This window comes from Nipponia nippon, unplaced genomic scaffold (genome assembly GCF_047370975.1).
Source record: "Nipponia nippon isolate SJK-2023a ecotype South Korea unplaced genomic scaffold, ASM4737097v1 scaffold_1, whole genome shotgun sequence".
Lineage (NCBI taxonomy): Eukaryota > Metazoa > Chordata > Aves > Pelecaniformes > Threskiornithidae > Nipponia > Nipponia nippon.
Genome location: NW_028262290.1, coordinates 117,809,859 through 117,873,765, shown reverse-complemented (window position 1 = coordinate 117,873,765; position 63,907 = coordinate 117,809,859). Strand labels below are relative to the sequence as shown.

General features: G+C 40.9%; 1 long non-coding RNA gene across 2 annotated transcripts; it reads left to right on the top strand.

Annotated features, from left to right (window-relative positions):
* The first annotated feature begins 18,990 nt into the window (after window positions 1–18,990).
* On the top strand, window positions 18,991–63,479 carry LOC148057578 (uncharacterized). 2 transcript variants are annotated; one of them, XR_015703745.1, is made up of 3 exons: window positions 18,991–19,265; window positions 19,663–19,786; window positions 62,117–63,479. It is a non-coding gene; the product is annotated as an uncharacterized LOC148057578 (long non-coding RNA). The 2 variants fall into 2 exon arrangements; XR_015703825.1 differs by having other exon boundaries at window positions 18,991–19,357.
* Window positions 63,480–63,907: the final 428 nt, after the last annotated feature.

Below are 63,907 nucleotides of genomic sequence, written 5' to 3'. Positions count from 1 at the left end.
CTTAAAGCTCAATGGCAATCTTTCACAATTAATACTAATGACAAATGAAGACAATCTCAGCCTTTACGTGGGTACACCAGACCAAACAGTACTTAGATGTATCTGATATTTTAAGATTGATGACAACTTCTGTCTCTGTTGAACAACTGACCAAAGCTATTTGTGTTATCTTGAAGATTCATGAATGACAGAGGATGTACCAGAAGACTGAAATAAAACTAAATGTAGTGCTTCTCTTGTTGGAGGACAAGAAGAGTTGGGGATTTATAGCATAATTTTAATCCACAGAACAAGTATGCGTTCTGATAATTTTTTGTAAAAACCTAGACAGTAATGAGATGAGTAAAAGCCTCTCCCTGCTTGCCATCTCCTTGCCTCCCTGCAAATGCAAAAAAAATGAGTGTAATTTAAAATGGCAAGAGAGGATCTGGCTCTGCAAAAGTCAATACCTAGTCGTAGCAACCCATGTAATTCAGCTTTCTAGCACTGTTCCCCATATGCCTCAGGAAAAGTTTCTGTAGTTACAGGTGTAGAAATTACTAGCATATTAGCCAACAAGAATACCACCTGGCACTTTAAATAAGCTTTCTGGACTGTCTTGTGTAGGACCAAGGTATTAGGTTCTCACTGGGGAATTTCTTCCTTTCTTTGATTTTGTGTCTATTTCGTATTAAGTATTGCCAGCTTAGTTCTAAATGCAGAAATTGTTTAGCCAGCCACGTTCAGTAGCACACATTCAGTTTTCCATGGTGGTGGGGGCTCTAAAGAATACTGAAGCGTATATAAAGGGGAAATCTGCATTCACATATTATCTGATATTGAACAGAGGATGTGCCACCAAGCCTATAATCAGTGTTTATTAAAGGAAGGAATAAATATTGCATGACCTTCCAGTCCTAGACATAGCTGTCTCATTCTCTTTAATAAGCAGAGGAGGTTTATAGTGTTTGCCCAGCCATTTCCCAAGATACGTTTTTTTACTAGGCTTTGTCACGATGTGACTTTATTGCTTCTTGCTGTGTTCAGGTCGTACATTGTCTTGTCTATTCTCTGACTGCGATACATTTGTCAGAAGATCAACTGCTATGAATCAATGGACCTCCAGTGAAACTGTTGCAGCAACATTGATTTACAACAGCTGAATATTGGCTCTTATTCTTCACAAATTGCTGATGTCATTAACTATTTAGAAACTGGCATGGCTTAACCCCAACCAGCAACTAAGCACCACACAGCTGCTCGCTCACTCTCGCTCAGTGGGATGGGGGAGAGAATCGGAAAAGTGAGAAAACTCGTGGGTTGAGATAAAGACAGTTTAATAGGTTTAATAGAAAAAGCCATGCGTGCAAGTAAAGCAAAACAAGGAATTCATTCCCTACTTCCCGTCGGCAGGCAGGTGTTCAGCCATCTCCAGGAAAGCAGGGCTCCATCACGCGTAATGGTTACTTGGGAAGACAAACGCCATCACTCTGAACGTACTCCCCTTCCTTCTTCTTCCCCCAGCTTTATATGCTGAGCATGACGTCATACGGTGTGGGATACCCCTTTGGTCAGTTGGGGTCAGCTGTCCTGGCTGTGTCCCCTTCCAGCTTCTTGTGCACCCCCAGCCTCCTCACTGGTGGGGTGGGGTGAGAAGCAGAAAAGGCCTTGACTCTGTGTAAGCACTGCTCAGCAGTAACAAAAACATCCCTGTGTTATCAACACTATTTCCAGGCCAAATCCAAAACATAGCCTCATACTACCTATTATGAAGAAAATTAACTCTATCCCAGCCAAAAGCAGCACAGAAGCCAGGTTTAAAAAAATGTATCCAGCACAGACCAGAAAACCACAGTAATTCCATTTCATAGAAAATGTAAAAAAAAAAAAATGTTGAGCATGAAATGAAGCCAAGACATATAAATGGAGAGAAGCCAATTATCCTAGGAGAGTGAGTATTCTGAATGATAAGAATAGTGAAAAATGCCATGATTTGCTCATCTACCTGAGATTTGAGAGACCTGTGTTTTTAAGCCTGTGCTTCAAATCAGGTATGACGGGGACTGGAACCTCCTTTCCATCCATTCTCACTGGATTACCTAGCTGTGGAGTTACTTTGTCCTGCTCCAGATTCAATCCTGGATCTCATGCATTTTAACTAAAATCAATATTTCTGTAAATGTAATTTTTGACCTTCATTTTTGACAGAACAGCATTCTTCAGTGGGAAGTAAGTAACTTTATAAGTGGTAAGTAATTATCTATATAGTATAGTAATTATTTTTTGTCTGAGCTCTAATTGTATCCAAATCACAGCTGGCATGAGGATGGTTTCTTTTGCACATAACTTTTCAAAGCAGGCCAGCTTGGTATCACTTAAGAAGAAAGGAAAAAGATTTTTGACTACTGTGGATGCACGGAAAATAATATAGGCAGTGTGCAAATGGTCACGTGAGGGAGATGCTCTCCTCCTGGTGATTCCTAACTCTACAGTTCATTTATGACTTGGTCATATAGTTCTTGATGAATGCATTGAAGTCTCCAGATACTGTTATAGCCTCATAAAACCTAATTCGCATGCAATTTCATCTGCATTGCAGCAATTGCTTAAACCACTTTTGAAAGTCTTCATACTAAGAGCATTCTGGCCTGATTGTGATTGTTCAAATCACTTGGCTGAATGGAATGAAAATACACTCACGTTTCATGGAAAAAGGAAAAAAAAAGAGCAAACAACACATACAATGAATAAACAACCAGCGAAAACTGTACAGAATAGAATCCCATTATTAGATGCCGTTGAATTTCTAACAAGTCGTATACGATTGTTATTGCTAAGCAATAAACGATTAGCAGCAGATCATTTATATGACTATTCAGGTCTGTAGAAATTGTCTTTAAACTGAAGATAGAATAATACTATGGAAATGCAGTGGAGAAAGGTCTTGTGTAAACTAAAGATAGAACATTATTGTGGAAATGCGGCCAAGAAAGACTGTATTTTACCCTTTTTCTCCTGTATGGCGCTTATCTTTATTCACGTTAATTTTCCCAGTCTTTTGTCTTTTCTTTATCATTTATGCATTTTTGTTACTTAGGATTTCTAAGCATGCTGGATATTTCAGCCAAAGCTGAGTGCTGTGATTTGCACTCGGATGCCTATGCAAAGTCTGTGCTAGTAGAATTTTAAGGCAAATCTGTTCCTTGCTGTTGTGAATCTGAACAAGTGTGCTGTGGTGCAGTGCAATGACATTCCCCATTACAGTGGAGTCACAGGGGGCACGTGGCAGTCTTTCAGGTCGGAGAGCTAGCATCGATACGAGAAGACATTTGTCAAGGTTGATACAGGGGCATGTGGATACAGAAAAGGGAACTGATGTCACACACAAACCTGGGACTATGTGACTGTATTCTTTCTATATTAGTTTATGTGAAATTGGTGCTTCAAGATTCATGGGAAGTATGTGGAAAGAGAGAGAGGATTCTCTCCAAGTATGAATTCGAAGCTATGGCCAGGAAGGGCTGACTTTACACATAAAGAACCACATGGATAGAAGTTTAATTCTAATTAAAATTATTTTAATTCTAATATGTGCACATTTATACACTTTAAAAAATACATTATTTTTAGCTTTTGCATCAGGTATTGGAATTCTCTGTAGTAGCTGGATGTTGTTCCTTGAGCAATTTAGTAATCTGAGGCTTTTCAAGACTGCTAGGCTGTGGTTTCTACCTCCTCTAACTTCAACTGAGAGATGAGATTGGAAGGGTATGAGTCTTTGAGTTTTCCAGCTATTGTTTTTTATGTATATATTTATATAACATATATGTATTTACGTAAAAACTATATTTATATAATAGTTATATAATAATTACATTTATATAGGTATACTATCATGTTTTATATGCCAGAAGTATCCCCAAGTTCAGCAGTTTGCCCAAACGGTCATGCAGTCTGATCATGAACATATTATTGTTTGAGAACACAGGGTTAACCTTACTGGAGTGAATCAACAATTTATTAAAATGAAAATTACAAAAATTGTTTGTATCTCTACCTCTGTAGAGGGACTTTGTCCTTCTTATGATTTGCTGATAGAGCAGTGCTTTTCACAAGAGCATGAAGTAGTTCTTTCTCCCAACAAACAGATAATCATCAGTTATCGTTACTCCACTACAGATTCAGAGAAACAAGTAATGACGTGTTATATCCACATAGGCAAATCAGCTTATGCCTTGAGAAGTGTTTTTAGATAGAGCTCAGGGATTGTTCTGTGAGAGAGTAGGTTAAACTCATGTAAATCTGGTTTGTGGTAGTATATTTTTGCTCCAAAGCAAGGGAGGATCATTCACACAAATCACCAAACCCCCTCGTTTGCCTCCAGTCTCTTACCCAAATATCAAGATTCATTTTAAAAGGTTTGATTATATCTTTGTGCACTGAACACTTTTCATCTGCCACTGAAATGTAAAGCAAGATTTGTATCCTTCCTGATTTCATATGAATGCAGGCCTTTCCCTAGCCTAGTTTAATATATCTGTGTAAAGAAGTTTTCAAGGACAAAATAAATCTATCATCTAGTTTGTGTCTCAACTCAGTAATATTTTTACCTCTTTTTTGCAAGTGAAACTCTTGGTAACTTGAAAATTTATGTTGCATTTCATTGGTAGGTGAGAAGATGCCATTTGGGTACCAGATAAGTGAATGGCAATGGGAAGGAGGCATCTGATGTTCTCTAATGGCTGTGATTTGTGGGCACTTTTCACGGGACTGCTATTGTGCAGAAATGGGAATGTGTTCCCATTTACCTGTAATGAGAGGTAAGTGGAACTTGCTTTCTCAATCTCTTTATCGAAAGAGGGATGCTCTTTACCTTATCACTCCTGATCTGAAGTACCAGGCTTTGCCTGTTGTATTCACTTCTTGTTTGCTTTTCAATTCATTCACTATCAAGATGAAAGTCAGGATTAGACAAAATGCGGACCTGTCCTTTTCACAGGTTCCTGATTGTTTTAAATCTGCTGCATTGCTACACACTTTTAGTCTTTCTTTCGTGGAGAACTTCTAAATTGCTTCCTATCTAGTCAGATAATCAAGAAAAGCATCTATGTTTGGGGTTTTTTTGTTTGATTTTTTGGTTTTGCTTGTTTTTTTTAATAAAGACATTATAAATCGGGATATTTAGCAGAAAAATCAGTGTCGTGCAGAAGAGGCCTCCCTTTATTAGCTAATAAAAAAATGCTTCTGAATCTTATGTTGCTGGTACATGTTTTAGGGTTGAATGTGGAACCAATATGTTTGTTAGCAAGAACTTATACATGCACACACAGGACTTTATTTGAAATGAAATGAGATTATGAAGGTGGAGAAGTTGGGAATCACATAGATAAGAGGTTCATAGCTGGGCCTTTTTGATGAGGAGGATGAACTCTGATTCTGTTCGAATGCTGAAGGTTTAGTTTATTTGCCCAATAAAATGGTGATGGTATTATGGGGATAGTTAGAGACCCCTTACTGAGATGACAGTGCTATTTTCTTAAGTTCTGTAAAAACACATGGAAGACAGGTAATGAATGGTGTAGGGAGCTCACAGCAAGACTATGAAGACAGTCTACGTTACTTCAGAGCTCAGGAATTGAACAGAGACCTGAATAATACGTGGAGTTCACATTGTGAATTAGTTAGCTTGTATGAGATTAAACGAAAAACAATCAATAGTGGGCAAAGGACAATTGTTTTAAAAATACTTGAAATGGATCAGAAAGTGAAAACAAATCTATTGACAGTGAAAACAACTCGTAAGACCATGAAAAGAGAGCTGGAGAAAAAGAAAAGAGCCTTTTTAACTCAAACTCTGCCTTTAGCCATAACTGCAAATACCTGAGCCTTTCTCTTTTCCCCACCACTTCTCTGCCCGTGTGATAGCGGTGACCATGTTAGTCTAAAGACCTCCATTGAAAACCAGGTTTTGTCAAGAAAGATGGAGGACTGTTTCAGTCTCTTAAGAAAAGGCACAAACTAGAAACAGAGTTCCTGACAAAACTCCCGCTGGGGCAGTTTCTCTTCTCATTACTGTTTGTTTTATTTCTCCACCTTGGAGAAATGACTGGAGAAATGAAAAAATGACAAATTTGCTGCCATTGAAAGGGATGACTATATGTATTACAGTGCTGACTGTCTTCACATGCTAGTCTGTGTGTATTATTTTGCCTCATTACAACATTAATACTGTACTGTGCTGTAGATTGCAGACCACAATGGGACCGTTTGTGAGTAAGTTTGAAAGCCAAATGTTTTCTTGGAGAAGTGGATCTACCTTACATGTATCTGCATCATGCTGCTCTGTACGAGTGATTTTCTCAAAGAGGTTGAATCAAGCCAGCACACTGTCTGCCAACACTTTGAAATGTTATTGAGCCATAAAAAAGTAGTGGAAGATGAATTGGCAGTAACTATGATAAGATAAAGAAGAAAACAGTATTTAAGAAGGTAAAGCTAGTTTACCATCATTATAAGTGTAATCCGGAACAGAAACCAATTTGGCTGATCCTCAGCAGCTTTTTTATATAAGGGTAACTAGCCAGGTCTTTAAGCAGGTGGATCACGGCATAGTTCTTTCCAGAATTCCAGGAATTCTGTAGCTAGAGATGTACAAAATTGTTAGTGGTATGGAAAAAATAACTAGAGAACAAACTATTAACTGTTTTTTCCACTATAAAAATTCAAGACGTGACTGAAAGTATCACACTGCCTGTCTGAAATCCAAAAAACGAAGTGGCTCTTTACCACCATGACATGTAGTTACACTATGGAACTTCTTGCCACAGGATGTTGTGGATGCTAAGAGTTTACTTAGGTTTAAAGAGCAAATGGACAAGTTTGCAGAACTATCTGTGCAGGTCTATTAAATACGAAGACTCTACTCTGACTCTGGAAATCCCCGATTCCTCAGTTATTTAAGGCTGGGAGACAAAGCATGAACATGTTTGTCCTGTTCTTTTTTGTGTCACAGGTACAATATTATCAGATACAGAGTACTAGACTGGGTGGACCTTTGCTCTGACACAGAACAATGTGGCAGTTCTAATGTTAGCTGATCCTGAATTTTTGCTTAATACTATGTACTAGATGTATCCAGTTCCTTTCTGTTTCTTTCTGTTTCTCTCTTTGACAAGTAGGCAGGTATCAACCCTGGGCCCGTTTTGGGAAGATTGTCTACCAGTCTAGGGCAGATAAATCAGTGCCTTTCTTGCTGTACAATTCTGATTTTAAAATTGTATTTTTTAAAAAAATACCAGAGTTTTTACATGAACACAATTATTGGATATCCAAAACTTGACATCAGATCTACTTCAAATTAGTATCTAAGGGTAGTAGGTAGAACATAAGAAACTATTCTACTAATTGTAAGCCAAAGCCTAAGTCTTTCTTTTGGCTGACTTTAGCTCTGTATCAGGACATTCCTGGGTTTTGCTTTATAGGATTATCCCAGTTTACCAACTAAGAGTGTAACTTACTGCAGTACTAATCCTACTATCACTATTTCTGGAACACTGGAGTAGCTCTGTTCTTGAAATCATTCAGAGTATAATTAATTCCATTATGTGGTAAGTATACTTTAGTTACTGTGTACCATACTGCACCAAAGAAAGATAGAAAAGTGCTTTTGAAGTGTAGCATACATAAAATGGAGAACATAAACCTGTTATTTATCATGTTTTCTTCGTAAACTACACAGTATGTTTGAAATACTTAGTTCTGTACTCTAAGTATAAAGGCATACAAGTAAACCAGGTGCTGATTTCTGTAGCTATAACCTGATCCAACACCTATTGAAATGAGGAGAAATTAATTTTCAGTGCTTCTTTGTTGTGACATTGGCATGAGTTTTACACTCTGTCTGTCTTAAAGGTAAAAAACTGGATGCCACAGTGGGGTCTATGTACTTGATTACCTGCTCCTTCATCGTTCCTTCACTAGCTTTGGCTCCCTGACTGCAGACACGAGACCAGAACACAGGAGCAGATCTCTGTTCTCCTGCTTATGCTGCATGCAGTATGATATCATCCACCTTCCATCACTCTAAACTTATTGTCTTCTTCTTCTGAGTCAGAAACTTCAAAGTGTTTAACTTCAACTATCCTTTCTTTTTATTTGCCTCTGTATTTTGTGTTTTAGTATTCTACACATAGTGCTTTATAGATATGACCTGCTTTCAAAGTTGTTGTCTCAACAGCATGTTTTGGTCTAGCTGCTTCTGTTTCCCAGGAAATTCTGACTTCCATTCTGATTCTGAATGATTTTTTTTCTCTTTGATGTTCTGGAATTTCCTACATAAAAATGCTTCTGTATTTTCCAGTCTTAGCCTATAGGTACAGTGTCACATCCTAAGGCTGGGACACCAGGGGCAGCTGAAGTGCAGCAGTATCTGCTGAGTGGTAGCAGCATTGTGTTGGTGTGAGGACTGCTGAAAAACCTGAATCCTCTATTAGGAAGGTAATGGGTTGGGGTGCTTGCAGGAGCCAATGCCATCATACTGCCCTGGTCCTCGCTGCACACCTCTGCTGGCCCAGCTGACTGCAAAATGGTTTCCAAGGACACGAGGGTTTTACGCTGATGAAAAGCTGCTCTCGGAGTTCCCCTCTCATGAATTTGCTGAGCCTTGGCCTTGAGGATCTTCGCTAGTTGAAGAGTTTGATTAGTGGCCTGTAGGTTGTTTACCTCTCACTGAAACAGGTTCTTTTGTACCTTATGTCTGAGTTCAGAACAAGGATTTGGAAGCTTCCTTCTTTTGGGGTCATTGCTGATCCTCTACAAGTGAAATTGTCCCAGCTGATCTCCCCCATCACCATCCTGGCTTCCCTTTTCTTTCTGTATAGGCCCTGGGAGGAGAAAAAATTCTTCATGAATATTCTCAGTGAGGAATAAACAGGAAGAGACAATAACCTCTAATAGTTTATAAAGGTTCGTATAATAAAAGCATTAAAGAACAATGAAAGAAATGTCTGCCTTGACAGAGAACTATATAGTGATACAGTTTTCCATTAGTTAACAGCTCCAAACACTAACTGCCTTAAATCAGCTTTTACAGTAGCAAACAGTTGAGTGCATTTTAAAGTTGAACTTTTATCACTGGGTTTTGTCTCTGTTCCCAGCAAAGGAACACACAAAATAACTTGTTTATGGGCTCTGAAAAAATTCAGGTTTGCTTTCTGATGCTTGATTTCTACTTGGGGAAAAATAATAATTCCTCAAGGCATCAGTTTCATTCTGAGATTAAATGGAATAAAGAGCCTGAGGAATCCAAATAAACATGCCCAGAATTGCGCATCAATGCAGAGGGGCTCCTACCTGGTGAGGGCAGAGGACTGCTGGCTTCCTTTGGCTTCCTCTAACTCTCCCATCAGTCATTTATGGCTGTATGCATGTCGGAAAGCACTTGACTCTGAGTCCTCTCCAGGCCTGATGGGATGCTTCTGTGTCCTTGCTGTTCCTTGTTTTCTTCAGAGTGTGTGGATATGGGAGGTCTGGGCTGCAGCCCTCACAGTGGTGCTTCTGAACATGAAACTGAGGATCTGTTTTACGTGCTCTGCAAGGTAGCATGAGGGCTGGGGATGGTGGATAGTAGGATAGACTTGGAGGACTGGGTAGGGCACAAGGCCAGCCTGGTGCAATCTCGTCCCTAGTGCCCACTGGGTGGACTAAGGAATGAGGAAATTTAAATGCTATCTGCTGTATATATCCATGCACTAGTACATGCTGGTGGCCTCCTACCTGGAAAGCAGCTTGGCAGAAAAGGACCTGGGGGTCCTGGTGGACACCAGGTTGATTACAAGCCAGCAATGCGCCTTTGCTGCGAAGAAGGTGAATGATATCCTGGGCTGCATTAGACAAAGCATTGCCAGTAGGTCAAGGGAGGTGATCCTTCCCCTCTATTCAGCACTGGTGAGGCCACACCTGGAGTGCTGCGTCCAGTTACGGGTTCCCCAGGACGAGAGAGACATGGACATACTGGAGGGAGTCCAGCGAAGGGCCACTAAGATGCTTAGGGGACCAGAGCATCTCTCCTATGAAGAAAGGCTGAGAGAGCTGGGATGGTTCAGCCTGGAGAAGAGAAGGCTCAAGGGGATCTTATTGATGTATATAAGGAGGGCACAGAGAAGGTGGAGCCAGGCTCTTTTCAGTGGTGCCCAGTGACAGGGCCAGAGGCGATGGGCACAAACTGAAACACAGGAGGTTTCCCCTGAACATCGGGAAACACTTTTTTTAACGCTGGAGTGACTGAACACTGGCACAGGTTGCCCAGAGAGGTTGTGGAGTCTTCATCTGTGGAGGTAATCAAAAGCCATCTGGACATGGTCCTTGGCAGCTGGCTCTAAGTGGCTCTGCTTGAGCAGGGGGGGTTGGACCAAATGACCTCCAGAGGCCCCCTTCCAACCACAGCTGTTCTGTGATCCTGTGATTTACACTAATAAATAAAAAGATCTATGGTTGGTTCTGTGGCTCTCAGGCAAGTGGTATGGCATAGGTCATGTCCATACCAGCTAAATTCTCTTCCCCCTCTTGAACACAGTGGCTTTATCTGTGCTGCATACTGGAGCACTCTCTGGCGTATGCTCCCTTCGGAGAGGTCAGAGCGGCTGCAAGTTGGCCTGGGCCAAAACCATGCCTGGCAGTGTACTAATGAGCTGGACTGTATCAATGACGGTGAAGCCATGCTTGAGCCTATGGTCAATATATGTTTGGTTTGCTAATAAAAATGTAGTCTATCAAACCTATTCTCCATGTTCCAACCATGTTAGAGGAAATCAGCGTAGTTACCGAGAGAATTTTAAATGAAGGTTTCTTCCCGCTGCATTTGTTCTTCATTCGTAGATATTAAAAGCATCCTGCCTTGCCTCACAACTCTCCTGGCTCCCCCCCCCATAGCCTGGGCTTCCTGGTGTTTTCCTGATCCCGTCCAGGGGTTTTGCCTGTGATTTCACAAATCGTCCCTCAGTTCAAGGGATGTTACTGGAAGGTTGGTGCTGAGGCACCTGCTTTCCTTTCCTTAACAGGTAGCTGAGGCTATATAGCACTGCCCTGGGACTTACCGGTTGGTGTCTGCTGTGTGGGGAATGGATTGCAAAGGTGTGAAGCGAGTCAATCACATTCCTAATGGGTGGCCCGTGGGGAGGCTAATGCTGGCACAGCTTCCCAGCTGCTGACTCAACTGCAGGGAGAGAGGAGAGGAGAAATTCAGGAAGAGAAAGGCAATAAAAAGAAACTAGGGAAAAACAAGATAAATGCAAAACCAGAAGGAGCACGAGAAAAAATAAAAAGAAGAAGGAAATATTCTAGAAAGAAAATAGTACTAGAAAGAGCCTGGGGCTAGCAGAGCAGAGAAAGGAAACAGAGGAATGTGGTGAAATAAACACATAAAACAGAAAAGAAAGGGAAAAAGGAAAACATTCTTTACATTCTTTCTTTACATTCTTTTCATTCTTTCTTTACATTCTTTTCATTCTTTCTTTACATTCTTTTTCCTACTAATGCATGCTCTAAGCACTGTGTAACGAGCTACATCCCTAGATTTGTGTTTTGCAGTAGTTCTGCTACACACATTTTATAGCTTTCAACAGCATTCTAGCTGAAGCAGAAGGAGCTTGTAGCGTTTTTCTTCCTTTCTGTCTCCCAGTGCCCTCTCAACATTTCCTGCGTTCTGCTGACAGTAGGCAGAAGGGTTATTTGGCATCATTCGCCCGCTAGATTGAGTGCAAATACATTTTGGCAGCGATTCCTGGTAAACTGCATATGCTTTGCACATGGCCCCTTCCCTGTAAAGTTTTGGGTAATATTCCACTAATTTTCTCTTTCATTTATGTTTCTTTTCCCTGTGTGGCCAGACTGTGTGAGAATGAGCATTGGTGTAGTGCTTACCTTTTGCTAGTTGACTGTATGTTTAAAGCTCACGCCCACTGATGTGTTTTTGCCTCCCTCTTCTTTGCCTTATCTGTAGTTTTTTTTTTTTTTCCTGTGTTACATGCAAATAGGATAGAAGCTTCTGCCCAAGGCAATGTGTTTTACCAGGCACCAACGAGGCACTGAGAAAATGACAGTAATGTTTATTGAGCGTACAACTTCTGCAGTGTTTTCACCCAGGCTGGGTACACTTTTCTTAATCTTTGAAGAGTGGGCAAGGTTCTGTTTCTTTGAAGAAAGGACAAAACAAGGAGACAATGTATTTGCTTACAATTCCAAACCTCTCACTCGGCTTGTATTGTCCAAAAGCTCTTTTCTCAGTGCTGATCCAGGCTATTTCTGGAGCTTGCTTTTCAGTCTGTTTTTGTGCTATCCCCTTCTTTCTCTCTTGTTCGCTGCTCACTTGGTCAAAGAACGATCAGCTCAACCCCTTTGCCCACATAGCTCAGATCTGGAGCATCCATAAATAAGTAGGGCCTTCAGAGAACGTCTTCCTTGTATCATTTCAAACACTGTTAGTGGTGAAAATCTGATACTTAGAAGCGGCAAAGTGGTGACCTTCGGTCATGAGAGATGTAGGCAAAGCATTCTGACTGATATTCTCTGTCCCTTAAACAAACAGTTCTTCTCTATATATCTCACTTTTAGAACAAAGATTTTAGGAATCTGTTATTTCATAAGATTCTCCACTCTTACCACCTTTATTGTTCATTTGAACTTTATTTGGGTGGTACAGCAGCCTAAAAAAGAATTAAAGCTTCTCACTTCCCAAGGCAGCTATTCTTTATGTAACTTTTAAGAGTACTGAATGAATATCTACTGGTAGCTCATCGTATTTTAGCTTTTGTTGAAGGGAGGGGACTCATTTAGCTCTAAGATTTGTTGATAACATTGTTAAATGAGAATTTTTGCATAGTTAAGCTACGTGTCCCCTATACTATGATGGTGTTCTTCCTGAAGAATCTCCAGTTACCTAACTGGATTATTTTTTGTGCGCGTGCTTGTTTGAAAGGATTGCCGGCTGTCCTGGAAATGCAGTTACTGCCAGTGTGGTGATTAGCAATACACAGGATTCTACTGGTTTCCTATCCTAGTTTTGTTAATTGGGTAAATGTAACAGCAGTGCGAAGTGCAGGGAGTCTTGTGTCACCAGCCTGAGCTGCAAAGGTGCTCATGTTGACATGGTCTAAAAGTATGCAAGGAATGAAATTCATGTGTCGCATAGTTGTTTTTGTCCAAGTAGTTTGAAGGGAATGAACTGGCCATGCCACCTCTGGTCTTTCTTACTTGTGTAGCTGTAGGCACCATGGCCCGTTCTACTCATGTAGCCAAGGGCAATGTGAGAGTGACTTGACATGCAAGAGCACACTCCAGACCTGCTGCAAGAGATGCTGAGATGTAGTTAGAGTCACAAATGCCACAGAGTACATTTAAGAGTTTGGGGTTTATTTGTCTGTAGAGAAAATGGTATTTATTGGTTTTATTACATAAATAATTGCACAATGGAAAAATATATGTATTTGGCTAGGAAGGGGTTTGCAAAAGCACATGAGCATTCTAACCTCACTCCCTTTGAGTCAAAGTTGGACCCCTAATTTCTGCATTTTTAACTATCCTCCTCAAAACCTGACAAAGTGTCTTTTCCTGCTGTGTTTAGATATGGCGGAATATGAATGAGAATTTATACAGAATATAGTCACTGCTGTCAATAATTTCCCTTGAATCTCTCCATTGATCTCAGTAGGAATTATACCAAACCTTTGTTAGGCACATAGCAGATTGCGGTGCCTATCACTCCTGATATTTGGACTGGTTTTGTTTCTATCAAGTATGTCTGTTGCTATGAAAGACTCTGTGAATTGTGTCCTTCCCAGAAAAAGCAGTTCTGATGAGGCATGTACGTGGTTCTTGGGTTGTATTACTTTCCAAGTCAACACTTTTACAGAAATAACACCTTCTCTGAAGATTTACAGTAAATAGAAGTGCTAGACAAAGGTTGAAGGCAATTAGAAATGTGGTGATGTGACCAGCCAAGAATGTACTGTAGATCAGTGGGTATATTTGGTACTACCATCTGCTTCCAGTACCCGTATCACCTGGTTTTCAATTGAGAGTCCTGATCTGTACTGTTGGTTTTTTTGGTTGGGCTTTTTTGGTGGGTTTTTTGGTTGGTTGTTTGTTGTTTTTTTTTAACAGAAGTAATTCCCATTGCTAGTGTATTGAAAATGACTTGAAGTAACAAGAATATTGTTTCTTTTTTTGTGTGTTTGTATTTATTTTCACAGCATTAACAATATAAGGACACGAGTGAATAATTCATGTATGTTTTACTGAGGCATTCTCCCAAGCAACCAAAAGCTTTCCTAATGGTTTGCCTAGACAGCGATTCCAGTCTCCGCTTGGAATGTTTGATTTGCAGTGCCCCACCACTGTGCTAATGTGGTTTTCTTTCATAGCTGTCTCAGTCATATAAAATTGTTGCCCTACCTATAGACTGATAAATACTTTCCCTTCTTTGGTTCTGTCAATGCACATGAATATTTCATGCTGCTGCAAGTTGATCAGGATGTTCGTGTTAGTGAACATCATTTTCTCTTTGACTTTACCACTCTGATATTCAGTCAGCTCTACCATTTTTAAAGAAGAACTCTAATCAATTTGCATATATTTTTCTGCCACAAATATATGATCTTATGTACCCTATTTCGGCTATATCTTCTTACCTCCATTGTCATCTACCTTACTGTATTGGGTTTATGTGGTGAGGTTTCAGTAGTGGGGTGGCTACAGGGCTGACTTCTGTCAGAAGAGACCAGGAGCTGCCCCTGTGTCGGACACGGCCAGTTCCACCTGGCCCTGAAATGGACCTACTGCTGGCCAAAGCTGAGCCCATCAGTGACACTGGTGGCACCTCACTGATAACATATTTAAGAAAGGGTAAAAGACGTTGTGCAGCAGCTGTGAGAGAGGAGTGAGAAAAATGGAAGAGAAACAGCCCTGCAGCACCAAGGTCAGAGAAGGAGGAGAGGGAGGAGGTGCTCCAGGCACCAGCGCAGAAATTTCCCTGCAGCCCGTGGAGAAGACCATGGTGAAGCAGGTTGTCCCCCTGCAACCCGCGGAGCAGGCGGATGTGCCCTGAAGGAAGCTGCAGCCCATGGAGAGCCCACACAGGAGCAGTCTCCTGGCAGGAACTGCAGCCTGGGGGGAGGAGCCCACACAGGAGCAGGTTTTCTGGCGGAACCTGTGGCCCATGGGTGACCCATGCTGGAGCAGTCTGTTCCTGAAGGACTGTACCCCATGGAAAGGACCTATGATGGAGCAGTTCTTGAAGAACTGCAGCCCATGAGAAGGACCCACATTGGAGCAGTTAATGAAGGATGGTATCCCGTGGGAGGGATCCCATGCTGGAGCAGGGGAACAGTGTGAGGGAGGAAAGGGCGGCAGAGATGAACTGTTATGAACTGATCACAACCCCCATTCCCCATGCCTCTGTGCTGCTCAGGGCAGGGGGAGGAGGTAGAAGAGTCAGGAGTGAAGCTGAGCCTGCGAAGATGGGGGTGGGAGGAAGGTGGTTTTAGTTTTGTTTTTTTGGGGGGTTTGTTTCTCACTATCCTACTCTATTTTTAATTGGCAATGAATTCAATTAATCTTCCCCAAGCCAAGTCTGTTTTGCCTGTGACGGTAACTGATGAGTAATCTCCCTGTCCTTATCTCAACCCATGAGCTTTTTCATCTTATTTTCTCCCCCTGTCATGCTAAGGAGGGGGAGTGAGAGAGTGGTTTGGTGGGCACCTGGCAGCCAACCAAGGTTAACCCACCACACTTACCTAAAGTGGTCCCTCGTGGTCTTTTAGGCAGACCATATTTATGGATTTACTTTACTGAGTATTTACCAAGAAGTGTAATCAGCTGTCAAGGGAAGATGAATGCTCTCTCACTCCTTTGTTTGTACTCTGTGTTTGAATGCACAGAAAAGATGAACAGAAACTCATGGGCTCAGGCACCTGATTTGAGCTTGTGTAATATCTGAAAATCCCCTCCTAACTTCTAGCTGTTTTCTTGTCCTCTCTACCTCTGAGCGACAAGCAGAAAAATCAGGCTGTGGAAAGGCTTGTTTCTGGAGCATTTGTATCTGTTTCAGCCAAGAAGTCTACCTTTGCAACACTGGAACTAATTATCTGGGCTGAAATCTCTACCTCTTCTGATACATCTCTTAAATCCTCCATCTCAGGCCCTCAGTGAATGCTGTCCTTTTCACTTTCTTTATATTCTCTTACAGGGCAACGAGCAGTGGTATTGAGATGCTTGCTGACACATTAACTGCTAATATTAGCATCGGTCTACTTTTAGCTGAGACAGCCATGTAATTTCTTAGATGAGATGAAAACCGTCTCTTACAAGGGGTCTTTGTTCTCAATAAGCTATATTTGCTTGCAGCAAAGGTGGTGTGCCAAAATATTGCCTGAAAAAAAAATATTCTAGTATTGGTTGGTGGGGGGAGAGGAGGTATTTCAGGCAAACAAATTGCTTATGTTGAGTATCTGAATCACAGGCTTTTCCTGCTGAAAAATAAGCTTTGCAGATATATGTAAATAATGAAACCTGCAAAATTTGCTTCTTCCCTTGCAAGTCTTGGAACGGAATAGGAGAATACCCTCTGCCTTTCTCCTATTCCCATCAGCTCAAACTAGACTGAGGGTCTGTAAAGCTAAAAGTCTCTCCATCTACCGCCCAAATTACAGAGCAAGGGATTCCATCCAGTGGACAGGCTGAGCTGCAGGGGCAAAGAAATCTGGGTGCGTACGTCCCTCTTTTGGTGTGAATTCTCAATTGTCTAGTAAAGGCTGAGCCAAACAATGATTTAGATGGCAAGAGCTAAAAATCAAGCTCAAATGAGTCTGCTGAGCAGGTCTGCACCTGGCTTATAGATCCTCTCCCTCACAGTTTTGAAAGCCAGTCCCTCAATGATATGTCCATGGTCTTTTAACACTACCAGGGCAGAATGAGGTGCCTTAGATGGGACCAGTTCTTGCTGTGCCGTAATTCACCCTAGCTGGCCATTGCCTGTTGTCAAATGCTGAAAACAGAGGCTCCTTTTTGGAATAGAACTGTCCTATCCTTGTTTACCAGCAAGTATCTCTGGCTCTGGCCAGAAAGCTGCTGATGAATGGTGTGTGCGCGTATGGGGGGTGAAACAGTTTGTTTCAGGGTTCTGCCTAATTTACTTCCACAACTACAAGCAAGAACAAGGCCTTAATCTGAGGCTTTAAAATCATCGGAGAAGTTCCACTTGTGATGTCTGTGTGAGATAATGGCTTTAGTCGCTTGAAACTGAGCACAGTTTGATGGCAAGGGAAGGAATGAGCGGAAGGCAAAGTGAGCCTTCTTGCATGAAAGCACTAATATGCCCCAGAAGTCACGGTGGAGGCTTCTAAATCTCCAGTTCACTCCCAAATGACTGATTTTAACAGTCTGTCCAAACCGATTTGATATTCTTTTCAAGTCCTTCAGGGCATTCAGATTCCACAAGCATTTGTTGTGCTACCTAATTAATTTGAAAGACCGTGCTTAATCCCAAGAATAAATTGATGAAGTTTTACAAAGGTTGATCTTTGATAACAAAGCTGAAGGTGCTTCAAATAAATCAAGTGTAGAAAGTCACAAATACATTACTTTTCTAAGAGAATCAGTGCAAAAGAAATAAGCTGTGTATTGCCCTTTGCTGGGATTGTCCAAGGCGGTGCTCAGTGACCTTTTATATTACATCAGACTCTTGTTTATAGCAGAAGCTATTTGAGTTTATTTATTCTGAATATAGTGCAGCCACTGGCCTCCTATCTTACTCTCTCAGGTAAATGTTCCAGAGGAGCAAGAGAGCTGTATTCCCTTTCCCCATTAGGACTACCCCATGCAGTATGGGAAAGCTCCCCACACCCCTTTCTGTCTCATCCAGCATATATTTTAGCTTCAACTATGTCTGGACCCTTTCCTCTAGATAGCTGTTTGGGCATTTTACTAACTGAATTAGCTTTGGGCATTCACAGTGCGTTGTCTCAGTGGTCATACCTCAGCTGCGGAGCGGGTGTGTGCCATGGTATTTGCTGGAGTGCTGTTCTGCTTGCCACACAGTTGAGAGACATGGTGGAGTGCATCACACAGCTCCCTTCTGCCTGTCTGCCTCTGTAAATCATGAATGTAGAAAGGGAAGGGGGTATGGTGCCCACTTAGGTCTCATCCCAAATAGGCCAAGGCCTGTTTGAATCCTGAAGATGGGAAGCATGGCCATGCTCTGAAATTTAGCCATAATCTGTGAAAGCTATATATTTTCCAGTGCAACACTCTCCGGGTCCCATGGCACAACAGCTGTGGCACTTAGTAGAAAACTCAGTACAACAGCCAAGAATTGAGGTTGTCTTGAGTTGTTCCCAGGATGTCCTTGTGGTAGACTGGGATTCCTGCCCATGAGCAGCAGTGTGTCCCTGGAGCAGCTGGGCCTGATCCTTCTCCATAAGGGAGAAAAAGATGGGAACAAGCACAACAGCAAGGCAGGCAGGGGCAGGAGCCTTGAGATGGGGTGGGGAGGGGAGCCTCTGCTGAAACTCCTTGCAGCTGAGCTCCAGGGCTGACCAAGGCTTCTCAAACAGCTCTCTCCTCTCCGAAAGCTGGCCTTAAGTGCAGGCCGCTCAACTCCTAGGGTGAGTAAAGTGTGTGCTCCCGACACAGCACTTTGCAAGCAGATGTTCACAACCTCAGACTGGAGTAATGTTGTTGCCCTGAGGGACTACTACACCTTAATTGCTCTTAACAGATTTGCTGAGGGTGCATCTTGTGCCATCATTTAAGTTGTTGGGAAAGATACTGAGTATTAGCACCAGTGATAACCTGACATTGAGCCATTGACTATGGCTGGGACATGAGGGCACTAATAGACCTTAATGTCCCTGACCAGCCTCACCTGGGGCCTTCACCAGTGCCTTCTGCCCATGACCCCAGGAGCTCCATTTAAGCTCAGGCTTGGGCCTTCAGTCCTGGCCTGAGCTACGTAACAGGTGTACCTGTCTCCAGTCCTGTCTCTGGCCTTGCTTCTTTGAGGGATCTCAGGCCACTATTTTAGGTGGCTTGTCCCTAGTCCTTTTCCTTGGGTGGATATTGGACACATATTGCAGCATTATCTACAGCCCTGTCTCTGGCCTCATCTCCTGTGTGGGTCCCCAGGTTGGATCCTGGACCTGCTTCCTTACCTTGCCTTGTCTGGGACTGTCAGTGGATCCTGTTATTACCACCATGCTGCCTGCCATGTTCAAACCCTCTGGGAATGGGCCCTGGTGAGTGAGGGCACTTCCAGTGTTGTGGTTGCCTTTGGTCTCTGGATTGTTATCCCTTGTGCAGCTCCTCTGCTCTTGCTGCTCTCCTACAGGTAAAATGAAAGTGGAGGGCTGTCAGTTTTGTTCTCTTTTCTTGTCATGAGTACAAATTTCAAAAAATTAGGATGTCCTTTTATATAAAAAGAAGAAGATCTACAGTGAATCTAAATGAAGAATAAAGGATAATATTAAAGAAGAGGAATAAACAGTTCCAATTGTTAAGTACTTACCACTCTGAATCTGATTTAACTTTTATGTACCTGTGCAAATTGTCTTTAGCAGTAAGGTTTTTTTGACAGCACTATGTACTCCAGCAATCCCTCTCAAACATAGTGTTTTCTGTTGTTATTCTCCTCAGCTGTGAAGATTTCCCACAATGAGTGTTTCTGAAGTCTGTAGCTACGGTGAGGAGTCCAGAGGAAAAAAAGAGCCCTGCAAGAATGAAATAAGTGTTGAGATACTTCAGTCTACTTCTGTGAAAGGTAGTGACATTTATGATAAAAAGAGATTGTACTATATTGCAGGAGATTTTTTTTTTATTAAAAAAAAAAATGTTAAAGCTGGTCATTCCTGCAAGATAAGGAGGATGAGTCTGTGGTACCTGGTCACAGGGAAGTCTTAACTCACAGCAGATCATACTGTGAACACACAGTACACCCATCTTGTATTTTCGGTTGGGTTTTTTGTTTTTTGGTTTTTTTTTGTTTTGGTTTGGTTTTTTGTGTTTTGTTTTTTTTTTTTTCTCTACCTCCCAGTGCTGGCAAATTTGCCATGATCTTTCAAATGGCTTCCTTCAGTGCAGAACTTGCCTATTTCTCAGTCTTTCAAACCCATAGCCTGCTCAACTGCATGCAGCAACCCCATTTGTGCCTTCAGCTTTACCTTTTTGACCATAACCTATGATGGACAGGATAATAGTAGTAGGAAAAGCTTATTTCTGAATTAACCTCCAGTCTTTGAGTGCTAAAAGAGAAATATGGATATAACAAAGATTATTGACTGCTGTTTTCATGACACTAAGCTCAAGAACAATTAACTGAAAAAGGAAAATGGTCACATACTGTGCAAGAATATGCTCAGAAGGGCAGGTGCTTTGTACCAAAAACTGCCCTCAGAGGTTTCCAAAGATAATTAGTGTTAGCCTAATTGCCCCCATTGAAGTCAAGGGGGAAGGCAGAGTTTGGCTATGTAAGTTTATGGCATGTAAGAATTTGTAATGATACATGAATACTGTTATTCCCTACTAGCAAAAGGCTTTTACTGGACTCTGAGCTTCTGACAGTGAGTGTACTATGTATCAATATAGCAAAAGCTCCATAACCCAATCACTGTGATTTTTGCCGGTAAAACGAACATTACTTGAGGGAATTCTGCAACTCATCATGTCTCTAGACTAATGTCTAGAATAGCTTCTCTAGTGCAAATTTTCAGGGGGTGATTGGTGTGCAACAAATTGGCTTTATGGAAAAGGAGGACATTTAAGAGATAGTGAAGGACTCAGGTGTCTTCTATGCATTTGCTTTAGCAATGTCAAAGACACTTTAACTCTCCAAACAGAGAAGCAAGGGCTGGGGGAGTTGCAGAAAGCAGAACCATAGCTTAAAGTATATGACAGGAAATCCTTGGTGAGGCTGGGTATGGAGTGCTCATAGGGTCTCCTAATGGGCAGGAGAAGGAGACACCTTGTATGGAGTGCAAGGGCAAAGGACAGTTATGGAAAGGACATAAAGAATAGCAGAGCAAAGCTGGGTTTGAGGTGTGGGTGGCTTTGGTGTGAGAAGCTCACAAAATTGTGGGAGTGTGAGCTGTATGTGGGAAAGATTTAGAGGGTTGCTGAAAGAGGCTTAGGGGTATAACTGGATGAAGGGTATATAGCAAATGGGATTCCATATGGGCATCCCTTTACAAGAGGCAGGGGGGAAAGTAAGGGAACCTTCATGGGGTGAGGTATAAAAAGGGTTGTTATAGGAGAGGACTGGGGCACAAACTGGGCAGGGCACTTTCTGGGAAGGTTAGTGGGAACAAATTCCCTCTCTAGCATGAGGAACAAAAAATTACTGTGATGGGGAGTGCATGAGCACATGGACTGTTGATTTGGGAAACTGGATTTTGAAACTGGAGTTTGGGTAAATGAGAGTGATAGAGCACTACTGTAAGGGCAAACATCGCAGTGAGTCTGAGACATGGGATGGTGGAAAGAAAGGTGTGGTAGAGGAGGTGTGAGAAAGAGGAAGGCAGCCCCTGTATGCACGTACAAGCACAGGGCAGGGGGTAAACCCTTGTTAGGTAGTCATGTTCAGGGATATATGACTGTTTTGACAGTGGTGGAGTGTAGTTTTGCTTCTGTTAACACTGTGTGATTGGGAGGCTGTCAGTTCTGGTACTTGCATGAATGTGTATGGCTTCAATGTCAGATTATCTCCACTGTTCTGTGTTTAAGTTCTTAGTGGATGTGATTTCCAGAAGTCCCTGGCAATTGTGGAAATCAGTTGTAAGTAATGTCCTTCTGGATCTGTGGAGGCAGAAAGGATCATCAGTAGTGCACTTAAAGTAATAGTAAAAAGAAGACTTGGGGAAGAAAAAAGTATTTAACTTTGTTTTAAACTGTCAGCATATGTCTTCACGCTGTTTTCTGTCTTAGTACTTAATGTAATTATCAACCTGTATTTCAGACGTGCCTAGGTGGCGGTTTCAGGACTATGAACCTAACAATCCAGTTCTTTGTATTTCAGGTCTATCTTATTTGTGTACACAGGCGAAACTTATTTTTGAGCAATTAGAAGCACATTGATTCACTATGAAGTTAGCAAAGAAATATGTGTGGGTAGAATTTTCAAGAGCACTTAGGAAATACTCTGTAATACTGGAACTGTTTTATGAAGTCAGTTTTCTGGAATTACTGTAATATTTGGGGGAAGGGGGCTAAGCAAGCTGTCATGGGAAACGGTGGGCTGCTAGTAACAGTTGTGGCTGGAGAGCTCACAAGACTGAGTATTTCCAGGGCTCTGAATACATAGCTAAACTTACTCCAGGATTCAGCAGTGGGAGCTGTGGCTGGGTACAGCAATATTTAACTTTCTGTAGAGATCGGCCAAAAATAGAGGAACGCAAGCACTCTGGCACAATATTTATTCTCTAAATTAAATATCCTCATTGTTAGAAATCTGTATTTTTAATTCTGTTCTCTATTTAAACATCTGTTAGAGAAAATTTCATGCCTTCTTATTTCTGTTTGCACTGGGTCCTAGCTCCAGATGTTCCCAATGAAATGGGAATAAGCCTGAATAACCAAACAGTCCTGGTGATGGTATTGTGACAGTTCTTTGGCATCTATGACAATCTGAGTATTAAAATACACTGAAGTGAATCATCCACAAATTACAATGAAGCATTTAGGAACTTAGTTTCCTTTAAAACTGAAGCAAATAAGGATGAATGTTCCTCTTCCCCTGACCTTGCTATTGTATTGTCTGAATGTTATCCTTGTTGCTTTCTGGCTAAGGACTGTTATCTGTGAAACTAAGTCAGGATAGGGGGGAATCCTAGGAATTGTTCCAGAAAAATATTTTCATATCTCGGTGGATCTTTAGCTGATGGAAGAAAGTATGCCTGATTTATTAGCACCCTCAACTCAGCCTAGCACATGAAAGTACCATGTAAACATTACCATGCAGATATGCTTATAACAATACAGAGGGCCTTACTACTTCAAATCAAAATTAACTGTGCAATAAAAATTACTCTTGTATCATGTTCTTGTACCTGTAGCTATACTAGGCTTTTTAAAAGCATTTTCACTGACTCTAGTTCACATTGAAGTTTTTAGCCACTTTGAGGCTAAAGAGTGCTACAGGTAGTGCAGGTCATGAAAAAATAAGACATTAATCGGCGCTTGCCTTTTAAGACAGAAATTTGGAATATGAAATCAAAAGAAAATGTGATGGTGAAAAGGACCTAGAGAGTCCTGGTGGGCAACAAGCCAGAAATGTGCCCTTGCAGCTTGAATGCCAACAACATCCTGGGCTGCATTAGAAACAGAGTTGCCAGGCTGAGGGAGATGATCCTTCTCTGCTCAGCACTGGTGAGACCACATCTGGAGTGCTGTGCCCCAGTGTTGGGTTCCATGGTCCCAAGAAACAAATGGCCATATTGGAGCAAGTCCAGTGAAGGACCAAGAAGATGAATAAGGGCTTGGAGCATCTGTTGTACAAGGAGAGGCTGAGAGCTGGGACTGTTTAGCCTTGAGAAAGGAGGGCTCAGGGGTAACTTATCAAGGTGTCTAAACATCTAATGGGAGAAGAAGAGATGGAGCCAGACTCTTCCCAGTGGTTCCCAGGACAAGAGAACAAGACGAGGAAATGGCTGCAAAGTGACATATGGGAAATTACAGGGAATTCCATTTAACCATAAGAACAGTCTGTTTTGCTTTTAAATTGTGGTCAGGCACTGGAATAGATTTCTCGGAGGTTGTGGAGTCTCCATCATTAGAGATCCTCAAAACGTGAGCAACGTACTGTAGTCTACCCTGCTTTGAGTGTAGGGTGGTTGGACCTGGTGGTCTTCCAACCTCAGCCATGCTCTGGCTCTGCAAGTCTGTTCTCTACATTTGAACATTTTAAAGCCTTTTGGGAAGCATCTAGTTAAAATACAATGAACAGGAAGACAAACTGAAAGATAATCAATGTGAATGGGAGCTTTCCTGCTGAATAAATACATTTATTTTCTACATTAATAAAATCATACTTAAATTATAGATAAACAAATGATAACACCCAGCCCTGCTAGGGAATGGAAAATGATTCAGGAAATGGGTATTATCCTGTTCTTATGAATCCTTTATTCACCTACGTGACTTTAAGGGATAGTCCCATTAAATTGCTTATGAACAAAATTGATACAGTTAAGTCAATGTCTGCAGAATCTGGGCCTTAGTAGACACATTCCTGTCTTTGATTTGTTCATCAGCCTGCCTTTGGCTTAGCAAAGGTGGCATTTCAGTCATGATTTTTTTTGACCAATAGTACAGTTTAAGGGATACATTGGACAAATTGATGGCATCATACAGAAGTAATCCAAAGGAGGATAGATGTTCCGTTGGTTGGGTGGTAGCCCTAGCTGCACAGAAAATATAACCTCTGACTTAGGACGCTAAAGCATCTGTTTGGCTGAGAATGCTCTGAGGATCTTGTCATATCACAAGCATTGCTGATACCAGAGTCAACTTAATATGGCCTGAGGTTGATGCCATACGGAATGCCAAGCACGCAGCCTTGGCTTAGCGCTACCCTTGTCCTTATGGCGTCTCATACTTGCAGTGCTCGGGTGAGTGACTTCCCAACTGTGTCACTGGAAGATTTTTTTTTTTTAATGTGAATGTAAGATGAGGATCAGCTGTCTTTTGTCAGTGTGTTTCTTGGTGTCACATTCTTTTGGAAGTTAACTGTGATTTAATAAATTGCATGCTCTGAATAAATTGCATGCTCTGAATGAATTGCATGCTATGCTCTCCCTTTGAACAAATAATGAATGCAACAAAAACTCTTCTTTGCCGTGTTAAGATACCGGTAGTATTACAGTTTTCACTGAGGCATGAAGAGCTTTTTCAGTTCTTCTCTCTTCTGAATAATAAAGTGGCAATTAAAACATGAGAATATTTATATGGTGAGGAGTTTCAGTTTAAAATGACATATTTTAGATTAAATAGAGCTGCAAGAAACGCTGAAGCTGTTTTTTCCAGGAGAAGGCACAAAGCGCAACGTCTTTGAATATGGGTGCAGCTACACTGAGAATGCAAATGCTTGTAAAATATTGCTTAGTGATATTTTTAAAAAAATCAAGTGCCAATAGATAGAGTACAAAATTGTCAGAGCACCCCAGATGGTAAATATGGCAGCTTAGAATTGAGAAGTAAGACTTATCCTTTGAATGTGAACAGCTTTTAATGAGGTTCACTGTAAATAACATTCCTATGAAAGTATGCTCTCCTGGACAAATTCTGTACCAAGTTTCCTACCAGTGTCTCATTCAGTGTGAATGTGCTAGCAAACTCTTCTTTGGTACTGTCAATTCGTGTGGGTTGCTCCTTTTTTTTTTTTTCTGAGTTGATGATGAGAATTCAAAATGGATATTTTATGCCTGTGCACAAAGTGGTTACATGAGTAAGTTGGACATAAGAATTAAAAAAATATTTGTTGGTTCCTGCAATCCTGCAAGTTAACGCTGAGTTTGAAACAACCTATTCTGCACATTTCTAGATGCCTCAGAATTGATTGACCCTTCATAAAAGCAAAAAATCTTATTTATGAGCACAAAATAGTTTCTTCTAAACAAAATTTATCATCTTTCTGTCTCTCTTTCCCCCAGTTAAGCTGTGCAGAGCTAACTCCACAGTGCAGGAAAAGCCAACAAACTCTGCATTCAGGAGTACTGGTTCTGCTCTCATCTGCCACCTACATGTGTCTGTTCTTTGTGCCACAAACTCACTATGGCAACCCACAGTGTGTGAAGTGCTTCTGGATCTAGAATAATGAATGTATTGATATCATCACAATTACTAACACATCAGGTTGGAAGTAAAGATTGTTAGAAGCTGAAAGCATATGAGAGAGAAATGCTTGCCATATTTTTGTACTTTTCCCTAAGCATCCTGTTGTAGCTACTGATGACAACAGGTTGCTGGAATAGATACTTGGGTATATGACTTCAGTACAGCTGTTCTTCAGAAAGATTAGGTTCAGGAAGCAATCTGTCATGTTCCTCAACCTGGATGTCAAGAGAGCAGACTTAGATCATGATCATTTAGTTCCTCTTTTGTCCGTGTAAGTTGTGATTTTGATTTCCACAGCGAGTGGCATGGAGAGGATGAACAGGGATCAGTTATTCACTGCCTTCTCCAGTAAAAGAACTAGAGGAGCATCAAATGAAACTAACAGTTGCCAGGTTCAAAGTGAAAGGAGGTGATTCTTTATCCAATATGAAGCTAAACTGTGGAACTGGGAGACTGGAGAAGTCCATTGAGCAAAAAATCACTAATAGCAGCTGAATATTTAAAAAAAAACACCTCTGGCTCAGAAAGTATTCAAGCTACAGACTGTGAGAGTTGGGGAAATTATTCTGAAGAGAAGTATAGCAACATACTTGCCCTGTTCTTGTGTTCTTTAGGCATCAAATTTCGTCCGCTATGAGGATGCTAACAAGATACTGAGCTAGTTTTTGGCTGGAGTGGTTCTTAGGACTGTGAGTAAAATGTCTGGCAATATATACAAGAATCCCTCAATGGCAAAGGCGTCCATAACACCTAGCTTGCTTAAAAAAAAAAAAAAAAAAAAAGCATAGGAAAATGAATGTGTGTTTATATAGATACATGTGGTATGTATCATATGTGGCTTATATCATTCATTATTGCTACATATAAACCTTTAAAACTGTGCATTGCCAGTAACATATCCAGTGTATAACACTTTCCCATAAGATTCCCAAATACTCAGTTTACATGAATATCCCCCAGCAGATATGAAGTCCAGCCAGTATTTCCAGAGATGGGTCTCTGTTACAGCTCCAACGTTTTTCTGTTAAAACCTACCTAACTTTGATGTACTAATTTATGAATCAATGATTTCATGCTTTCCAGATGTGCAGCTTTTCATAAGAGCTCTGTTTAGCCTCTGTATCAGTGACAGCTGGTGGCTTGACGTGAGAGTTGCTGAATTTCCAGGATTCTGTGGTCCCCACCATATATGGCAGACAGATTTGCCAGAGAGGATGGTGAACACAACACTGAGCATGCAGTGCAAATGTCTAGAGCAAAGGAAATTGCTGTCTTTCCAAACGTGCATCTGGATGAAGACACTTCAGTAATAGCCATTGGTTTTCGTACCACTCCTGGACTATTTCGCTAAAGAAACTTTTAAGGATAAAAGGCTGATCCTCCTGACCTTGAGAGGTAATGCCTTCACACAGAGTTACAAGCATGGCAGAATCTCTGTAGGGTGTTGGAAGTGTTACTGTTATGCAAGCTTTAGTCACAGTACTTGGCCTAATGCTGACCTAATTGACTTAAAGATTGACATGAGTATGGAGTTGCCATCCACCTGCACTCCAACCCACAAATACTCAGCATCTCACAAAGATCCAGAAACTTTCAAAGCCATGCATTAAAGAACTAGAGTGAAGGCTGGAAATCAGCAGTTGTTGAATCAAAATTGTAGAGAAGGTGATAAGAATAATCAGAGACAATATTTCTCAGACATTTAAAATGACTAAGCAACAACATAAATACATTTTTCATTTGATTTCTAATAGAAATCTCTCATGTTGATGTTTTTGGATATTGCGATTTCCTCCTTGCCATCTCTTCCTTTTTTTTTTTTTTTTTTACATCAAGGAGAGGGATAGAAATTCTTCTTAAAGTAGTTTAAGAAATATTTTTGTGCTTTTTTCCTCCCACCTTTTTTACTGAGGAGAAGGGAAATTGAGGGGAAATGAAGTAGGAAAGGAAAAAATGAACTCTGAATCTCAAAAGTATCCAAAGAATAGATTTTGCTTTTGAGATTGTTGTATGCTGTAGTTAAACAGAAGATCTGGTAGCCTCAGTCATGTTTAGTCATGGATGTTTTGAACCATCTGTGAACAGGTAGATGTGGTAGATAGCTGTAGACTGTATTTTGCTGTTCTCTGCTCCTTCAGGGAGTGCATACGTGATCTGTGTGTGTGTTTTACTTGTGTGTGTATACATGCACAGCCTTATGAAGCAACGCCTTCTTTGCTCTACTTTTGTATATTTCTTTATAATACCTCTAACTGAGTAGCTTACCTTACAGGTAGCATTCTAGCAATGGGAAAAGGGAGCCTCAAACTAGCCCATAAATTACTTTTGTATTTGATATAAGTTTGAGGTTTAAAAGTGCTTTTATAAGGAAAGCAATTGTACTTGTGGCAAGTAAAGGAAAAGATCAATGTTCTAAACACTTCACTGAAGAGGGAAAGCGGGCAATTACACACTTAGTGAACTGTCAGTGCCTCTGACTTGTCAGAACAGCCTAAAGATCATTCAAACTGACACCTTTGCAAATTAAACTGTGGCTCAATAGGCGAGCACTAGGCTAAGTGCTTGTCTTAGTTGTTGTATTAGTGTAAAAAGAAATGTCTTTGGTATACTGCCTTGTTTATTTGACAACAGGGAGTAATTATTTGTTTTCTGTAATTATAACTGCCAGGAAAACATTCTCTTAATTTAATGTGTTGTTTTCAGTCATTAGTGTGCTCTAAATGGTAAGAAATCTCATACTTACCCATAAAAGGCTCTAATAGCATCCATCACTGTATCTTCAACTTGGTTTCAAGAACGTAAGAAATGTGGCTTTTGGAAACTTTGCAGAGCACTGTTGCTGAAATCTGGATACCCAGACTGAGTCCTTAGGTTTCATTGCTGGACACTGTGCGTCTTTCAGAGTTGTGAGGGACATTCAGCACCTCACAGCATGGAGCTCTAGGAGCGCGAGGATGCAGTACCTAACTATATAGAGCACCTGAAGTGGGAGATGGTGTGTTTGGTTTGTAAAAGCACAATCCTCAGAAGAGAAAATGCAGCAGAGTCTGCTGCAGCCTTTTGCGTGACTGCCTTTTTGAAGGGTGTTTTCCTGCCTTGAGCCCAAATGTCCGCTTCCATTAATGAGGAGAAGCTTACAGCTTCCTGCGATCATCCATCCTCACCCAGTCTTGCACAAGAGGGGAAGAAAGCTGGAACAGTTTTCTCCTTTTCTGTTCTCTTGCTCATAGCAAGAGACAGGCGGCTTATTCCTCGACCAGATTAAGACTTACTGCAGCTATGAGGAGTTAGACATGGGGCTATGTATCCTTGTACAAGCAAATAAGGACTGTGACAATCTTATCCATTGGTATTTTAATCTTTGAAACCATTCTTCTTGCTGTAAAGAAGAATGTGAAGAATTCAAAGTGAGGCAGGACCATTAGATTATTTATTCTAACCTCTTGAGTACATTAGTCCATAAAACATCACCAATTGAACTGAGTTGAAGAGATTAGCGATAGTGTATCATCTTCCAAATAACACCTAGTTTTTGTCAAAATGACTTCTAAAATATAGAGTCTGACTCCTTCTTTTGTTTATTCCAGGTGTTCATACTGTTCACGGATACAAATTTGGGCCTCAGGCTTCATTTTGTAGCCATTAGTTTCTGTCAGAGCCAACCACAGTATAGTACACAAAATGTATACTATAGGTCTTTCATTGCAAGGTATTTCCCTCAATTTATGAATGAATTTCTGAGGTTATTCTATGATTTTATTATCTTCTATGTCCTAAAAAAAAAAAAAAAAGGAAAAGAACACAATACTTCAATGCTAATCACCTAACTGATACTGTACAAAGATAAAACAGTTGCTTGGACCCCAGGTTGACCCTTACTGGTCACATAAGCCCTCTGCCCCAACAGCGGTAAGAGCTCTGCTCAGTCGCTTGTCTGAGTCTCTTCACAATACCGTCCACCACTTTATAGAACTCTGTTAATCTTTGTCATTTACACAGTTTTAGCAGATGTGCTTTCTAGATCTGTCGTAAAGACTCAGCCTGATCCTCACAAAATCCTATTAGACAATACCTCCTTTGGAGGCTGGCTTCCCACCGATTTCTACTTTTTAATGTTTCTCCATTAACCAGTTCACTCTTCATATCACGTGGGCTTTGTATTGCTGTATTTTTAAAAATGAGGCTGTTGTACAATACTACAAATGCTTCACAATGGCCATTATATCTGTGTAGCAACTTTTATAATCTGGTCTTGTGATTTATGAGTGTGTTTAACTAATAGAGGTGAAGCTGGACCAAAATCCCAGATCAAAGTGTCAGTATTACCTTCTTTCTGTGATGAGGAAGTTAACAGCAGTAAATATCATGGCTATGATAAAAAAATTCAGAATCGCCGACTGTTTTAACTTGTACAAGAACATTAGTTTCCCAGTGGGAGCTGTGTCTGCACGTGCACTGTCGGAATTCATCTCATGTTTAAGAGTAGCATTGTATATCAACAGATGATGGTGTTATAAGGACAGGGCTTTTACTTTGTTACGTGTTTCCACATACGTAGAAGTGATAATGAACAAATTGAGCAGGAAACATACAAGTCTCTCTTTTAATGGTCTTTAAGATTTGCAGGAGAGAAAGTGAATAAATTCTCATTGAAAACCAAAATGCTGCACTGACAAACACTGTTCCCCGGGGCGGGGGGCTGGAGAGAGAGTGAAGTGACAATATGAGGCATGAAATGGTAGGACTTTGATACCAGTATAATAACGATGTGGTGAAGGAACCTTCATAGAGTAGAACAGGTCCTCAGTTTTACTATTATATTGATGTTTCATTTCTAAATGCTTTACCAATGACAAATACACAAATAATAGATGTTACAAACCTGAGCACTGTATGTTATATCAGTTGTAGGTATAGCAGAACAAATCTACAACAAAGCTATAGACTTTCTGGGCTTCAAAAATCTAAGAAATGATTAATCATTAAATTGTGTATTAAACATTTATTAATCCTTTTAAAGTATTTTAATTTAGGACATTAATATGAAGCTACTATACTGTAGCACTGCATGACTATGTTAGATGGCATATTGATTTAATGAATTATTTATTCTTTCAATACATTCAGTGAGCCTGATATGATGGACTTTCTGAAGTGGCAGCATAGTAGTATGATTTGATCTTGATACAAAGCACTGATCTAAAGTTCCTTTAAATCTGGGGATGTTCAAGTCTAGACTCGGATACAGATAAGCCTTTGGCAAGCACAGGTGGAACTAAACTGAGTTCTGACATGGCAGCAATGCTGGCAGTCAAGCCCAATTCTTTCCCACAGTGAAGTTGAGAGGGTGGAAAATTATTCTGTGTACATCTTCCTGGAGCTATATGAGACTTTTCAGGCTCATTTATAGAGACTCTTTTTGTCCCAGAACACAAACTGCTTGATCCACAGGCAGACGCTGACCTCAATATAGATGGAAAAGGAGACATATATGCAGCAGCAGTAGTACTTGTTGACGACAAGGCTCCAGTGTGTCCCCATTACAGTAAATTTCTGTCAAATGAACATAATGGCTACCATTAAAATACAAAGAACACCTGTCATCATTTGAGTCCTAAACACCTCATTAGAAATTTCAAGCATAAATGCTGCTTACTGGCAAGAGTTCAAATGCAGATGCAAATCATAAAAAGCAGAGGACCTGCCATATTTTGAAGCGCAGGGATCCTTTATGAAAGTTAGGAAAAAAGTTAAAAAAGAAAAGCCTTAGACTGTAGCTAATTTAATGGTAGGGCAGATGCTTTGTACTTCTGCAATTGCTCTGTAATGGAGAGGAGATAGGCTTTATCATTAGAATATGGTAGTTTTCTAAACAGAAAATAGCACCAGTAATGACCACTCAGCACCAACCCAACTAATGTGGTGCACTGCAATTGCATGCCTGTTTGCTGTATCATCTTTTCCTCTTTATCTCAGCTATCTGTGGGTATTCTGGAGTTACCGCAGTCTGTCCTTCCCTGCTGTTTTGACTAGTTTCATGTCCCATCTAGCCAATTTGATAACCGAAAGAGGATGCCATGTGTTTCCAAGACCTGTGGTTCCTAATAAACAGAGTGGGTAAAGCAGCTACAGTAAGCAGGCTTCTTGACAAAAAAAGGGATGTCTAAGAGATGTTTTTATAATTCTTGGTCCCTGTCGTGATAAAGTCCTGATGCCTTGACCTTTTGTAGAGCAGACTGTCCTATGAAACAGCTGGTCAAAATGGAGCTTGCCAGAAGAATGCAACTAAGGAATTTTTATACTGTGGCTATCATAAAATGCTCCCTCCTGCTCCTAGGAATGTAAGAGTTGACAGATTGAAACATCCTTCATTGCACTGAAAAGAGCAGCAGGGGGGAGGAGGCACCTTTTGCCCTGCCAGGGTGCCAGCGCCAACCTTCTTTTATAGGTCTGACTGTGTGCAAACAAGGTTGACAGTGATATTACCTAAAAGGAAACGCAGTACATGCCGTAGAGCCTTTTCTTAGTCAAAAGAGACACCTTCCCAGTGTGAGATTTTGTAGAAACTCTTTATAAAGCTGCACATGAATGAACACTATTGAATGTGTTTAATGCGAGAGAGACTAAAATCTTCCCTATTAAAAGATAACAAAAAGCCTCCAGGAAGCCATTTGCTGCTGCTGTTATAAACATTCATTATTAACACTACTTTGTGAACTAAGAACAAAGCTATTTTGCTGGTAGGACAGACCTCCTGTATGTAGCTCTGAAGCACATTAGTGACATGCTGCAGCAAGTATTGATACTCAGCAAGAAAGCCTTTGCTACTCCTTCAAATTTACCCTTGTTAGGAATAGAAATAATTGCTTTTTATGTTATTTGTTTGAAGGTGCTGAGTGAGTTATTTGGCCTAGTCGGAGCACTATGGTGTTTTATTGCCTGTCCAGTTCGGACCACCTTATGGCCCCAAGCAGGTTTCTTTAATATCTTTGTTGCAGCCCAGTGAGAATAGTGATATACTTAACAGAATCGCTCAATAGCTAACATATGGGTGGCAAGGGCATCGTGAACAATCAAGCCTCTTTATAAAGGACTTCATCTATTTATGTGGATCCTTCTACTGCTATTTCAGTTCACGTGAGTGTGCCTTGTTCCCTACTGAGCCCTTCCTGTAGGTCTGGAAAGTGCATTCATTTGATGCTGGAGACTCAGGAGGTGAGAACATGCTCTCTCAGTCTCTGTTGGCAGTTAACGCTGGGTTCTTCTGTAATTTACCTGGAAAATGTCAACAAAACAGCCCTCTTACTGGAACCTACGTTGCAGCAATATTGACTATGTAATGGATAAATCAAGTAGCGGGCTGTATTTAACCTCCAAATCAGACAAGCAGTTTTGTGAGCGGGGGAATGAAGGAAACCTGGTTTCTTGTGGATGCATTATCTGTGAGGGGGTATAGGCTATGTGTCTGAGGTTAGATTCTCAGATGTCTAATAAAAAGGGAACCCATGCTACCTTCTTTCTCACAATGAGGACTCTAATGATTTTTTTCTTTGGCTGCCCCTCCTCATGAGGCAGTGAACATGGAGGTTTGCACTACCCTGTCAGTTTTGATCAGAACTTGTCTACAAAATTCAGGCAGGGAGGCAAATGAACACACAGAGATATATATTCATGGAAATAAGCAGTATGAGTATTAGTTACCTGTAAATTTGTTTAGCTCTAAGAGAATCTCTGTCTCATTCAACTAAAAAAGTTGCAATGCCGTGAGATGATGCAGGTCGCTGGTCGGGGATCAAGTCTTTCAGAAGTAAAGCCTATTGCATACTATCTGTTCAATTAAACTGCTGAGCACTCCAGTTCTTTAATGAAGCCGGAATTCTTATCTTAGAAGATACCTCTTCTGCTTCTGTTGCCCGAGATGCCTCTTGCACCTTTCTCTACCTCTTTCTGAGAAACACAGAAGCATTGGTATCTACGTGCTTTTTTTTTTTTTTTTTAATCTACACTGACAAGAACCACTCTTGTTTTATATGGGATGTGCTTGTTCATGTGGGATTTTGCTTCCTTGGTCCTAGTTATTAGGTATAAAACATCATAAGATCTGGTAGGGAATTAGGTGATTTTTCTTCTCTCCATGCCTAACATTTCTTGATTTAAATATCCATCAGATTCCTTATTCAGCCAGTCCTGGCTTGAGTCTGGCTTCACAGTCACTGTAAGACGTTGCAGTAAGCTTTATCACTTACGTATCCAAAAAATAACAGATACACATGATCTCACTTTCATTTCTCTGAGTGATCCATAGTGACTCTATGGCATACGTGAGCATGACAAAATATGGATTTTTGGTTGGGATGCCTTGAATCTACCTCACAACTTCTTATATCTAGGGGAATCCCTTTTGTGACCTTATCTCACTGTTTCACTGACCTGAAACATAGTTCCCTCCTCAATGTTTGTATCAACACTACCTACCTTTTTCTCAGAATAATGTTGCCAACAAAGATCTGTGTGACAGAACAGTATGAGTGTTGATAGGATTTCGCCTTTTTTGAAAGAAATCTAGCACGTTACTGTAGCACGAGTAATCAATAAATTCACTTCTTTCATGAACCAGCCCTTGACACAGAAGGTGATAACTCATCTTGAAAATTGTGTTACCTTTCAAGGCTCATTATGTGGAAGAGTCTTAGAGTATATTAAAAAGACCCTCAGTTTAATGGCACACAGTGACAATCATTTGAGTTATTTGAGTGTAAAAAATACTTATAATACATTGTTTATATTGTTCAAAGTTAATAAGATAATGTATGTCAGTTTAGTGGAAAATGAAGTAGCGTATCTTAAGACCCTTTTAATCAATGAGTGGGAAAAAATCATATAGTCTCTTCAATAGGGTATATGATGAATTATTAAGACAAAAAGATGAAGATGCATCATACACGCATACACAAGGACATCAGGAAACTAGCCTGGGGGATCAGCTTGCGTATATACAAAAGGTGCTGAGGCGGAGGCCTATGCAATGAACTGTCCTCTCCCTGCCCAGGCTTGCTACATGCCTTTAGGAAGCCTGTGAGGAGGGGAGGTGAGAATGAGCTACGGCTCAAATCTTGTGACTGTTTTGCAGGTGGTTTTTATAGACAAGCATTGTGGTCCCATCAAAGATATAAGAACTTTTCCATTGATTTCTTTGGGAAGTCAGCTCTTATTTGTTTTCACAGTTCTTTATAAAATACAGCTTTGATCTGGGTTCTGAAGTCCAGTTTTTTCCTTGGCTTCACTGTCAGCAGGTTCTAAAAAGGTGTTGATATGGGAAGTTTTGCTGGACTTGCCTTTCTATGTTCTTTCTAGAAGATACAAGATGACATTGGCATTGCTTATGATGTGTTTGATTTCCACTTTTTTATGTCTACCTCATCATTGTAAGTCAGGAGCTGCATAACCTGGGTGCTCTGGAGTTGATTTTAGTAGTTTCTAGCTGGCAACTCAAGAAAAAAGGGCTGTGATATTCCATTGCCACTCAGCAGAAATGTGTTAATTCTAGCACATAAGCTGTGTTCCGAATTGGTTAAAAACCCATTATTTAACTTTAGTGTGGGCTTGTTTCTATACTGATAACACTGGATCTGTTTTGGCTTGATATAGGGCTACTGACTCCTGTAAAGGTACTCCTGATCTTATTCTTCCAGCAGTACACTATTCTGGCTTTCACGTTGAACAGCCTTTCAGCAGGGCTTTCTACCTCCATATGAGGGCTAACAGCTGCCTTGGATGTTGGTGGAAATGAATCAGAATGCCATCTCAGGAAAAATATGCCCAGATTACCAGCAGCAGAGCAACACACAGAGGCTTTCCTGTACTGTCCTGCTTGTCTCTGCCAACTGTGGGCAGTCCTGTTCAGCCTCATCCCTCTCAGAAAAGCATATATGTATTTTGCAGGCGTAAATAGATGGATGGCAGTTAGACAAGCTGTTCTGCTTCCTGGATATCTGGTCATGCCACCTAGCAACACTGAAATGAATGCATCTCATATGGTTCTCTCCAAGCTGTATTTAAAATTAACTGCGTTAACAGGAATAGTCTGAAATTTCATACATATGCAAAACTGCCAGAACTGTACTGAAACTTGTTTCTGTTGTGGTCTCCTTCCTGGCTTCATTTATGACTTGTCTAAAAGGCAGGTCAACATGGCACAAACCATGCAAGAAGCTGGTCTTACAGAGCTGGCTTCTATTGTGGCTGAACTTTCATCAGTTTCTAAGATAGCTAATTTTAAAGCTAGCTGAGTATTTAAACTTAGAGCAGCTACTAGCCAGTAGCCATTGCAATATAGACAACTTGTTCAGATATGAGGGATGCTGTGACTGTCAAACATAGAAGTACTTGTTGATGGATGACTCCAAGTTATAGTGAAATAAAATCATAATCCTAGAAGCTCAGACCTTTTTTTGTCCAACATTTGCAGAGAGTTTGTTTACAGTTGCCTTTTGCACTCAAGTGTAGCTCAATGAGTCCTAACTTATGAAAAAAATAGTTGCAGCTATTTCTAGTTCTCTCTATTTATTTTCAGCTCTCTCTTCTGATCTGCAGGGGAATTTTCTACAGGAATTGTTGTAATGGAAAGAAAGTTCCTCTACTCATCAACAGACATTTCCTCTGACTGATTTTCTTAAATGTATTTGTCTATTAGAACAGATGAAAAAGTCTGGGGATGAGTTTATATTTACTAGAAATGCTTTTGTGTCATTCTGGCTTATGAGACTTTCACTCTTATCTTTCATAAAACTTACTATACCTCTGCATGGACAATGTCACAAACCATCCCTGTGCAAACCCTAAACACTATGGGGAAGCTTCTGTGAGGTTTGGCTTTAAAAAATTTTCTTGTGAACATATTTTTCTGTTTCTGAATGTTCCCAAGTAACTAAAATATGCTGCAGATAATGAAAACGAGGAGTCCTTATGACAAAAATGAAATCTTGCTCTTAAAACAAAAAAAAAATCCCGTGGCACTGTTAGATATCAGGACCAACCTGGTAACCTTCTATGGTGAGATAGATAACTAGCTTGGTGGATGAGGGGAGAGCAGTGGATGTTCTTTGTCTCAGTTTTAGTAAGGCTTTCAACACTGTCTCCTGTAACATCCTCATACACAAGCTGATGAAATATGGACTAGATAAGTGGACAGCAAGGTGGACTAGAAAAAGGGTGAACTGCCAGGCATAGAAGGTTGTGATCAGAGGCACAAAGTCTAGCTGGAGGCTGGTTACTAGTGGAGTACCCCAAGGGTCAATAGTAGGTCCAGTAGTATTTAACCTCTTCATTGATGACCTGGACAGAGTGCACCCTCAGCAAGTTTGCTGATGATACAAAATTGTGAGGAGTGGCCAATACAGCAAATGGTCACGTTGCCATTCAGAGGGACCTTGACAGGCTGGAACAATGGGAAGGCATGAGCTTCATGAAGTTCAACAAAGGGAAATGCAAAGTTCTGCACCTGGAGAGGAATAATCCCATGCAGCAGCACAGGCTGGGGGCCAGCTGGCTGGAAATCAGCTTTACAGAGAAGGACCTACAGGTGTCAGTGGACAGCAAACTGAACAAAAGCCAGCAATGTGCACTAGCGGCAAAGAAAGCCAACAGTGTCCTGGGCTGCATTAGGAAGAGTTGCCAGCAGGTTGAGGGAGGTGATCCTTCCCCTCTACTCAGCACTGTTGAGGCCACATTTGGAGTACTGCGTCCAGTTCTGTGCTCCCCAGTGTAAGAAAGACATGGAGTTATTGGAGTGAGTCCAGTGTAGGGCCACAAGGATGATCAGAGGACTGGCTTGTCTCTCATATGGTGAGAGACTGACAGAGCTGGGATTATTTAGCTCAGAGAAGACATGGGGCAGGGAAATTTTATCACTGCTTACAAATGTGTGATGGAAAGATGTAATGAAGACAGAGCATGACTCTTCTCAGTGGTGCCCAGTGACAAGACAAGATGCAACAAACACAAGTTGAAACACAGGAAATTCTTTCAGAATGTAAGAAAAGACTTCTACTGTGAGGGCGGTTGGACAGTGGCCCAGGTTGCATGGAGAGGTTGTGGAGTCTCCATCCTTCAAGATATTCAAAACCCAACTGGACACAGTTCCAGGGCAGCCTGCTCTAGGTGATCCTGCTTTGAACAGGGGGTTGGACTAGACAATCTCCAGAGGTCCCTTCCAACCTCAACCATTCTGCAACTCTGTATGCACCAAGTCCCTGAAGTAAGGCAATATTGGCCACTCACCTTACAAGGCAATGTCTTCCTTCAAGCCAGTTGCAGCTTTCATGCATCAGTTTTATAAAAGGAGGTGTTAGCACCTATTATTTGTAGAGTTTTTGGACATTTCCCATTATCAGATCCTGTCGTCAGGTTCTCATGATTTGCTAAATTTTACCTTATACCTGCTGCCCTACTGCATAAAAAGAATCGTTAATGTTCTGTGAATACATCTTTAATATTGCTGCTTCGTCTCATGGGGTTCTCCAGACTCTTCAGTGAGATCTTGGCTTGAGGATGAGACTGGCTTTTTCATCTCATCTAGCAGGACTGAATAACGACACAGTTTTAAAAGTTAGAGGGAGAAATTCCCTACTTTTTTTTAGGAAGAAATTGGCCTGCTAAGGTGGCATGGTCCTGTGGGTCCTCCCCTTCTTTCCCTCGTCTCTGCACTGGATTCTCATCCAAGACTTCGCCCTTCTCCTTCCCTCTTTTATTTTTCTACCAGACATACAACATTCCTGACTAATGAATAACAGAAAACAGCCTACAATGCTTGTGAATAGCTCCTGAGTGAGAAGACTTAAACATAACTGAAATGGTATAATTGCATAGAGAGACATCAATATATTCTGTTCATTTGTATTTTTATTCCATACATTATGAATCAGAATACCTACTTGAACAACACGTTTAATGATATAGTACTTTATTATGTACATTTTGGTCAGACTGGTAATGATTCCAGTGGTTAGAACATCATCTGAAAAACCAGGCTACAGGAAAGAAACTTGACTGACAATTCTCTGTAATTGTCTCAGATGTTACAGTGGTGTTCTAAAGAATCATGGACTTTTACCTGGGGCTTTATTTTGCAGCAAAAAAGAGACAATAAATGAAACAGTTTTAATGAAATCAAACAAGCTTGCATTTCACTTGGTATCTGGCTGGACTCAAAGGCAATGTAGAACACCCTGTATCTGAGTGTACTATAGACTATTCAGGATGAGATCTGATTTACTCTTATTAGGCTGCAATAAGCAGTTCTTTAAACCGGTACGAAGACAACAGAGCAAAAGAGCAAGTGCCTGTCCCATAACTAGCACTGTAACTGGCTTCTACAACTTAAACTACAAAATGCAATAGAGGTGTCTGTTCCCTTTAATTAAAGTTTGAACAGAAGGATAGGCTGGCTGGCAGGGCCTCTTCTTGTCCCAGTTTAACTAAACTATCCTATTAGCGGGTACTGTTGGAGAGTTCAGTAACTAAAAACGACACTGAGATATTTTTCTAACTTTCGGAAGAAATGTTCTAAAAATAAGAATGTATTCACTGTCTTTCTGCCTATTTAATTTCAAATGCATCAAAGAGCCTGGAGTTCATATCTGCATCTGTTGGCTTCAAAGGCAAAGTTTTGGTACAGAATACAGATGATGAAGAGAATTAAGAATTGGTTTCTCCTTGAAAGACTGTGTAGCCCACCAGTCCATCTTTCAACTAGGATTAATTCTCCCCATACTTTTTAACACATTGCTTGTTGTGGGAATACTTGTTCCAAAAGAGGATAAAGAGGACAATCTCATTAGCTGACCACAATGAGACATCACATAAGTCTTTTCTATATTTGTCTGTGCTGATCAATATAGCAAAAGTTCCTCTGGATAGAATTTTGTCATGAAAGAGTCTTTGTTTTGAGTACCCAGAGAGCTGAGTAAATCTGTAACTATGTGTAGGTGTTCGAGGAAAGCACAGTTTGAGTGTCTGACAGACTGTCTCACTGCAATGCAGTGAGTTGCAATTGGCTTTGCTTTTTATTGATCAAGGCCAGCATATTGCTTAAAATGTCAAGGGCCCAGTTTTCCCTGGGATTTATCATTGCCATTCCCATTCCCTTCTACAGAGGCTCCCAGTTGCACTGTCTTCTAATCAGACTCCTCTATCCCTGTGGTCCCTGAACAGCTTTAATATTAAAGTCTGTGCTAGAAGCAATGGAAAAGCAGCTATTGAAAGTATGATCCCAGTACTGCGATGCCCTATTCTGAACAGCGAAACAACTTGCCGGCTTACCAAGGCATAGACATACATTCACTCAGCAGATGCTTCTGGTGGCTAAAGATGTAATCCTCATCAAAATTTATTTGCAGTTGTCCCTTTACTAGAATTTATCACCTCTTTTGGCCTATCAGCAGAAGGGAATTTCCAAGTCTTCCTTGTCTGATTCAGTGCTAACTTCACCAGCTTAATTTAAACTGTTGGGAGAGATGATTTGAGTTAAGCTGTGATACTTGCACGGCTTAAGTTGCTGCAACCGTTTGCTGATCAAATGTCTGCCTGCATCTAAACTGAGTGATGCTTACAGAAGATGAGTTGTGCCAATCACAACCTCTTCTAAGGTGCTCTGGGTCTAAATAACGAAGTTAGCCCTCAGACCATCCTGAAAATGTATTTATCCTGCAAGAAACTTCAGCTTGAACTCTCTGTTAATCTATTAATCTTAAATATAGCATTCCCTTCCAGTATGTTGAAAAATTGCATGTTGAATGTAGTTTGGGTGAGAGCAAAATGTCAGGTAGGAAACAGACTGAGAGAAGAAAGGGAGTCTTTTTATTCCACAGGATCTCTTTAAAATAAAAAGGATTTTTTTAAAAGAGGCTGTTTGAGGAAGTTTGGAGACATTTGGTGCTTCAAGCACTACAAGTAGAGAGACAATAATTATATGTCATTGAAAATGTTTTTTCCTATCTCTAAACAAATTTCTGCACATTATTATTATTGAGATATTGAAATTAAAATGTCTCTAAATTAAAAGCTTATAGAAGAGTGTTTAGCCCAGCTGAATTTCTGTTATAACAGTTAAGCCAAGAATTGTCAAAAATAGGATCATGTAGTTGGATAAATTCTTTCAGTATTGAGCATCCAGTAGCTTCCATGGAAGAAAATGGAAGCAGGCACTCGCTCGTAGTTTTGAAAATCACTTATGTCTGAGTTGGGAGCAAGCATTGCATAAAAACGTCATGCGTTTTGGAGTCTTGATCTAACTGTTGTAGTCCTGCTCTTGCCCCTTATTTTGCGGATTTCTCCACAAACTGTCTGGAGCTTTTCCGAGCAAGTATCTCCTCAAAGGCATCATCTGCGTTGGTCTTACATAATCGCTAGTAACCCATGGAAAAGTGTGCATGAAGTCCAACTGAAGCATAATAAAGCCTATCTGTATTCAAAATGTGAGCGCACATGACAGAAGGAAACCAACACAATAACATATTGCTGGCTGTTGATTCTAACACTCTTCCCACACAATGATTATAGTGAGAAGAGCTACCTTTTAAGGCTGTGTCACTATCAATCTGGCCACACTGTGGAAAAGCAAGTAACCAATCCTAAAGGGTCTACGGCAGAGTAATTTATCATCTCTAAAGCGAGTAAATGTCATGAGAAGAGGTGTAGAACTTCCCAGTAAATTAAAAAGAATGAACATGCATCTCAGTGTACAACATAATGCAAACCCCAAGAGAGTGAGGAATCATTCTCACCAGTGCTAACAGTGCTTGGAAAGATAAACAAGGAAAATTTTGAAACTTTGTAGCCACTTTTATCCAATATTATTGATTGATCACACAAGCAAAGGCCAAGCATCTCTGTGTTTTAACAAAACACAAAAATATTAATCTATGTTGGCTGAACACCAGCCTTATCAGATGTTAATTGAAGTTGGTTTGTCTATTTCAAGCACAAAATTTGAAGTCATATGACTTGCAATCTTTGGAAAATAAAGATAGCTAGAAAAAGCAGTTCAGTTCCATGGAAACAGAGAAATCCACATATTTTGTTTCATCCTATTATAGAATGAAATGAAAAATTTTCAAAACATTTCTCTCTCCTTTATTTTTTTGAGACTCCACATATGCAGTAGTCCCAGCAATTTGGGCAGATATCTGTGTGTGGATAATTCATGTTATCCCAGGTTCAGTAAGCGCTCTGCAAACAAGACTACCTATCCTCCTTTCTTGGCAAGGTGGGGGGGAAAGTTGAGGCTGCTTAGCTGTCACTCAGCCAAATTCCTCAAGCCTGCAGTATGCCATGTGTGGCACAGTGGTCAGCGGCCCTGCATTGTGGGAGGAAGGCTGCTGTTGAACAGAAATCCTACCATGGACTAGAGAAACCATCCTAACAACGCTGTCAGTGGCACTAGCACGTCTCTCTGAAGCACTTCTGTTTCAAAAGGTAAATGTGTCAGGGGCATTTTTGGTTTTTGACTTGATGGAGAATTATGCTGTAGCTTAAATTTTTCACTCACTTATGTGTCTTAGTAGTCCTGAATGATAAAAAATGGAAACTGGAAGTAGCACTCTGTACTTGCCTATGCCTTCCATATGCTGAAGAAGTTACAATCACTTCTGATCCTGTGTTTAAGAAGAGAAAGTTTAGAGGATGATCTGTGCAGCTCCAGAATGCAAATTTGTCTAAGTGCAGATGCATCTCTAAAGTGTCTTTGCAAGGATGAGGTCAGTGCTGGTTAGGAAAACCAGAGTGAGACTGATAAACACCTCTGTTAAGGACTTCATTTATTCTAGTGCTATAATATTCCTATCACTTATTTGTCATAACCATTGCCAGCTTCAAAAGCAAAGTGTAATACAACTGTTATCGGATGCAACTTTCTTTCACAAAGGAGGAGCTTGTATAAAACAGACAAAACTCTTGAAGGCAAAATGTAGGCCTATGGAATAACAATCACTGCGTCTTCAGTGAAACCAGCATTATACATAGGTTTCACCAGATGACGGCTCTGCCAGCTTTTTAGGTATGGGTCAGTCTGTCTTTTTCTGTGTAAGACTCTATCTGCAACTTGCAATAGTGATAGTGTCATGCTCTCTTCTGTATGAAATACCCATCTTTTCAGTGTTACAACTATATAAATCGGGTCAAACTGCTTTTATTTCCTTTACTGTGCCTGCTTCATACTCCCTTGACACATCAACATAAAACATCTGTTTTTAATGGTCTGGATATAGTACCATAAAAAGAGTTGTTTAAATTTGTCATTGGAAACAGATGTTAAAATGAATTGTTAGTGGTTAAGCCATTTCTTATGATGATTAAACTGCTGGTGACACTGAAACCAAGACTGAAGTGTGTGATATTGAGAAGTGGTATATCTTTCACTGTCTCTGTTAATGACCTAAATCCTGATCTGATATCACACTTGATTTAGGAAATGCTTAGCGGAAATTTCAGACAACATATCACTGAATCACAGAATGGCTGAGGATGAAAGGGACCTCTAGAGGTCATCTGGTCCAACCCTACTGCTCAAGTAGGGCTACTGAGAGCCAGTCACTAAGGACCATGTCCAGACTGGCTTATGAATGTCTCTAAGGAGGGAGATCCACCATCTCTCTGGGCAACCTGTACCGGTCCTCGGTCAGCCTCACAGTGAAGAAGTGTTTCCTGGTGCTCAGGGGAAACCTCCTGTGTTTCAGTGTGTGCCCATTGCCTCTGGTCCTGTCACCGGGCCCCACTGAAAAGAGTTTGGCACTGTCTTCTTTGTGCCCTCCCTTCATGTATTTATACGCACTCATAAGATCCCCGAGTCTTCTCTTCTCCTGGCTGAACAGTCCCATCTCTCTCAGCCTTTCTTGATAGGAGTGAGGCTCCGGTCTCCCTTAATCCTTAATCTCCCTTGATAACAGTGGCCCTTTGCTGGACTCTCTCCTGTAGCTCCATCTCTCTCTTATACTGAGGAGCCCAGAACTGGACCCAGCACTCCAGGTGTGGCCTCACCAGTGCTGAGTAGAGGGGAAGGATCACCTCCCTTGACCTGCTGGCAATGCTTTGCCTAATGCAGCCCAAGATATTATTTGCCACCTTTGCAGCAAGGGCACATTGCTGGCTTGTGTTCAACCTGGTGTCCACCAGGACCCCCAAGTCCTTTTCCGCAAAGCTGCTTCTGAAAGAAGAAAAAGGCCATCTGTACTTGAATTGTGTTTTGCTGTTGTTCTTTCTTGTTACTTTGATGTGAGGCTGTCAGGTATAATTTCTGGGGCCTTGTTTTGCTTAGTAAAGAAAATAGTTTCCTTTTTTACCTCTTACTCATTACATGAGCTACCCCAAAAGAAAAAGTCCAGCTGAAAGGCCAGCACTATATCCATTCTATGGAAGGAGATAGCATAAGATTTACTTAGGGGATAAACTTAAGTGCTTTGGCTTCTCTGTGTTTACCTTGTGTTCACTGGTCATCCTGTCATTAGAGCATGTTCTTTTGCAACGAACAAAGACCTGGCCTGAGTCTTGGCCTCTCTTTCAATGGTGACCTTAAAGACAAAAAGGCCTCTTTGTAGCCATTGGCCTGCATACCCACAGTCCTGCTTGAATAAATGTTTTTCTTTAGTAATTGACATGGCAGGAGGTTAATAGTAGCACTTTATGTCATGGTAACATACTAAAGGTATTGACATTTTAAATTCTTTATCGTAATTGGTTTCAGAAATGGTTCAGGTTGTCTTATAAACATAAAACATAACCTACCCTAAAATTAAAAATGAAAGCTCTAAGAGAACAATTGTACATTTTGATTTTTCTGTGTCACAGTGTGTGGTTTGTTAGCATTTGCATTGCTATTGAGTCAGGATGATGAAAGACCTATAAAGCACTATAAACCAAAAAGTATAACTAAGTCAAAGTGCCCTTGTTCAGAGTAGCTACCTTACATTTTGAAATGCTTCAGCAGGGGCAAGGTCTTACTGAGGCAAGAACACTATGTGAATAAATGTTGAGAAATCCTCATGTCATTTGCTAGCCCAAGGAAGTCTCTAAGAAGAACAAAACCAAAATGTTAAGCAGAAGCACAGCTGCCATACTGTTTGACATCATCAGCCCTCACCTGATTTCTTTTAGTAATGCTTTGGCTATTGATGAAAAAATTGTATCTGTCTCCTATTACTCTGGTGGCTCTGGCAAAAAAAGCACTGTAGCTCAGGGAATCGCCTCCGTTCAAAGGTGGAATCCAATCTCAGGCAGGAAGGAAAGAATTAAGATGTGGGGAATGACAAATTTCTATCTTTCAGCTTTGGGAAAAAAGCTGTACATAATGCTTATGGAGTGCTGAGGAAAGGTCTGAATTTGGTTTATTTTTAGTGCAAGTGCTACAGGACTACATAGTAGCTAGGTAGAAATAGGGAAATTAGTAGAAACTGGTTTTGGTTGAACAATGAAAAAGGTGGCTATCATGGACATCTGATGAGCTGGTGACAGGGAAATGCATATAGGATGGATTTGGGAGACGGAGTGCAGAGCAAATGGAAAAAAAAGCCCCACTGGACTTAAGGCCATAGATAAGGCACTAATTTGAGGCTACAGGGATTTCTGTGCATGTTCAGCTATAATATATGCAGGAGTTCAGAAGAGCTTGACACGCAGGAAGATGATATATTCTTAGTGGGGGTTGAGAGATCAATTACACACAGAGAAAATGCTTAATTCTGAGTGAAAATAAACTGATGAAGTGCTACTCATAACTTGACATAGTCCTATGTGGTGTTGCATGTGAAAGGGTCTATTTTAATCCAATTTGCTGAGGTTATTTGTGTCAAAGGTAATTGCTTTATTTACGCCAGTGAAGCATTTATAGAACCAGCTGCTTGGATTATGTTTTAACGCTAATGGGAAGTATGAAGACACTACTATTTACAGACTCAAGGTTTATAATCTATTAAGGTCAATACAAGTTGCAGTGACCTTAGCTATTCTCAGGATTGGGTCTTTACCCATTAGAGTCAAACAGTCAGCATATTTTCTTAAATTCTGCCTCAGTGCAGGTGTTTATACTAGATCATACTTAAAGGTTGTTCCAGTGCAACATTTCTGTGAAAACTTATCATTCCTAAAGGAATTAATTGCATAAAGGATGAAAGAGACAGGCTGGGTCGCATCCTTTCAGAGAATGTCCTTTCCTAAAATTTGCAGAAAGAGAAAGAAAGAAAAGAGGAGAGCAGAAATAAAATAATTGTCCTAAGGGACATACTAAAAATGTTGAAATATAGTCACTCCTGGTGTAAGCACAGTAAACGAATGGTGGCTTGGTGCCGACATTCTATTCACTCTCAGATTAAATCAGAGCAAGTGTGAAGTTATTCTAATATGAGCATGCGGTCAGAATCCAGCCCTTTTTCATTTTTTTCATAATTTCAGTGTACGATAAAATATAGTTCAAACTAAACACTTCTACTTCCTTATCCTTTGCAAGACTACAAATGTGTCAGGCAGGGTTCTAAGTGTCTAATTTATTCTCTGGATCATTAGTAGAGAGGCTGACCAAGTAGATGCACTAGACTGGCTATGAATTGTCAGCCAAGTTTCTAGGGCTACCCTGCATTACCTGACCTATAGACTGCTGTTGGTCTGGGCAACGGGTTGCGCAACTTCCCTGTTTTATCTGTGTGATACTATTTTCTTTAAAGTCCACGTGACCTCAAAGTTGTGTCACTCTTTTGCGTGGGAACGATATACCTTGCAAATGAGGTTTTTTTAAAAGTCCTGAAGAACTGTATTACTAAGTGTTAAAGTTATGATTGTTAAATTATTAGAAATTAATTCTTATGGCCCAGAGGACAGCTAGAGCATCACATCAGCCAGGGAAAATTTCCACTCATCATAGCCAATTGTCTAAGACTGAAAATGAGAGAAGAGTAGTTAGACCAATGCTGTCTCTTTCTTAGTCATAATTTTCTGTTCAGTATGGGATTTTCAATACTTTCACGCATACTGAAAAGCTTGTATCCTGAAGAGTTAAAGTATTCTTTGTTTGCTCCTTGCAACATATTTCTTTGTGCTTCAAGACTGAATCAAAATAAAAAGAACTTGGCCTAAAAATGCTGCACTGTGGTTCTGAAGGTTCCACTGTGTTATGGCCCAGCAACAGTGAAATTAAATTCAAAGGCTTTGTCTTGTGGTGAAGTAGTCGTGGCATACACTTGTAAAGAAAACTTCACACTGAAAAGATTTGCATCAGTTATTTTATCATGTCAAATGTATTTATTTATCATGTCATTTAGCATCAGAAATCTCTTGATTTACCTGCCTGTTTGCTGTTCGGTGCTAGATAATGTCTTTCAAATGGTAGACAGAGAGAAGATCCATGTGTGCCTTAGAGATGGCACTACTTGTTTCACAGATGGTATCTGAGCAGAGGATAACCCACAAATAACCCATGGATGTCCACTTTGGAACAGTGGACATCCATAGCTTCTTGCAATCCCTGCCATTTTATTCCAGTATCCAAAACTGAGGTGAGATTTGCTGTTCAGAGTTTGGTTTTATTTTTAAACAGTATTTGCCTAAATAACTTTGAAGTCATGACTTCAGAGAGAAAAAAAAAAAAACAACAAATAATGCACAGCCCTGAAGTAAATCCAGTTATCTTTAGCTTATTCCTGGAGTTTCTTTTTCAGCAAGTTTTCTGGGATCCTGTTTTCTGAGAAGTCTTTTATGTTTTAAATTCTATGTAATTTTGTTTACTGTTGAAAAAATTCAAACCTCGTAGGAATTTTGTAGGATCAAACTCAAGCTCTGTGTGTGTGGGGGGGGAGAAAAGATAATAGTGGATAGAATGGGCCCAGTTCTCATTTATTGCAAAGAAAGAAGCCTCAGGGTAGAAGTAAAGTCAATTTACATTTGCTTTAAGGTCCCTTTAAGCCACCAGACTGGAGTGAAATGATAATGGTGAGCAGTATGAAGCTGACTGCTAGGGTGAATGAGGCCATGGCATCAGGAGGTTCGGCCTTATAAAAGGACTTTAAGGAATGTGATATAGTGTTAAACTGTCCCAGTGTATTACCAGGAACATGTTATTGACTTTTTATGAAATTGCATGAGAGTCAGACTAGGACAGCTTTGAAGAAAGTTAAAGCTTTTTGGGAGGGGTGGTGGGTGGTGGGAGAGGCTATACAGACTTCATGCTCCTAGCATTACACATCACTTTATGAGAATCCTTGCTAAAGTCCTCATGGATTGAGGTACTGCCTACAGCAGTATCACAGAGTAGTTATTTGTCTGTAGCAATAGAAATAGCACACATCACAAGAGAAAACTTACTGTGTGCAGTAAAGAAAAATTCAGCTCAGCTTGTAGCCCCAGGAGTCAGAATTTGGAAATGTCCTGCACAGAACCTCTATCTTATGTACCGTCTTGTGATTATTTCACATAGATGAATGGTATTTGATGGATCATTGATGCTTGTGCCAGCCAAATAATGATCAGAGAGGTATTGAAATTTGCTCTGGGTAAGAGCTTTTGGCTGATTTTCATTAGAGATTTCAAATGACCTGATGTTTTTCTGTCTTGTTAAGCCTAAATACTAGAGCAATCAATTTCCTAATCTTTCTCTTGAAAAAGCTATAATGTACTGCACATACAAATAAAAAGAGAATTTTCACTTCTTTTTAATAAGGTTACTCTCCTGCTGCTCATATTCATACTCTTTGTTGAGAAACATTCACCTCAGAAATTACGCACTGCCTCGGAGTGAATGTTGTGCTATAGCCGTATCATATATTTGTGTGTACTGCTTAAGCTTCCTGTGAAGTAATGTTTTCTGTGAATGAGCAGTACAAATGCTTATCTGATGTAATGACAAAAGAGGCACCTACAATGTTATGATATGACCTGTAATGGATGTGAAAGGTTCCTAGCACTAACAGTGTCTGTGGGACTTCAAATTCAGCTTAAACTATTTGAAAAGAGATATTAATCTAAAGTTTTAGTCATTTGTATCTATAAGCCAGGCTATTATCTTCTATGGTTTGCTCTACTGGTGCCATCAGAAAACCTGATCCTATTGAAATCAGCAGGAGTTTGCAATTAACTCGGACAGAGTCAGAGGACAGGCAGCACACTGAATCTTTTAACTTCTGATTTTCCCTGAGTTTTGAACTCTGTTTGATCAAGAGATGTTTCAGTATGTCCTGTTGTATTTCATCTGCTTTCCATTTCTCTTTAGCTATAAAATCTAAAACTCCTTTGAATACTGTTCTTGGTGTGGACATCAATTGAGCAAGCAAATGGTTCATCCCCTATGTAGCCTATTTGTTTCTGGAAAGTCCCAGCCTGCAGGGCTTTCCCTGGCCTACTATAACACTTTTCTAGTAACAGCCCATCACATATAATAAAGAAACATTGAGGGTTTCTTAAACCTGTATGAGGTGAAGGCACTGTGATTCAATCTAGGTCTCTCTGACTGTAACGTGGATTTATGTGAGAACAGTACAAACTATAATTGGCTGGCTTGTTTTAATGTAACATAGTTCATTTTTCATTTGCTTGGAATATGTCTTTGAAGCGTGCGCACACACACACACACACACAAAGTTGCTCATTGGCCAAAGTCATCTTTGCCTCAATCAGTTTGAACACTAAGAGGCAAAGTTCTGTCACAGCTGTATTGGTAAAGATCTGTCTCAGTTCTTCTGGTAAAAGTGAGCTGTCAAAGCAAAAAGAAAAAAAAAAAAAACAGTGAAGAAATACAGCTGACTGCTATCAGCTTCTGGTGCAGTATCAGTGGGCTTTGTCTCACGAGAGGATTAAAGGCTGTTTGGTAATGAGGTAGTGATGAGCTTAAGAAGAAAACAGAGTAAATACTTTGGGCAACTGATCAATAGTACTGACTGGAAGATACTAAGTGACTTGCATGGAGCAGGCACATCATGAATAATTGGCACATCATCATATACAAATTTGTCTTTGCAATTTAAAAACCATGAGTAACTTAAGATGCTCTGACATGAAGTGAGAGTACTTTTGACCTATTTGTCTATTTTGACCTAATTTGTCTGTTGATGCTGCAGGAGAACTGACAAATTTTCATCTTAGTCTGGAAAAGGCTTTGGTAGAAACACATTCAACAGCTAAAACTTGCCAATGGTATGCTTAGTACAAAGAGGGGAAGAAAGTGCCACACTTCCTTTCCAGCCCTTCTCTTGGTAAGGACCAAAGCTGGCCAGAAGTTTTGATGATAATATAATTCCTTTAACTGGGAATCTGAACCGGGAAGTAACCAAGAAAAACTGCTTAAGGCAGTCCCTATACCATACTCTTTAGATGTAGCATGCCTCCAAACCAGGTCCCCAGGAACCATCTGTGTGAAAATCACTTGTTGGATTTAGGATCAATACCCCCGCTTACTATAAATTGAGATCACCTCTACACGAATTGCTTATATGGTAATGTCAAATATAATGAAGACAAATAAAGAAGCTTGCTGTTTGCACAGCAGGATGTCTGTTTGTTATGTCTGTGCTCGTTAATGGAAAGCTACAATTACAGCCATTTTCCGTTAAGTGTTTTACATAAAGCCCTCATGCTGACTCTGTAAGACTTGCACAACAGGTTTGCCAATAAACAGCATGAGCAAATGTAACTATAATACGTTTTTTTTTCCCAGGGAACAATATTTAAATTATTGACTAGAGAGCTAGTGATGAGTTAAAAGGCAAAGGCACTGTACAGCAGATCAAATTTAAACACAAGAGTCACCATATCCAGGAAGTCAGGTTCCTGTCCCTTTAGATGGCAAGGATACCACTAGTGTGTTTGTGCGCTTCAGAATCTTTGAATATTGAAAGAACAGCTGATTGCTGTTTGTTAGTGGTGAGAAATCTGAAGTTCCATGTGTTTATCTCATTTGTTAGAGCCTTTTGTTGGCTTCAGATCAAGACACTCATAATTTCCGCAACATTTGCCCTGTGTTTTTTGTTCATATGTCTAATGTATATGAAGAAATTTAATCTTCACCTTTTCTGCTGTTGGGGATCTTGATGTGACAGAATTCATGTCATATATCATGACCTTGTAAGCATAATTTTCTAGATTATATCCTTGCGTCGAACCAAATAAGAAATTTCTCTGTGTTTTATCAGAAATACCCACACAACCATTTGCTAGGAGTCTCTACATTTACCTCCACTCCTGGAGTTACCTGATAAAAGTAAAAGTTTGGTATCTCTAGCAAGGGATGAAGCATACATTTTCTTTGTACAGGAGAGGACTACTGAAACTGAGGAATCTTGTATCCAGTTCTAACTGCCTGAGGAGTGTGTGCCCCTCTGGCCTCAAACCTTGTTAATTGCCCATACCTTGATCCTCTTCTCCCTTGGTCTCTCCTAGTGCGGTCTGTCCCCTACCCCTCTCATCGTCTTCTAGTCCCATTCTATTTGCTTACATAGTTCAGACTCTGTTCATTAAACTTCCCATGTTAGAGTAATTCTCATAGTCCAATCACGTAATGTTTTTCTCTCAGAGGACTTCTGAGGTTAATTCCCATCACCCTGTGTTCAGCTCATTGTAGTCTGCTTCTCTGCTTTTGTTTCTCATCCCATCTTTTTTACTTTCTTTGATCTCATAGTTTCTTGCAAGGACTGCCGGAGCTGTTCTCTCTACCTGACCTCTCATTTGTTCTCGATCTCCCCTCCTCTGGAGCCTGATGCAGGGCCTTTTGACCACATAGTCCAGGATCAGTATTCCTTCTGCTTCTGTTTCTCATGTCTTCTGTCTCCATGTTACTTCTGTTCTCTCTTTTTCCACAGGTCTGTTTTCAGGCAGTCCTCCTGACCTGTTCCTTCCCCATTTCCCTCCTGCCCTGTTCTCTTAGATCACTGAAAAGGGAAAGAGTTTTATATTAGAACAAAAAGACCTCAGGGTGGTGAAGATAGAGGGAGTGGAAGAGGGAGAAGAAGAGTTCAAGAAGATGGACCAACACTGAACTCATTGCTTGACTTCAGATACCATCTGTGTATGTCCTAAGCATGTTTACTGCACTGTTACTATTTACTAAATGGTCTGAACTAAAACTCCTTTCCTTCTGGAATTTGGAGGTTCTTACAGGGTGAATCACTGATGAAGCTCAGGATCAGCCAGGCAGAGATGGCAGTGTGTGTTGGTTTAGGTGGGAGATCTGTTCTGCAGCTTTTCTGGGAACAAAGGAGGTGACTGCTGTGGTTCTTCCCAAAGACGTTCTTTATGTTTGTATCCATACTGTAGATCCTGTGTTTTCTTAAAGGAACTGTAGCTATGATGCTGGGGGGATGGAGAGCTGAACAGCAACGGTGAAAAATGGGACAGAAATGTCCATAGCTGCTGGGAACATACTGGGAGTACATGCAGGTTGTGACAGATGTTAAGGGAAAAATGAGAGACAGAGGCCTGGAAATTTACCCTTCTTTTGGGTTTTCACAGTGCAAATCCAATGTCAATCAGAAGCTCATGGCTGCAGGCTAATCATTACTAATGCCTACATCTTTCCAGAATAGTACTGCCCATTGGCAACTGCTGCTGCTTCTCTTCCTTTGGGGTTGCCTCCTCTGTGCCATTTCCTCTGCTCCTTACACTTCCAAGTTACTCCAAACTTTCCTTTGTCCTTGCAATCTGTGGGAGTGTCAAATGGTTTGGGATGAAATCCAGGGTGGAAATAAGGGAAATAGTAGTGACAGTAGGATCTCTGAGGTCATGGAACTGTTTGCCATAAAAAGGAGGGAATGCCTGTCATGAGAGCATGAGAAATCATTGTAGAGGAAAATGCTACAGGGAATAGTAGTGCACCGTCATCAGGATAGATTAGATCAGGGCTAGTAATGACAATGATTTCAGATACTAGTTTTCTTTCCCATACTAGAAGTGCGGATGCCAGTACAATATCATCAAGTGATGTTGCTTACCAGAGAGGCAAGACGCAGCTTGTCTATCTCTCCCCAGTGCCTCTTACAGGTTGATGTGGCACCCAGCACAGAGTTCTGTGTGCTGAGGTTGACACAAAGGAAATCTCATCTCACACAGGTGCTGAGAGTTTGCTTCTCCCATTCCATCACTATTTGAGGCCCACAAAATTCCAAGGAACCTATCAGGAATTTGGTTGATTGCTGGGTGCCATTACCCCCAAAGCTTTCCCTCTAATCAACTCAAGTATCACTACACAATTGCTTTCTATCCACACTACTGGAACAGTGCACTCCTAAGAGCCGTAACATGAGGTGATGGATCAGCAGCAGCAGCTCTAGCTCAGTTTGTTGTTTCCTTTATGATACAGTGCTGCACTTGTTGGCTTGTTCTTAAGGGACATTCAGAAGTAGTAAAAGGGAATTTTTTACATCTCCATTACTAAAGGGGTTATTAACTCAATAGTCTCTCGTAGTCTTCTCTCTCAGCTTATTTGGTCATACAACAGCCAGTGATCTTTTGGCTGATAATCTTTGAATGAGCCTAGTGGGAGAGAGAAGTATTCTCCAAAGCAAAGACTTTAATGGCCCAAAGAACTGCCAACAACTATATTTAAATCTATATATATTGATTACAGAGAGTTCCAAAACTCTTTAAAAAAAAAAAAAAAAGTGATGTGTAGTGTGATGGGCTCCAATTGGTTCTTAGACTTGTGATTGAATCAGAGACATCAAAAGCTGCAAAGCACTTATTACTGCCATTTGAGCTAAAAGGCTGTTGTTTAGTAGTGGGAAATGTATTATTTCACATTTTCTATGGCCCTTGTGCAGAGGGAACATTATTAAAAAAAGCAGTCTGTGCTTTTTCGAAGAAAGTATTATTATCCAATGTACTGTACATAGTGGGGGAAAAAGGTATTCACTTGTTTTATTTCAATGTTGCCAGCATTGTTTCATATTTTATTCAAAGACTGCCCAAACCTCTTCATAAGAGAGAACAGCACAATGTTACCTGATTTTAAAGTAGGGATAAGAAGCGTCTTTGCCGAGTTTTGTCTGCTTTCTTATGAGGTGAAAGGAAGTTTTGACTTGTGTCAAGCAAAGGAGGTGTTTCTTGGGCAAGAGCTCTAATCACTAGAGAGTATAAAGCAGCTGTCCCATTCTCAGATGCAGTCTGGACATGATTTGCATAAGGAACTTGGGCGCCTGATAATTATCTCTTGAAAATACGTCCCTAAAAACCCTGCTAGTGCTGAACATTACCGTCTGTGGAATTGAGCCATAGTTTATATTTTCCTAAAGAAAAGATAATTTTAAATGCCAAAACTGACCGAAGGGAGCTACAGTTTCCTCTCTCATGTCCTCATGTCCTTCCACCTCCACTAACAAGCATTTGTCCTTTTCCAGTCAGCTCTATTCATGATGCATGTGTCTTCTCCTTGCGGTTACACAGCGGGTGCCTGGCTTGAATCCTGGCTTCTACCCAAAATTTTCTTGGATATATTTGTTTGATATGTTGGCAAATGTTAGGAAGCAACATGAAGAATTTAATTCTTTACTGCACAGGACAGAAAGATTCAAGTTTTCACTCCTCTTTGATAGTCTCCGCTGGTCTGTGCACAAGTGATCAAATGAGCAAATTGAAAGATTTCTTTGCAAAACCAGTAGCCCAAAGTAATGTAGGATCTATGGAAGCTCAGACCTTTGCTCATTGCCACTGGTGTCCTCTGCATTCCTTATGTTTTATTTGTGTGTCCTGTTGTGTGTGACCATACAATAGAATAGGAATGATCTTTGAAGAATTGCCACCTGTATGAAAAACAAATCCTTTCATGGTTACCAGATTGCACATTTTAATTATGTGGGGAGTAACAGTCTTTGAAGCTGAATCAAAATGAGGAGTCTACTGCAAGGACAATATTTCTTTAATTATATTTAATTTGCTTTTCTGAGTTAAGTTAATTTTCTTTTCTCATTTAAACACTATGTTTTTCGTAAACCTCCAGGGCTGATACACTCACTGGAGATTGAATTCTCCGTTAACTCAGTCATTCTTATGGCCAGAGGATAGGATTGAGAGAGAAAGCAGCAAATGACAATGTTATTAAGGGTTTGTTCTGTGAGAGCACCTAGAAAAGATGTTCTCATATTCAAGGTCACAAAACCAGAATCGTAAGTGATGTCATGACACCATGCATTAGGGGAAGATGGCCCTTCCCTCAACATGGCAAGGTTTTCAAGCTAGTCAAAATCACAGTGGCAGACTAATGCAGAAACTGCTGGGAATGATCTTGTATACTTGCCTGGTTCCTGTATTTCTCCCTGGATGTTCAAAGTTGGCTAGTGTTGGAGACAGTATATTAGGCTCAGGCTTTGAACAAATCTGAAGTGGCTGTTCTTGCATTCTTTTCTTCTGGAAAATTATTTTCTTGTGTGGTCAATCATTCAGGTTAATTATAAAGTTCTCTTTGGCCTTTAAGTCTCTGAGTCCTACAGTGCTGACGCACATGTCATCCCTAGTGAAGAGAGCAATTCTATCAACTGTCATGTTACTGTTTGGATGTTTATGAATAAGAGCTTGTATATAGAAGGGGAAGAAGAGCTGAAGCTAACTGAGTAAGATGTCAGAGAGGCAGTCAGCAAGAAATGGCAGTTTGCAGTGTGAGACAGATAAAAATGTTGATTAATAATCCAAATGTAAATGAGGTTTTTTACCTCATGAAGCATTCATAAAGGAGGCTGAAGGCAGATGCCTGCAACCTAGGTAGAGTTTGAAAATACGGCAGCAGAAAGTGTTAACCCACTATAGAGTATCAGGCACAGAGTACAGGTGATGATCAAGAGATACGGACTTATGAAGACTGAACTGCTTTAAGTAGAAATTGTTCCATTAATTGCAAAAGACAGAAAAGATGAAGGCATATCTTCTGCAGATCTATTTAATGTCTCTTTTAAAGTATAAAATAGTGTTCTGTGACTGTGAAGAAACCTACGTAGGCGAGTTTTTTAAGAAGGGATACAGAATTGATCCAAGAGGCTGTACAGTGAAGAAGTTAGCTTTACAGTTGGAAAAATAGCAATGACAGAAATGAGGCATAGAATTTGGAGGTAAAATGGTGGTGATTCTTTTAGACTTCTGGACTCAGACATTAATGTCTGACAATTTACAGGTGTCATTCCTTCCACTTTAAAATGAGCAGAATTGTCTAAGTTCCTGTCCTCCATCAATCATCCATCAGGGCAACATGAAACTTTGGCAGAGTCCAGCCCTGTGGTGTCCAGCTGATGCTGTGAATCAACCCTGTGGTGGTATTAGTAATAGCAGAGTGAAGGAACTTCATACGTTCCCTGCAATCCCGAGTCTCAGGCTAGCTCCTTGTAAGGCTTGCTTCCTTCATTCCTGTGTCTGGTGGTTTGGACGTCACCTGTAGTGTGGGAGACTGGCATTTTCTTTCTCACTCTTCCCAAATTTTTCCTCATTTATATAACCACTGTGCCCAGTAGCTAAATACATTCCTTTGTTTGGTCTGCCTGGAAACAAATCTTATCATGACAGTGGTAAACACACATACTTTTTCACAGACGCATAACTCCATAACTTCTATCATTTTGTAAGAGACACTTAGATTTTAAGGATGGCAAGCACAAGCAAGAGAGACCTGAGGTTGGGAGGATGCCTTAACTGTGACTACATTACACGTTGATTTAGGGGAGCCCTTCAGGAGATATTATCACAACCATTTAATGAATTTCCTTCATTATATCCCTTGCTGCTTTTTCTCTGATCAGGATGTCAGCTTCCCTATGAGATCACAGCCCTGTCACCTAGAGTGATAGTGCCTTGGGTTCTTTTCTGCTTAAAATGACTTGCTTGTTCATTTATCTGCTTCTTTTCAGAGTGGCCCTAATTATTTTTATTTGTTTTAAATTCATGTCTTTGAATGAGAATGAATCATTTTGGCTTCTACAATGCTCAGGTCGTTCATTTAGGAAAATCATTTGTTTCCCTCCTTAGTTGAGTTGTTTTGTTAACATGAATAATTCATTTAATCTTATGACCCGCTGATCTGGAGGATGCCATCAAACTGAAAGGTTACCCTCTAAGATAGTAATGATCTAATTGGTCCTTTTAATATTGCATTATGGGTAGTGTAAGTGATTATTCCGTTAGACTAGCAGTGCAGGTATCTGCTCCATTATGACAGGGATCACCTTTATTTTTCCTAAGGGGTCAAGGAAGGGCAAAGCAGGGAGAAGAAAGTGACAAGAAAAACTTAAAAGAAATATACAACATTCAGATGGGATTGTCCTGCCTGAATTACATTATAGAATCATAGAATTGTTTCGATTGGAAAAGACCATCAGAAGATCATCAAGTCCAACCGTTAACCTAGCACTGCCAAGTCCACCACTAAACCATGTCCCTAAGCACCACATCCACACGTCTTTTAAATACCTCCAGGGATGGGGACTCAACCACTTCCCTGGGCAGCCTGTTCCAATGCTTGACCTTTCGGTGAAGAAATTTTTCCTAATATCCAATCTAAACCTTTCCTGGCGCAACTTGAGGCTGTTTCCTCTCATCCTGTCACTTGCTACTTGGGAGAAGAGACCGACCCCCGCCTTGCTACAGCCTCCTTTCAGGTAGTTGTAGAGAGCAATAAGGTCTCCCCTGAACTTCCTTTTCTCCAGGCTAAACAAACCCAGTTCCCTCAGCCTCTCCTCATAAGACTTGTGCTCTAGACCCTTCACCAACTTCGTTGCCCTTCTCTGGACATGCTCCAGCACCTCAATGTCTTTCTTGTAGCGAAGGGCCCAAAGCCGAACACAGTATTCGAGGTGCGGCCTCACCAGTGCCGAGCAGAGGGGGACAATCACTTCCCTAGGCCTGCTGGCCACACTGTTTCTCATACAAGCCAGGATGCTACTGGCCCTCTTGGCCACCTGGGCACACTGCTGGCTCATATTCAGCCGGCTCTTGACCAACACCCCCAGGTCCTTTTCCTCTGGGCAGCTTTCCAGCCACTCCTCCCCAAGCCTGCAGTGTTGCATGGGGTTGTTGTGACCCAAGTGCAGGACCCGGCTCTGAGCCTTGTTGAACCTCATACAATTGGCCTTGGCCCATTGATCCAGCCTGTCCAGATCCCTCTGTAGGGCCTTCCTACCCTCCAGCAGATTGACACTCCCACCCAACTTGGTGTTGTCTGCAACCTTACTGAGGGTGCACTCAATCCCCGTGTCCAGATCATTGATAAAGATATTAAACAGAACAGGCCCCAGTATTGAGCTCTGGGGAACACCACTGTTGTGGTTTAACCCCAGTAGGCAACTGAGCACCACACAGCCGCTCACTCACTGTCCCTCCCCCGCAGTGGGATGTGGGAGAGAATCGGGGGAAAAAAAAAGTAAAACCTGTGGGTTGAGGTAAAGATAGTTTAACAGGACAGCAGAGGAAGAGGAAATAATAATAATAGAATATATAAAACAAGTGATGCACAATGCAATTGCTTACCACCCACTGACTGATGCCCATCCCATCCCCAAGCAGCAATCGCTGTCCCCCGGCCAGCTCCCCCCAGTTTATATACTGAGCATGACATCATACGATATGGCATAGCCCTTTGGCCAGTCTGGGTCAGCTGTCCTGGCTGTGCCCCCTCCCAGCTTCTTGTGCACCAGGCAGAGCATGGGAAGCTGAAAAGTCCTTGACTGGTGTAAGCACAGTGTAAGCAACAACTAAAACATCAGTGTGTAATATCAACATTATTCTCATACTAAATCTAAAATGCAGTGCTATATCAGCTACTGTCCCAGCTGAAACCAGGACAACCACTTGTGACTGGCTGCCAACTGGATTTAACTCCATTCACCACAACTCTTTGGGCCTGGCCTTTCAGCTGTTTTTTTTTACCCAAGAGTACACCTGTCCAAGCCATGAGCAGTCAGTTTCTCCAGGAGAATGCTGTGGGAAAGGGTGTCAAGGGCTTTACTAAAGTCCAGGTAGACAACATCCACAGCCTTTCCCTCATCTACTAAGTGGGTCACCTTGTCATAGAAGGAGATCAGTTCAGTCAAGCAGGACCTGCCTTTCATAAACCCGTGCTGGCTGGGCCTGATCACCTGGTTGTCCTCTACATGCCGTGTGATGGCACTCAGGATGATCTGCTCCATAACCTTCCCTGGCACCGAGGTCAGGCTGACAGGCCTGTAGTTCCCTGGATCCTCCTTCCAATCCTTCTTGTAGATGGGCATCACATTTGCTAACCTCCAGTCAACTGGGACCTCCCCAGTTAGCCAGGACTGCTGAGAGATGATGGAAAGTGGCTTGGTGAGCACTTCCACCAGCTCCCTCAGTACCCTTGGGTGGATCCCATCTGGCCCCATAGACTTGTGTGTGTCTAAGTGGTATAGTAGGTCGCTAACCATTTCCCCTTGAATTATGGAAGCTTCATTCTTCTCCCTGTCTTCCAGCTCAGGGGGCTGCATACCCTGAGAACAGCTGGTCTGACTATTAAAGACTGAGGCAAAGAAGGCATTAAGTACCTCAGCCTTTTCCTCATCCTTTGTCACTATGTTTCCCCCCACATCCAATAAAGGGTGGAGATTCTCCTTAGCCCTCCTTTTGTTGCTAATGTATTTATAGAAACATTTTTAATTGTCTTTTATGGCAGTAGCCAGATTAAGTTCTAGTTGGGCTTTGACCCTTCTAATTTTCTTCCTGCATAACCTCATGACATCCTTGTAGTCCTCCTGAGTTGCCTGCCCCTTCTTCCAAAGGTCATAAACTCTCATTTTTTTAATTTCCTAATGAGATTTTTTTGTAACCAGTGGCAATTAAAACCAACGACTCAGTGCTTGCCTTGATGTTCAGTAGAGTATGGTAATTCAACCAAAACCCACTTGGATGGTAACAGGAAGAGAGGAGAAAAGGAGAGGAGAAAACACAACAGTATTTTGATGCTATTGGCACATAAAGGCTAGAAGGCAAGGAGTTGCGATTGCTTTGGAACTAAAAGTTAGAAGAGTTGCTGAAAAACTTTCCTAAGTGAAATGTCATTAAATGATACCACATGTGGCAAGTAAAAGACAAAGCCCAGCAGGAAAATGATATAAAGGAAGACTGAAAAGAACCTGATTTTTAGTTGTTCAGGTTGTAGAACAAGAACCGAACGCAGATTACATCCTCTTCTTTCTTCTTGCTTGTGCAATATCAACAGGTGTTTTACAGCTCAGTCAAGGGGAAAGAATCCTAAAATCAGCTTGTTTTGTGGGATTGCAAGCTCTGGGCATTTTGAGTGCAGGTAGACTCAGAGTTAACAAATTGGAAGAATACTTCATAGTAAGTTACAGGGAAGTGATAAGATAAAGGGGGTATATTTTTAAAGCTTTAAAAATATTGAACATATTTGATAGGAACAAGTCAAATAGTTATAATGTTCATGTGTCCTGTTTATTTCTGAGTTTCTCCTGTACAGGTTTCACACCAGTATCCATTACACTTCATGTATCACATCAGGAAAGTGAAAAGTAGAGTAGCTCTGTGGCTGTTCAGAGAAGTTTGAGCTGATAACTCTTAATACCACTTAGTTGAAATCCAGTGTGGTTCAAACAAGTTTAATATTCTTCAAGCTGGTGTTTCTTGGTGAGGGGGAAGCAGAATACACATCTTCACCACCTTTAAATGTGACTCTAACCTGTCTCTGTAACAATCAATAGAAATGGGACCTTGTCCATTGATTTTACTAAGAGCTAAATCAGGCCTCGCAGCAAGACTGCTGAACTGAGCAAAACCTGAGAGTAAAGAGGCATTAGCAGAATGCGCCCCCCCCCCCCTTCTGGAAGAGGAGGAAAAACTTATCTGTAACCAGACGAAATCATAATAAGAATAGCAACAAACTGAGTTGTGATTTTTGCAGACATTTTTAGAAAAACAAGATGGTAAGCTCTCTGTCATGATGCTGTCAATGTGGAATGCAAATCAAAATTCAGTGCCCCTTATGGCAGGACAGTGTGACCCAACAAACCATTAGGCTGGTATTCAATTTGCAATAAGGTACAGATGAGGGAAAAAAAAAGGAAACACTATTTCAGATAGGAATCCAGACAGTAGGTTTCAGTTATGTTTCATCCTCAAGGCCTACAAAACCACCTCTAAGTTAGTGAAAAATGGCCTGTCAATTTACTGATGCTGTTAATCATAGTTGTGTTAAATATAACATGACCCGAAAAGAAAATTTTCAACTGCCAATGTCATCAAGTGGTGTAACTTCCTCTGGATGCACTTTTTAAAGTGTAATGAGAAGAAATTGGACTTCTGCCAAAATTTCAGCTCCCTGTTCTGGACCTATATGCTCAGGCAGATCACGTCTTGATGGGACTGCTGGTGAGGGAAAGGCAGCCTGTGTTTCTGGTTTTGCAGCAGGGAAACTGTGCTCAGCTGTGGAGTCTTCATGCCTTTTTTCTACCCACTCTCTAATGAACTGCTACCCAGTGCATCACTGGAACAGTAGAATAATGCGGGTATGAGGTAGACACTGTAGGCAAAAAAAACGCAAGGGGAGACACAGGTAAAGATATATGTATCTGATGTATGTGTCATAAGGCTGATGGCCTTATGGTTTGTTCATTCTTCACATTGACCAAGGTAACTACACAAATTGATTTGGGATGGAGCGTAAGTTGCTAACACCACCAAATGAAAAAGTAAAGGCAAACATAATTAAAGTGTCCTGAGGATTGATGGATGGAGAAAGAAAAGGTTTTTTTCTCCTTCCTTGATAAATATTAGAAAACACCTCTACAGATTTGTTCAGTCAGCTAAGCAACAGGTTATATAATCTAGTAAAACTAGTTCTGGTACTACTGGGGTTGTCTAGTATGTCTACTAACAGTGATGTAGCTGCTAAGATGAAATGCAAGTTGAAATGGAAACAAGTGTTTTCTGTTTTGTTTGTTTGTTTGTTTTTAATTTATTTCAAGCTTTACTTTATGGCTATTTCAAATGTTTCTGTTCATTCACAGTAGTGATTCCAAAGTTAATCATTAGCGATCAAGTGATTTGGAGAGAGCAGAATTATTTGCTTTCTAAATGCCAGTGCTCAAAATAGTCTTGGTTCTCCACCAGAGTAGTTGTTCAGGCTGGGAGGGAGTCAGTGTACTATGGTATGGTGTACCACCAAACATAATGAAGAGCTGTGCAAGGTGTAGCATTGATTCAGACTTAGTATGTTAAAATAGCTGTCCATTGGTTATCTTCAAGTCTTTTTCTTCATCCTCATCTCTTCTATCATGAAATCTTTTTATTCTCTCCACAGAGAAAAACAGAGGACTCCTTCCAGGCAGAGGGAACAGCAAGCAATTTTTATGCTGTTTGAAGGTGGCTTCAGGTTCTGCTGCAGGCTGTCACAGTATGAATGTTGTTGAGCATAGCTAGTAAGGGTGCGCATGGTGAAGCTGCAAAAGGGCCTGGGCCTCAGGCTTCAAAATTACTAAGGAGCCAAGAATGAAGCACATGTGTGAAAAATCACTGCATCCCCAGGCACTCTCCCAGTGACTGCCTTCTTGACTTAGGCAGCAGTACTCACTGTGCCAGTGCTCTGTACGGCCCGAAAAGCAAGGAACATTGTTAGTTGATGATGCTGCACTTGTGTCCAGAAGAGTTTCCACCATTTGAACATCTCTGCATTACCTGCAGTGCTTTTCAAGTAGCCATCTACCAAAAGAAATTCAGGTCTTGCCGCCTCAGCTGAAACAAGTTGTGGCTATTTTGGCCTCTTCATTCTCAGACTTATCACCATGACAGGTCTTCATTAGCTGAGCGATCAGACTTGTATTATTATCTGCAGTAAATGACTGGATGGTTATTGAGATTTCTGTTATATTGTTTAGAATTCAACAGTCTCTGCTGGTGTCAACAGGTGAAGGACCATGAGTGTCCCCTTAGAGCAGCCACGTTTGCACTAAGTATGTTAAAGGCAAGGTAGTACTTAGTAGTTCTCATATTCACAAAGGTTTATATGTTAGTGAGCTCTGAAAGTGGGTTGTTTAGAAAAGAGCAGCAAAATTGTGTCTCTCTCTCTGAAAGGCAAGTGAGAAAGTTCCTTTCAATCTATTTATGCAGGCACTGTACTTTATCAAAACTAATTTTTAATTAATTTCATTGGGAATTGTACATCTATAGGCTAGAACGCGCGGGGAAAGGCACGTAGGAGGTACTTATTTGGAGTAATAAAATCATACACGTGATGATGATTCTGAGACTTTACCTATGAATTAATGACCAAAGAGGAGAAGACTCCTCTGTTTGTCATGATGGAGGAGAGATGAACGGCCTAGTTGTCTGCACTACAGAATACATTGATTCTTGTACCCACTTCTCTTTGACACCTAATGTTCCAGGCTCAGTGGTGAGGCATGCGTTTGTGTACCATACAGGCAAGTGAGGGGTGCAAGGTCACTTTGCTGACTCTCCCCACACTGTTCAATTGCAGGGCAATAAGCCAGGGGTTACTTTTTTTCAGATGGGTGAGTGTAGGATTTTGTTTATGCCTCTGCTTGCCAGAACTGAATCAAAAGCACCTCTTAAGAATGTACACTTAAGTGCGTGACTAAACATTTGCAGAACTGAGACTTTCCTGACTTCTCTCCTCAAGGTACAGATGTTCTTTCCTCACGTTGGAGTCACCCTTTAACAACTTTTTCATCTTGCTATTCAGCTGGCTGCTCTGTGGCTCCTCTAGCTGCTGCTTCAGGTCAAGTGGCGCTGTGAGAGGACAGCCTGTTAGCATCTCAGTGAACACTGCTCTTCCTCCTGCCTTGGAACCCTGCTTCTGTTGTGCTTCTGCCTGAGGAAGTTTGTCTTTGCCTTTTAGCGGTAGAAAGAAATAGATATTTTTACAGAGGGCATGGGATTTGGAAACTCAGGCGCAGACTTTAGAAAGCAGCCTGCTAGCTCCTGGGATCTTCAGACCAGTGCCCGTAAGAAGTAAGCTGTGGAGAAAGGGCGACTTGGAGGCAAGACGTTACTAGAGCTATCTGACAATGCAAGGTGAGGTGCAGAGATGCTAAATGATCAGTTTTGTGTGCTTTAGTGATGCTACTTCTCC